The 72089-nt window shown below is 41.9% G+C and overlaps 1 protein-coding gene across 1 annotated transcript; it reads left to right on the top strand.

Annotated features, from left to right (window-relative positions):
• Nucleotides 1–30643: 30643 nt before the first annotated feature.
• On the top strand, nt 30644–37699 carry LOC147439480 (uncharacterized). Its single transcript, XM_086484023.1, has 4 exons — nt 30644–30763; nt 33939–34142; nt 36220–36463; nt 37101–37699. Exons 1-4 carry the CDS (start codon nt 30644–30646, stop codon nt 37697–37699), a joined length of 1167 nt encoding a protein of 388 aa, XP_086340149.1.
• The last annotated feature ends 34390 nt before the right edge of the window (nt 37700–72089 follow it).

Below are 72089 nucleotides of genomic sequence, written 5' to 3'. Positions count from 1 at the left end.
TGTGCGTTTTTGTTTATGTTTGTACTCTCTCTCTCTCTCTCTCAAAAACACTATGTGTGTGTGTGAGAGAGAGAGAGAGGGAGAGAGAAAGAGGGGAAGTGAACATGAGAGTGAGGAGAGGGAAGGAGCATACTTGGCTCTCCTTCCTCTCCTCGTGTGTGTGTGTGTGTGTGTGTGTGTGTGTGGAGAAGAAAGAGAGAGAGAGAGAGAGAGAGAGAGAGAGAGAGGGAAAGCGTTACCTGCTCCTTGCTTGAGGGCGCCGAAAAACTCAAATCTGAGATCTGAGTTTTTGGGTGCTCTCTGTTATTTTTTTAGCCCAGTCGGCGTCGCTATGAGCGTCGCAAATTTCTTTGAAAATTTACGACACTCATAGCGGCGCCGGGATTTTTTTTTTGAGTGTCGCTGTGTGAGCGTCGCTAATATGAATAGCCTCTTGTAGTGAAACTGGCCGGCCGGACATAGTTGACCAAAGCTCATAAAGAGCACTTGAATAATAAAATGTACATAAAATATGATATCCTTTTGCAATAGCTTAGCTCGGTCAAGCCTTTTCCACCTGTCACAGCTGCAATAAATAATAAGATATCAATTCCATAACATACCTCTCCGTTGGAAAGCAACTGTCCTCATTTGCGAAGATAAAATCTGCAAACAATACTTCTCAAAAACAGTGATTAGTATGTTGTGTCAAAAGTATCACATAATAAAAGCAAAATTTATGAAACTAAACAACATTAGCTTATGCCTGCCGTCATCCACATACTACCTATTCTAGTGTCCCATACCACTAGAATAAGCGGTATATGTTATACCCTGATGAATCAGGATATCATTGGTCACACTCATCATTAATCTCATAATGTCAAGTCTCATCACATAAACACTGCCATAATAATCACTAGATGTCAAATCCCAATCCAATTCCAATTCCACAATATAATTCCAAATCCAAATCACTTTCATTATGTACCCGGGTAACAAAATCATACCAGCTACAGTGGTGGCCAGCCACTGCAGCATGATTTTGTGATCAGTGTTGCCTCAACCGGCGAATCTACACCAATAAGACGTGCTGCCTAGATCGGCGAATCTGCACTAATGCTACCTATATCGGCGGATCTGCATTTACCATTGTGAATTTGCAATTTGTCAGTGTGCTGCCTAAATCGATGGATGTGCACAGATAACAGGTGTTGCCTAAATCGGCGAATCTACACCAAGGTGAGTATTTACACACTGCCTAAATCGGCGGATCTGTGTGCATGTGACCAATGGACTAGACAAGACATAAAAAGACAAAACATTTACTACCTGTGTGACACCACGTTGGAGTATAGTTGATTAGCAGAGTACTTACAAATTTTTGTTCACTAACTCAAAGCACCATAGCTCATATGAGTAGCTGCATAGCTTAATGTCAGATCCTCTCATGTAGTGCAAGCACAAGCCAGAACTTTAGGGATTCTTGATTTCATATGCCATAAAAAAATGCAAAGAAGTAAAAGATCTTTTTGCTTTCAAAATTGTCCAATGGTATTATCCCTATTACAAACTGCTTGACTTTGTGTCCTTAAATATATGCACAATCAAAATAAACTTCCAAACAAGTAGAGAAAGTGAGTGTTATTGTACCTGAGTATGATAAGGGATGTCAGTGCAGTATAGGCAGACAAGATATGTTGCATAATTGATGAGATCTTAAGAAATATGATAGCCATAGATAAAGAAAAGGTAAGAATGAGTAAAGTAAATCTGATAAATGAAGAAAGTTGTACAAATTTGTGAGTATCACCGTACAAATGCGTTTTGTAACATTTTATAGTATTAACTTATGAAGGAGTGTTCCAAAAATTATGTAGTGTAAGTCAACATTAATATGCAGTCATGATGAGTGTGTGTCCAACTAGCAAGCCTTCAAATGCTTTAATTGCAATATTTTACCTAGTTATTCAATCCAATGGCTACAAGTCATCTTCTAGGGAGCTTCTATACTTTTCTTTGTAATGCATGGTCTCAGTCTCACACCGGCCTAAATCAAAAGAGCCTAAAAAACGGACTAGTGGTGGTCCTTCGCGATAGTTATTGAAAAGGTCTAAAGTAGTACCCTTGCTCGAATCGATGAATGAGAAAGTTCCATAAAAGAGATTATTGAGAAAAATAAAAAAATAAAAAAAATATCGGGCTCTTGTAAATTCCATAAATTCCTTAGGTTAATGAACTTGAACGAGTGGTAAAGTCCAAATTAAGAATTTTTCAAGGAGGTAAGGTTTCCATATTCAAAAGCATATAGTTTAAACACCATGCCAAAGATCTTCTTTATAGTGTTACGATGTTGTAAGGCTTTTGCGTAGTTGGTGTAGTAGCTTGTTGCATGGCCAAAGGTGGGTACCTTACCGAATATGTGTTGCTACTAATCTAGAAGGCTATGCATAGTGATGAGTCGTACAGTCCAATACCTAGTGAGTATGTCATTCCCTAAGAAGGATTTAGATTGCATTATTCGAGACGCTTTGTAAAGTGTACCATGAAGATTTTGTAAAGAGGAAGAGAGAGATGAGATCCTTGTGCCGCTTATTACCATCACTGCTATGAGTCGCATGTTGTGTGGTGATCTTTGACAGGGCTAGAAAAATACATTCTGTGCTAATCACTTGAAAATAAGTGTAGACTTGAAATTCGTGCGGTATTAGGTCAAATATTCTAAAGCCGTCGTTGATAATTTCACTAAACTTGTGGAAATTTGTGACTGTTCATCAAAGCAATCAAAAGAGGTAATGGGAAATTTATAAGTTCAAGAAATTAAAATACACTAAAGGACATCAAGTCTGGGTACAAAACAAAATCACCGTCGTCGTCGTCAATGCTAGCATTGTTGCAGGAAGTATTGCATCAAGAGCGAAGAAACTATATTACTCGTCTTTAAGAAGCCGTGGGGTCAAACTCGTATAATTCTCATGGATCGAATACAAAATAAGATGAAGTGTAGTGAAAAATCAAGTTAAAAGACTTAAAGTAATATCGCGTGAATGAAATCATCATCATCATGATCATCTCAATGCTCGGGATGGTCGGCAATAGGCACCGTTGTCACAGGAAGCTGGTCATTGAGGAGCTTTGTCGCTGTCCCAATATGCTTTGCAGTCCGGTGATGTCCGAAAAGCTAGTGCATGCTTATTGAAGAGCTTCGTCTATGTTTGTTCTTGATTTTGTTAAGCTGAGATCATCATCATCGATGTCGTCATCATCGTCATTGCCAGAGGATGCCCGACAGTGGGTGTATGTCGATGAAGAGCTTCATCAAGGGCTGCCTCTACAAGAGCTTCATCAAGGTGCGACGGTCGCTGTATAGATTTTTCAATGTCCGCTTTGTAGGTAATTGTACAAGAACAAAGTGAAGAAGAAGAATAATAACCAGTTGGTGTGGGAAACGATCCCGGAGATTGTGTGAGGGAAAAGTATCGTCGTGCAGATGCAGCACCACTAGGAGGAGAAGTGGTTTTTCGGGGTGAGGTGAGTTGTGACTGCTAGGGTGGCTATTGAGCCAAGCCCGCATGCACCAGTTGTGAGACATGTGAGTGTTCTGCAGTCTAAGGGTGAAAGAAAACAAATTGACGGCTGGGGAATGACGCCAGTTTGGGTTGTTGCATGGCGGCTGGTGTCCTCTGAGGATGAGGACGTCCGAAGTAGATTCGTCTGGTTATGGTTGGTAGATCTCATGTATTCCAAGTGGTTGGGCTGTAGTTTGATGAGAGAGGGAGAGAAAAAGAGAGATCGTGCAGCTGGAAACTTCAAGAGGACTGCATGGCGGCTAGAGTGAGTGGAAGGATTACGGCAGTAGCCAATGCATGCATGCATGCTCGGAAAGGGGGTAGGCCGGAGTGTGAAGCTGATTTTGCGCCAGTCCTCGCTCTTCCTTTAAGCGCCTGAGTGAAGGTTCATGTTGTCTCTGCATGCATGGCTTGAGAACGAGGTTAGAGAAAGTGGTAATCTGCGACAGGGGAGGAAGAGGGTGGGTTGGTAGGTAGGAAGGGAGAGATACACTATGTATCTGTGCTCGTCATTGAGAGAGAGTTAGAGGACTCAGGTCGATTCACAGAAATATGTGAGAGAGAGTGGTAGTGGAAGTGCAGAGAGACGACCGCTTCTGTGGTTGTGTGGGTTGGCAAACCATAGTAGCTACAGTCACTTGTTCAGTGAGATCAAAATGGGAGAGTGAGAGGTGCTTGTTCAGCCTGTGGTTGTAGGCGTCGAGAGAGAGAGAGAGAGAGAGAGAGAGAGAGAGAGAGAGAGAGAGAGAGAGAGAGAGAGAGAGAGAGAGAGAGAGAGAGAGAGAGAGAGAGAGAGAGAGAGAGAGAGAGAGAGAGAGAGAGAGAGAGAGAGAGAGAGAGAGAGAGAGAGAGAGAGAAAGAAAGAAATGAGCACCGCATGGCAATCCGATGGTGGTCAGTGGATGGTGATTGAAGTGGAGAGAGAGAACGGCAGTCTTGAGAGAGATAGAAAGAAAACCGGATGGATGGTGGCTAATGACGTAACGACACCATCAGTTGATTGTTTGCCGGATGGTGGGTGCTGCCACTGTCGCATGTAGGGGTGGAAGAGGGTGGATGGTTGTTGGTGGTTGCTGTTGCCCTACGTGTAGACCCTCATAGCCACCCTGCGTGCTCTTCACGACATGCTAGCACTGGCTACGATGCTTGTAGCGATGATGAAAGCGATGCAGTTTGCTAGCTTGCACCACCTTCTGTGGAATTTGGAGGTTACTGCTCCCTCTATTGTTATTTTAATTCAAATAAAATGTTATTATGGCTTAATAGTGATTCTTGAAAAAGTTGCATGAGGGTCATTCCCACTAAACTCAATCGAGTTCCTTGTCAACAGCAAATCACATGTGATTCTCCCAATCATTCTCACAAGAAAGTTCAAACACTCCCAAGGTCTCTTGCATTTATTCCTACAACAGTGTGTCTTAAATTCTTTTTCTACTTCTCCTTTTCTATGGGACGTTAAATAGGTCTTAATGACCTTGGATGTGATGCACTCGTCTTCTCTTCGCACTGTCAAAGATTTACCCCTATTGTAGCAAACTAAAGCCTCAAATTAATTTATCATGCCATTACAATAGATCCTTCTGTATAATATATCAATTTCATGAGGGATGATACTTAATTACCTTGAGATTTTAAACATTTACAGGAATCATGCTCATCAAGTAGTAATGAGACAATAAAATGAGATGAAGCAAAATAAAAGTGCATAATTGTACTTAGCTTTTGATTATAGAAATCTTCAGTTGTTTGAGTGTAGCCCATGCTCTGATACCGCTGCTACAACGGGAGCGCGGAGAGCCCTGCAAAATACCCAAGATAACACAATATCTAGCATAAACCGACAAATCTGCATACCTGGCAATTCCCATAGCACAAAAACCGTGACGTATGGGAACAGAGTGAGACAACGTGCGAGAGAGAAGAAGAGAACATACACAGGCGCACCTCCTAGAGTGGAGTGCTACGCCTGGCACAGTGAGAGAGAGGAGAAGAGAGGAGAGAAGAATACACAGACACTGGGTGCAATCTCCCCCCGTGCAAGAGTGACCATTTCCCTCTTGCACGTATTTCATTTATAGATTTCTTAAATGGTCAAATTGGTTACAAACTGGCCGGCCGGACATAGTTGACCAAAGCTCATAAAGAGCACTTGAATAATAAAATGTACATAAAATATGATATCCTTTTGCAATAGCTTAGCCCGGTCAAGCCTTTTCCACCTGTCACAGTTGCAATAAATAATAAGATATCAATTCCATAACAAAAAAGACAAGGCGGATAAGCACACAGAATTTTAATCAAATCAACAAATGGAGGCGGGAAGCCTAACTTAAGGGGCCGGACCTATAGCTACTTTTGCAGAATTCTTGCAGAATGAGCTACAGGAATCTGATTGGGGAAATTTTTCAAGTCTAACATAGATTTCATGGTCTAGTAGGACTAACAGGTGAATCTGGGGAAAAATGGTTTGGGAAGTCTGAGTATAGATATCCAAGGTAAGCTAAAATAACCTCATTTTCACGTGTTACCTTTGGAGAGAGAGCCTTTCGACCCTCTTCTCGCGTATTTTCCGGAGCCCACAGTCACCTCTTTTCAGCATTGTCTCACACAAGACATGAGGGGTAAGTTCTTTACTCATCAATGATCCATTTTGTACGGCTGGTAGCTAGTAGTCTAAACCCCTAGGAAAAACCCTAGAATCTGAGTAGTGCACAAAGACCTATTACCAAAAATCGACCATAACGGCCTGTTAGCTCAACCAAATCGGATGAGATTTGAAATGTAGCATGTCCCAACATAATAGAACACTTCTATAACAACAGCTGACCATTCTGCAAGGCTCAAGGGGGTCCCAAGTAGAAAAGCTATATTTTTGGCAGATGCCAGAATTGGATTCTGACTCCACAGACAGCTTACCTACGAGGTCTATACACAATGTATATGTTTGGCTTCATAAAATCAATCAAGCCACGCCCTCAAAAAGCAAAAAACAGCTTGAAGGTCAAATTGACTCCAAATGGGCCAAAATTGGATGAGTTGCTTGACGAATATGTTGCGGACATGTCTATAGCCTCAAAAGTGACTAACCAACTCAACAGGCCATGTAGTCACAAAAAACGGTGATTTCTGAGTCGACAAAACACAAAGTGATGCCGACAAGACCAAATTTTACCAAATTCAATTTAGGACTTGTTTTAGGTATATAGAATGTGTTTAGGTCAAAATTTTCAAGTTTTGCAAGAAAAAGTTGACTGTTGTAAATAATCATGATTATTTACTTTTGCATTATTGTGGCTTGAAAATTGTATCATCACCTCACCTATAACTTGTACACACCTATTACATGCCACATTTTAAGTATAAACCAAAATGATCAACTATAACTTGGAAAATTGCCAAAAAATGCAAAGAAGTCCTTGCAAGCCAAATTCTGAGTTATGAGTCACATTTTTTGATCCAAATCACCTCATATCACATACACAGGGTCTACACTAGTTGTACCAAAAAAATGTTCATTTTTATGAAAAAGTTAATAATTGTGATTATTTACTTTTTGGACAAGATAGAAGAAATTTGCAATTTTGCCATCATAGATCCAAAGTACATGATGCCCTAAGCCCACTAACCAAGTTTGAACAAATTTGGAGTTCAAACTCTCAAAATTCCTTTACATCTACTGTTTCAGAGACTTAAAGCCTAAATCTGGCACCATTTTCATCATGTGCACCCAAATGAGCCCATATTTCACTCAGACTATGTATTTGGTATATACTTCAAGCCTATAATGTCAAATTGACAAAAAGTTAAAAAAATTACTTAGCTATAAATAATCGCGATTATTTACTTTTGATGCAATTTTTTGTCTCGACTTAATAATTTTTCTCTTTACATGTTTTTATACATCTATGCATGTTCAAAAATTGATTTGAAGAAAATTGAACTAAATTTGTCAGCATTTCAGATTGAAGGACATTTCAAAGGAAAATCTACCAAATTTGCTACTTCAGACACTCTATTCACTTAACAAGAGCCATGCAAGCCACAGAGAGGGCCAAGAAGAAGCTCTCACAAAAGGAGAAACTACAAGAATTGTTGCCATACCAACTGGATCCTAGTTCAGTCAAAACTGCCAAAGCTACCTATCTGTCAAGAGAATAGTTGAAAGAGCATAACACCACAGTGTTCACAGGAAGATTCAAGAGCGAAGAAGGACATCAGGTAGAACTGCAACTTCTACCAAAAGAAGTTTATGATGTCTTCACAGAGCGCGAGACCAAAGAAGCCAATCGTAGGCTGGGACTCGAAGATTTTTACGAGCAAGAGCCATGTGGAGTGGATTTCCAAAAAGCTTAATTATGAGCTCTTGTCCACGATCAAAGACGATGGAACCACTCAAATCTCCTACCAACAAGGGAACAAAGTCAAAGTGGTGATTACCAAAGAGATAGTGGCAGAAGCTCTCAGACTGCCAACATAAGGAATGACCATGAGGGCAAGAGATAGAAAGACGGCAGAAACTTCCACCAAGGAAACCTCTGCTGCAACATTTTTCGACATCATCCAAAAATAGGTGGAAGAGCCAGCAAGGTTGTGTCATCAGCACTTCCACTTCCTCGCCAAGAGATCGCCAAGGTATACAACACTCAATCATGCGGTTGCCACAACCTTTACACAAGTTCTCAAATCAGCAACCAGGCAACCAATTGACCATGCACAGTACGTGTTGTCCACATTGAAGGGGACAAAGAAAGAGGAAAAATAACATATATGGGAGCACCAGAGGTTCTAACCAAAATTGCCTACCATGTTATCGGCATAGCCGACAACTTGCCGCTTGCCCAAGATCAAAACACTTCGATAGTGTCAGCACAACCTTCCCATGGAGCCACAAGATCTACCAAGAGAACATACAAGTCGGATGAAGAGTCTACTGAGAGCTCGCCAAAACGACATAGTAGTAAAAGCTCAGATAATGAGGAAAAAAGAGCACGAATGGAAGAGATGAAAAGAAAAGTTACCGCAGCACATCAAGAGGACTCGCAACAAAAACAAGCCAGGTTTGAAAGAGAAGAGCACTCCTATGAACACATCGCCAAGCACAAGGCAAGGACCCGGTAAAGTGGGTACCAATTGAATTGAAAGGACCAAGAACAAAGCACCATGCCAGGAAACAAGTAGAAGATCTCACCGAATTATTGGAAAAAATGTATCAAGAGGCAAAAGCTTTGAAGATGAAAGAAGCCCAGGAAGCAGAACAAATAGAAAAAGAGCAAAGAAGCAGCAAAATCAAGCAGAGGAAACAACTGCACAAGGAGAATCACAGCATGATCAAGGTGATACGTCTCCTCGACCTTCTTCACCTGCTTCAGAACAACATGATCACCCCATGCCAAGCCCACCACCCTCACTAGTAGATAAAGCCACAGAAACTGAGCCCACAAAGGAGACCGAACCTGAACAAAGAGAAGTAGCTGAATTTGCACAACAGGCAGCTACCACACAAGAGCAGCACAAAGAGCAACAACTAGAGTTGGAAAGGGCAGCATGTCCTGCACCAAAGGACACTACAAAATTTGAGCAAACAAGAGAACAAGATTCCGAGGAAAACCCTTCTACCGCTACACAGCAAGAAAAGGCTGAGGCATCCACAGAGCCTCAGGATGACAAAGTGGAAGAAGACCAGCCACAGCCTCAAGGGCAAGAACAACCAGCCGCCATGACGCAGCCAAAAGAGACACAAGAGGCTGCAGAAACATCTAAGCAGCTAGCACAAAATGAAGATTGGAAATCAAACAATGAAGTAATCCTGCAAGTCAACAGGTATGCCAAGAAAATGAAGGACATGATGGAAAGACTCCGAACAAAAGCACTTAGCCGCAACACAAAGGCTAAAGAATTAGAGATGGTGATTGATGCTCTCCAAGGAGAATTAGACAACAAATTAAACGTCATCATCGATCTACAAAAGTAAGTGCAGGAAATGAAAGCTAAAACTGAGCAACATCAGCTAGCAAGGAATAAACAACAGAAGGAAATGGAGGAGCTCGGTGACTTACTTATGAAGTTGTTAGCTGCTTGCAAAGCAAAATATGAACAACTGACAGAAGTTACCAACGAACTTCCAACTACAACCTTGTCAATTCAAAAAATTATAGTACAGTTAGATGTAGCAAATGACTTTTTGCAATATTCAGAGCAGATAATAAATGATGAGGCAACTTTCTTATGGAAAATACGAGAAAATCCCGCAGTGGCCTCGATCAAAGGAACAAACGAGGTTTACAAAGCATTAGAGAAAAAGAACAAGGACCTCAAGCTAGAGCTTAAACTGGAGTAGTCTCAATGCCGAGACTTGGCTTTAATGTGGGTGCAACAAGAGGAAGAGCTTCTAAAAGAAATAGCTAAGCTTAAAAAAGTTAACCAGCTGTTGAGAGATGGCCGACCAGAAACTCAAGAAGAGGCGGGAACTTCAAAATAGTCACAGATAGATATCCCCTCATTTTCTTTCGCTAAGATGGAGACACAGCCAACAGAAGGACTAGGTGGCGAGGAGGAATTTCATGTACAAATAGCAGAAACTGATACAGTGCCAATGGTCCAACTGTTAAAAGCTAAAGAAGACGCACTGAAAGAAAAGATTACACAAGAGGTGGATGAGCAGTGGAAAGCAGCGATGGATTGGGAGTTGAGAGTTCTTCAATCCATCAACGTTACACAAATCACTTCCAATCAAATCAATGCGCAATGGCATCAACAATCCTTGCCATACGCTTTGATAAAGGTGGAGTTGCTCCAAGTCAAAGAGAGGCTGTACAAAGACATGCAAGTAGAAGGTGCAGATCAAGACCACCCAAAGTGACTGAGATGGTTGAACAAGAATCCAAGGTATTTGATTTGGTTCACAAGAGCACCTGCAGTTCTACAAAAGGATCCTACTTTTTGTCATGTACCAAGAGTAAGGAACTAGCAAGCACATGACGAGAAGCAGCCAACCTGGTTGAACTACCCAAGATTGCCTGCTCCAGAAAAGGGACCGTCGACATAAGAGTAAATGGTGAAAACCCTAACGGGCACCATATCATTCTTCAAAAGTCTACCTGATCCATCATGTGCAATGCTATATAAAATCTATCGAATATTTCTCACCTAAATTGAAGTTTTCCATGAGCCAGAGCAAGCACATGCCCCGTGGATGTCATTCCTCGAGGGTAATAAAGGTTTATGCTACGATCTCAGTGGCCAATCTTCCGAAGAAGTCCCCATGGCTTCTACGCCAGATGTATGTTATTACCTTCACATAATATGTTGGTGTTTGAGGAAGCGTTTTACATAGGGTTCTTCACTTGGAGAATGAAGGTATTTGGGCCAGTGATCAGCAACCTGACATCAATATTTGTAGGCTACTCAGTAGTGGAGCTTAAAAACAGAGTAACAATGGAATTTTTGCAGGTCCCAGATAAAGAGAGAAAAATCAGATTCGAGAAGGCCCTAAATGCACTTACATATCACCTTGCCAGCTGTCAACCTAAAGACAGGGTTGTGTCAAGGGACGACACAGGCGAGGAGGGGAGAATGTTAGCAGCAAGCTAACTCGGATACCATTTTTTAGAGCTCTCATTGTAAAAACGTTTATTATTTTTTATAAATCGAGAATATTGTAACTCGTATTTTTTGTGTAAACCTCATAATTGATGAGCGGAGGCTACAAGCTTCCAGATTATATCAACCTATCAATACACATCTTTAGTTAGAGCTCTCAGATTATTAGTTTTGACCACCAAAAACCTTGGCTAAGGTATAAAAGCCAATTTTTGTAAGTTATTAATAAGTTTTGGATAATGAAATACACAGCGTGAGCTAACGACGCTCACTTCTTTCCTTCTCATGCTTCGTACTCCCTGTCCGATTCTCACATTACAGCTGCGTTTGTTGCATTGCAACGGCAGGTAAGAGCTCTACGCATTGACGTAAACACTTCACAATATTTTGTAGCTTTTGGCGTGGCCGACCTGCGGACTAATTTTATCAAAAGTAGGAATTTACAATTCAAAATAAAAAACTAAGCATAGGCATGGTATTGGGGCATCATTGCTAAGCATTTAGGTGCATTCTGGGTAAAAAACGAGTAGGTCAAAAATCCACAGTTGTTAATAATCGTGATTTTGAAACTTGGCCTAAAGTGGAATTTAAGACCGTAAGCATGTGTGCTTAGGTCTTATCTACATTTTCTAGAAGTTTCGCACGTTTGGATCTCATTTGATGATGTAACGAATGTGATTTGTTTGCCGATGTGAGCGATCGGCTTTTGGTGATTTCAATCACTTGAGTGTAGATTGAGCTAGATGCGAGTTGTTTGTTATTTTTCGAGAGATTGAAAACCTCTTGTAGCCTCTATGCATTAGTCGCATCAGCTTCGTCCCATGGATTAACAATTTAATTGCGGTTCTCGTTAAATCTGCAATAAAATAGGAATGAGATTAGACACCCGTCCCACAGTATCGCACTTAAAAAACATTTTCCTATGTTTGTTTTTTACGACAAATTGATTCTCTAAGGGGAGTAATGTAAGGACACGGGTCCTACGGGAAATTCCACCGGCACGGCCGAACAGTGTGTATACTAGGGGGAGGCTATAAGACACTCTGAAAATCTCCAAGTGTTTACCACGCTGTTTTACTGCGTTTTGTAGAGAGAAGGTGTAAATTCAATGAGAGAAAGAAGAGAAATGAGGGCGGGGTTTTTTTTGTGTTTAAAGTATTACCGGGACCTTATCTGCTATTATTACCACTGTTATTACCATTGTTATTACCGCGGTCATTACCGTCGTTATATCTGTTGCCCAAATTAAGCGCTTAAACTTTCGAATTCTGGCTTAACCCCTTTCCCCCCCTCCCCCCATTGAAATTTTGGTGTTTCCCTCCTCTCAATAAAAACACTACAAGAGGCTATTCATATTAGCGATGCTCACACAACGACGCTCAAAAAAAAAATCCCGGCGTCGCTATGAGCGTCGCAAATTTCTTTGTGAATTTGCGACGCTCATAGCGACGTCGACTGGGCTAAAAAAATAACAGAGAGCGCCCAAAAACTCAGATCTCAGATCTGAGTTTTTCGGCGCCCTCAAGCAAGGAGCAGGTAACGCTCTCCCTCTCTCTCTCTCTCTCTCTCTCTCTCTCTCTCTCTTTCTTCTCCACACACACACACACACACATGAGGAGAGGAAGGAGAGCCAGGTATGCTCCTTCCCTCTCCTCACTCTCATGTTCCCTTCCCCTCTTTCTCTCTCCCTCTCTCTCTCTCTCACACACACACATACACACACACACATAGTGTTTTTGAGAGAGAGAGAGAGAGAGAGAGAGAGAGAGAGAGAGAGAGAGAGAGAGAGTACAAACATAAACAAAAACGCACACACACATACATAAACAAAGAATGCACACACACATTGAGAGAGGAAAAGAGAGAGAGAGCATGCATAAACAAAAAACGCACACATTGAGAGAGGAAAAGAGAGAGAGAACATGCATAAACAAAAAACGCACACATTGAGAGAGGAAAAGAGAGAGAAAACATGCATAAACAAAAAAACGCACACACATTGAGAGAGAAAGAAAGAGAAACTAATTTAACGTCGTAGGAAACTAATTAAAATTAAAAGACCTAAAGATCTAGCCAACGAGGAGTTGAACTCAAGACCTATTATTCAAGAGGGAAATGGCATAACCAATCTATCATACTTGGCATGGGTGATAGAAAGGTTATACCATTTATCTCTTTTTATTGGCACACACATCCACACACGCGCACACACACAAGAAGAAGAGAGTTATAACGTCGTAGGAAACTATCCTAAAAGACATTAAAGATTAGGTTAGATGTAGACTTACGTTAAATTAGATTTTGGTTTATTTAAGTTAAATTAGATTAGATTTAGGTTTATTTTTAACTAGATTTATGTTTATTTACGCTAGATTTAGATTTACGTTATATTCAAAGTTAGTAACAAGAGCAAGAACGGTCCAAAGGGCCAATTGCTGTCGTCAGATGTGGATGGAGATGAGGCAGCGTCACCGCCAGAAGTTAACTCTCACGTCTTTAGTGATGAGAATGCCAACTCTTGCCGAGTTATGTGAAAAATTATGTGTTAAATCAGTTTTAAGGTTCTTATAATCCCTGTTAGTTTAGTTCTTTGTTTTTAATATAACATAATTTACGTTAGATTTAGATTTATGTTATATTAGATTAGACTTAGGTTTATTTAGGTTTACCCACACACACACACACACACACACACACACACAAGAAGAAGAGAGTTTTAATGTCGTAGGAAACTATCCCAAAAGACGTTAAAGATTAGGTTAGATGTAGACTTACGTTAAATTAGATTTAGGTTTATTTTTAGTTAGATTTACGTTTATTTAGATTTACGCTTATTTACGTTAGATCGAGTCCACGCAAGAATTACTTACGGTTTAGGGTTTAGAGTTAGACGAACAGTGAAAAGATCTACTGTGAAAAGATGTTAAGATGCTGTGAAGTGCTACAGCTAGAGAAGAGGCAAAGGGGTTTTGTCCACTACATGCAGTATCATGTAGACGTGGGTCTGTAGATTTCTTGTACCCACAAATATAGGTATTGACCAATAAAGACGAGATTATAACCCAGTGGTTCTGATCTCCGTGCACCTCTAGACCGAGGTGTGTGGGGATTGGACATGACTAGAGAATGTGAGGTAAAGAGAGAGAGAGAGAGAGAGAGAGAGAGAGAGAGAGAGAGAGAGAGAGAGAGAGAGATAAGACAAAAAATGCCAATAGCATATTAAATTTTTTGTCCAGGTTGTAAGATCTTTATCCTCATTATGAGTAGTGACGAGGATGTGGGACTGTCCAACCGACACACCTATCTCTCAACGAGTGTCTTATGTCCTTGTAATCAATGCAAGCATGCTGTGCGACGGACAAGACGTGTTTCTTTGCAGCACGTTCGCGAATTTGGCGAGTTCGATCCATCTATTATAGATCGATTTGTTGCCAATTATAACTCGTCGGACTCTGACGCTGGCCAACAAGCAGCAATCTTCCAACCCAATAGACGTGTTCGCAGGCGCTTTGGTCAAGCAGCATATGTGAGGCCACAAGATGTAGCCTCTGACAGCTCGGGGGATGATCATGCAGAGCACATTCCCAACGAGGCAATGTTTGAGCCCGAGATTGATGAAATGATCGAGACGATCATGGATTCAGAAAGGCTTATCTATGATGATATGAAAAGTGAAGCCGATACGCCATTGTATAATGGAGCACGTATGTCTAGATTGAAAGCACTCCTAGTTCTTCTCAACATGCAGGCAAAGTTTGGATGGAGTGACACTAGCGTCACAGCGCTTTTCAGGTGATCTATTACAATTAGTTTACTTTAATAAAACTCTAAATGTATAATGATCTGATAGATTTTTACACGACTGTATCGTATTTTTATGTTGTGTAGATTGCTTAAAGAGCACATACTACCAGCTGACAATGTGATGCCAGATTCCCGAGATGAAGCAAGAAAGATTTTGCGAAACTTGGAAATGGATTACAATTCTATCCATGCTTGTCCTAATGACTGCATTCTTTTCAGAGGGGAATACATAGACATGGAGAAGTGTCCGAAATGTGATTCCGAAAGATATCGAGTAGATCTCCACGGGACAAAAATTCCACAAAAGGTTTTGCGACATTTTCCTCTGCTTCCTCGCATCAAGCATTTCTTCGAATGTAAGTCCATGGCCGCCCTAGCATCATGGCATGAGGAGAATAAATCTTCGGATGGTGTGCTACGAATTCCTGCAGATTGCGTAGCCTGGAAACATATAGATGGAACATGGTCGGATTTTGCCAGGGAAGCTCGAAATTTGCGCTTAGGCCTGGCTATGGATGACGTAAATCCATTTGGTCAAAGATCAACATCTTACAGTGTTGTCATTGTCAACTACAACATTCCCCCGTGGTTGACTACGAAGAAGGGGCACCTATGGCTAAGCTTGATTGTGCCAGGGCGATATAAAGTGGGGAATATGGATGTGTATCTTCGTTCACTATTGGAAGAGCTACAACAATTGTGGATTGGCATAGAGGTGGTGGATATGAGCCGACACACAGGACGACGGAATGCTTTGATCAGAGGCATTCTAATGTGGACCATGCATGACTATCCCGGGCTAACAGAATGCTCAGGTGATCTATTGACACTCCTCACTCAGACACTGTAAATCTTGTTTTTTCCCATAGTTGATCTATTATCATGTGTATACATGCAGGGCTTCAAACAAGCGGATACAGCGCATGTGTCACATGTGGACCTAGACTGAATGCACGTAGGGCGCCCTCACTGACGAAGCAAATCTACGAAGGTCATCAAGCGTATCTTCCAGAGAGTCATGTGTTACGCAACAGCTTTTTGGGAAGAGAGCCACCAAGGATGTCTGCACAAGCATGGTTAGAGCAGAAGGAGATGTGCGATGACGGATTGCCTCCAGGGATGAAGAGACTATCTCTATGGTACGAGTTACCATACTGGCCCCGACTCATGATCAATCACTTGCTCGATCCAATGCACATATTCAAGAATGTGGGTAATCTACTATGGGACCATCTGACCGGCAAGAAAGATACTTTGGGAGCCAGAGTTGACCTTAGAAATGTGGATCGTATGGAGCAATATTGGCCGCAAACAGCGTCTGATGGATCAATAAAACTCCCTAAAGCACCATGGATTTTCACAGGAGCCCAAGAACGCAAAGTAAAAGAGACCATTCGATCTTTGCGGACCCCCACTGGTGTAATGCACTCGCTCCGAACGTGTTTTACTAAAGAAGGAAAGCTTACCGGTTTGAAGTCACACGATTGGCATAAAATGTGTCAGGTACGTTCATAGTGGACTTTAATATCATTGCATAAAATGTGGACTTTAATATCATTGCTGCACATACTTTACAGTTTATTTTACCGGTTGCCATTGAGGGATGTTTGTCTCTCGACATCCGTAACACAATCTACAAACTTGCAAAGCTGGTGCAATGGATCTCACAAAAGGAGATCAACATAGAATCCATACCATTCGCCAAACTAAATGCTGCGGAGCTTGTGTGCATGTTTGAGAAACATTTTCCTACTACCATGCTAACCATTCAAGTGCATCTTCTTGTTCACATAGTTGATGAGGTGGAAATAGCTGGCATAGTTCATTCCAGATGGATGTTCTTCTTAGAACGTTTCATGAAAATGCTTAAGGGATATGTGCGTCAAAAGGCATGTCCGGAGGGTAGCATGGCAGAAGGTTGGTTTGTATCAGAGTCCGTAGTGTACATTGGAGAGTGGCTAGACGGATTTGATAAAGCCCGGGACACGCTATGGCGAACCATAGATGATGAGCGCATATCTGGGATTGTCATGTGCAATCTCGGTGTTGAGAAGAAGATGACGGAAGATCTAGAGGCTAAAACCAACCGATTTTGCATGCTTCACAATCCAGTGATGCAAAAGTGGATTTCACAATATGAGGATGCAAAGCAAGAGCGACAAAGGGCACGAATCGAGTGGAGACGGGGAAGACGACCACCGATGCACTATCTGACGGTTCTGGAGAGCCTACCAACCTTCATGAGCTTAAGATGGTTGCACAACCAATTGAAAAGCGCACAACAATGCGGTGACGAAGTGACTGAGGAAGAGTGGGAGTACTCTCGGGGTTGCGCGACCAAGGTAAGTTTGCAATGTACGACTAGCTAGTGACTTTATTTCTAAACGTTTGAACGGCCACTCATAATCTTTGTTCGTTGTAGTATAAGTCATACACAGCAGCATGGTGTAAAGGTCGACATTTTAGGGTGGAATGAATCGACAAAAAGCGTTTTACTCAAGATTGTGGAATCATGGCAAAATTTGAACAGTCTAGTCGACGACGTTCCTCTGATGCAGATCCTGTGGTAGCGGAACTCACTTACTTCGGCACACTGCAAGAGATTTTGAGGATCAATTACAGAGGATTTTTTGTCGACTTGTTCGACGTGCAATGGTTCAAGATAATCATGGAGGGTCGCAACGCTACTGTGCGTAGAGGAGAGTCTGGTTTTCTTGAGGTGGATTCTACTAAGAAATGGACTAACCTAAGAGACACTTTCGTACTAACAGAGCATTGTGATTAAGTAAGTATGTAAATAGTTAACATCCCCCTTTTACAAGCTATGTGCTTGAAAGCTCTCCTGTAAGTTATGTGGCTCTGGCAGGTAATATTTCATCCTACAAAGTCTACATCAAACTGGTGGTACGTCATAGAGGTAGCCCCTCGTAGTGCAAGGACGTATGAAGGCTACCATGTGCCAATCACAACGGCATCAATGGAGGAGATCAGAGAAGATGCTCAATCAGAAGCCGCTGCGCTGGTGCCAGATGAGCATCAAGATGCTACTACTCTATATGGCGTGCATGCAGAGGAGCTACAAAATGAAACAGAGGATATGTGTTTAAACGGAGAGCTCTATATAGATATAGGAAGTTATGCTGAGTTATGCGAGGATGAGAGAGAGATCTCTTAAAGTCACAAATATTGTATTTGAACAATTTTGCTCCGTGTTGTAAAAGCTCTGGCTCTCTAAGTACCTTCCATGGTGTATAACGCTCTTTTCTACTCGCGCTCACATCTTTTGATTGAAAATTTTGAGTTTTCGACTTGCCTCTTCTATCACTCAATTCATTGCGTCATTGTATTTATATGCGTCATTACGTCATTGTATTTAATGGTCTTTGCGTCATTGTCTACTCTATTCATTCAATATTAAGTTTAAATATTCGTGTGTTTAATGCAGGTATGGATGATGAGGAGTTTCTTTCTTCTTTGTCACCGCAGCAGAGACAACGATACGTGGAGCGTCATCGCTCTGGCGCATCATCGCGCGTTCCTACTCCATCCGCATCTCCCTCTATTTCGGAGCATTCGGCGCGCTCCGAAGCTTCGGCGTCGACGAGACGAGCTTCACACTCGTCTAGACACCGGTGCTCTAGTGGTGGCGGTGGCGGTTGTTGTGGGGATTCCGCCACCGATGCCTCCACACCGCCTCGTGTTCGACGAGGCTCTTTACCCTCCCCTTCTTTGCCCGCCCCCACACCAGCCACAGTATCGCCATCTATGCCAGGTTTTGCACGGCTGACTGTTCCTAGCAGCTACACACCTCTACCTACTCCGCCACGGGCCACCCCACTTGACACTCCTCGCTTCGGGGTCTAGACGCCGGTGGAGACACCTGACGTCCGTACCCCCATCGACACGCCGCTAGAGACCCCTGCCGGGACACCCAGGTTCACGCGTCACCGGCCAGAGGGCTTGCCTTACTCCGTCGACTTCAGCGGCGGCATCATCATGGATGATGACAGCAAGAAGGTGATCTCGCGCATGCGTGGTCTTTGCTCTCAGCTGTTTAGACACTACATACTAAACAAATGGAGTGAAGTACCAAGTGATTTAAAAAATAGAGTCATGAGCATACTTCATGATGAGTTTCCCGTTCCAACACGGGATCAGCGCTTCAATGAAGACCTGATGAAGATTCGAATGCGCGAATACTGCAAACACAAGTGTTCCAAAGTGCAAAAAGCAATCAATCATGGGTGGTACATGCCAGATTGGCTGGCCAAAGAAGATTGGAAGAATGCGAAGAAAGCAGCGCGCGAGAATCCCGACAAGTGGAAGCAACAAAAGGATGCAGCCAGAGCGCGAGTAGAGGCAGGGAGCTCGCACCACTTGGGGAGCGGTGGATGGGCATCATTTGAGGCCGATTTTGTAAGTGTTTTTGCATTGCTCTTTATGTTCGATAGTTTAGGGTTTATGAGTTTTTTAATTCTAACATAATGAATTCTTTGTATGTTTTGACAGTGCTCGATGACAGGACGTGATCACACACCGTACGAGCGCGAGTACGCAGGCAGGAAGGGCTTAAACGCCCTGATGGACATTCTCAGTTCTCGCGGCGGCATGGTTAGTATTAGGGTTTACTCTTTTCTATTTTTTGTATTCTTTTATAAATGTCGTTATATGTTTATACTTACTGAAAGCTGTCTTATTGTCTTTTTTTGCAGAATCCGACAGATACGCCGCTTGGACGCGATGAGACGTCTGACTAGACGACGTCAGTTTAGCCGTAGCTAGATAGCATTAGTTTAGGGTTTCTCATAGCTTATGTATCATGAGACGGATTTTATACGTCTTTTTGAACCATGTATATTATTACATTTGTCACCGCAGTTCATTTTGCCAATCAATTCTTTATGCCTATGATGTTGTACAATTGTCATTATTACATTTGCCAATCAATTCATTTTGCCTATGATGTGTACAATTGTCAATTTTACGCTTGTCAATTTTGCAAACAATGCGTCTTGTGGGTGACTATTTTGGGTCTATTATCTACCCTTGCACTTTTTTTAAAAAGTGAATCAAGTACAATATGGTTGATGGGTGGCAGGGCATTCAATGTCCTGTCACCAAAAAAAATTTCTCTCGGGCGTCGCTATAACCGTCGCTATTTATGGCTCTGTAGCGTCACTATGAGCGTCGCTATAAACTTCTGTGTAAACGTCGCTATGACCGTTGCTATGAGCGTCTCTATATAGCGACGCTTATAGCGACGGTCATAGCGACGGTTATAGCGACGCTCTCGTAGCGATGCTATTAGCGACGGTTTTAGCGACGCCGGGGGTTATAAAAACCCAGTGTATTTCCGTCGCTAACAGCGTCACAAGAGCACACAACCTCTTGTAGTGAAATTAAAGAGTATTGTATATAGTTTTTAAATATAAAAAAGAAGAGAAAGAAAGAGAGAGAGAGAGAGAGAGAGAGAGAGAGAGAGAGAGAGAGAGAGAGAGAGAGAGAGAGAGAGAGAGAGAGAGAGAAAGAGGACGGAGAAGGAGGAGGGGGATATAAGGCCCGGTTCAGACACTGCGAAGGAAATGCTTCCCACAGGGGCGTCTAAGCTGGGTGGCAAAAGCCTATTTGCTCCAACATATATCATATTCCTCCAAGCCCGCCATTTTTCTTCTGGAACCCCCCCTCGGAAGAGCTGCTGGCCTCCCTCCACCTCTCTCTATTTTTCGCTCTTCTTCCTCCAACACCAATTAGACGAGGTGGCGGTAGACCTACAAAAAGCCTTCCTTTCTCCAGCCTCATCTGAACCCAGCCTAAGATCACACTTGCTTACAACTAAAATAATCGTTGTCAATTGATTAACATAATTGAGCATATTCTCATATCTAAAGAGAGGAAGAGGAAGGAGAGAGAGGTGAATGGATTACACGACCAAAACACTTCATAACTGCAAAATGTTAATGAATCATCTTCCAAAAGATCTCTACATGAAGCATCATTAAATTCTAAGCCCATGGCTCCTAAATCAATAAAGAGAGAAACCAAATTGTCGTTGGTGGATGCATTGCCAACTTCATCATCTTTGAGTTCGTCATCCTCTATCTCATCATATTCATCATCATGACAATCATCCTCACTAAGACTTGCTGCCACCGGACTTGATTCATCGACTTCCCTCTCCTCTATTTCCAGATCATCCAAAGTCGGAGGTGGAAGAGGGTCGAAGATAGTCTCCACTTCATTAGTGGAAAAATGGTTCTCCCCCGAGGTGTTACGGGAATTACGAACCAAAGTTTTGGTTGGTGTATTGTTGGGATATAGATGACCTATAAAGAGAAGCTCAAAGTGAGTAACATTGGTATAACTAATGCTACAAGTAAATAAGAATAAAAAAGGTACATGTCACTCACCTGCTCACAATTGCACAATAAAACTAAATTGTCATACCTCCCTGTGTGATGCACACTAGAGTCCACCATGTAGAGGCCATTCTCATGTCGTATAGACACATTTGCAAACCACTTGCATTCGAAGATGAAGCTATGAAAGGTTCTAAAATTAACCTTTAGTATCCTTTCAATAGTTTTGGATTACCTAGCTTCATCATCATCTGTGTCAAAGTTTCCCATGATGACACAATCCATGGTGGTTCTACGCTCGTCAATGTGGCACTTACGAAAGTGACGACCCTTTGACCACATAGAGTTAAAGGAAAGGCACTACAAAATAGAAAAATATATTAATTTATCAAATACATATTAAATATAATTTCAAGAAATAGCAAGACAATATGGTTTAGGTATATGAGTACTCTACCTTTGGTACGCAGCCTCGTGCATAGTCCCATTCTTTGTTGGTGATGTCTTCTCCGTGCGCTTTTGCCTCGGTCATTCTCTCATGAATCCACTCCACACTAATGAGATATGGAAAACATGCAAGGTGTCTAGGCACTAGGGGTGCCCTCCTTCCTCCATGTGCTTGTTTCCATGCTTCCCTCTCTTGCAAACGCTTGGCCTTTGCCACTGTCCACAAGTCCACCCACTTGGGCATAATCTTTGCATTGAGAATGCAAAATTTATCGACCACTCGGGATAGATTCATATCCATGTTAAGTAGTTTCCCCTTTCCACTTGTTAAGTGTGAAGTCATCCTTGCATCTTCTTTGTCTGACCATGCAAAGCATTGAAGGATCAACTTGTGACAAATAATCTGATATGTAAACAAATACCTCTTGAACAATCCACCCTTTGGCCATACATGCCTCTAGTTGAGACCGTAGCCGCACAAAATCTTTGAGAGTCTTTAAAAACCTGTCTACAAAGAACATCCATCGTGCGTGCACTACTCCACACATAGCTATCTCCTCCACCACGTGAACCAAGAGGTGAATTTCACTAAGAAGGACCGATCGAGGAAATGCACCTTCAATGGCACACACAGTTTCTGTTGCAAGTGTTTGAGAGGCAAGGATAGTATCTATTTTGATTTCCTTGGAGCTCACAAATCTGCAAGAAAACACACAAGGATACACTAAGTGCTAGTTAAAATTATTGTGTACATAAAAAAGGTGTAGTTGAGTGGATTCTTGTGGTGTACCTTACTAGCTCTCCTAATTCGAAAATAGCATCCCTGACTTTCTTGTCCCGACATATACACATAATCACCGGTAGAATGAGCTACAATGTGAATCAAGGAAAGGGAAAGTGAGTGATAGTCATACACACAAACTATAGATAGAATAGGGAGTATGAAGATTACCTGAAGCATTTTGTGCCAATCGTGGGACTTCAATCCATACAATTGAACGCTTCCACCCTTCTTCGCTTTCGTGAAATCTCACTTTAGCGACCTCATGTATCTTATTGGTGTGCGAATAGAGGCGATGGTACCCTTCACCTTATCTAATTCTTCTTTTGCTAGCATCCATGGTGCTTTAGGAAGCACAATCTTTTCATTTGGGACACGCCATGGAGTGGCAGAGACGAGGAGACGTTTTAAAAGCCTCAAATCCTCCCTCGCACCCAAAGAGTCCTTCTTGCCAATAATGTGGTCCCATAGTGTTTGGGCTACATTCTTGAATATGTGCGTGGGATCCAAGAGGTGTTGTATTTTTAAGTACTTCCAATATGGAAGCCTTACAAATATGGAACACGTTGACATACCTTTTGGTGGAGGATACAGAGCCAGATTGTTGTTGTGGTGTTCCTCCCAAATGGCTGCCCAATCTGCCATTGTGAGCTTTAGAGGAGCCTTCCCATTTGTTGGAGCCTTGTGCTTGTTATGCCCTTGGGGTAAGAAACGATTGTTGTTTGGATAGATTACCTTGTGCAAGGACTTTGGCCTCTCTGTCACCAACGATGGCCCGCAAGTAGGACATGCATTGTGCCCCGATGTGGACAACCCTGCATACATATCATATGGTTAGAGAGATCAGTTAACTAAAGTGAGATAAAGGGAGAAAGGGAATGAGGGAAAGAGAGATAGAGGATAGGGGTTACTAGAAATCTCTCCAAGCCTAGGATAGTCGTGCATAGTCCACATAAGGATTCCCCTCACTTGAGCCTCTCTCCCCCCCTTTGCAAGTGAGACATCGACAACAGGAATGCCTCTCCATAACTACTCCAACTCCTCGATGAGGGGCTTGAGGTAAATGTCAATATTTGACACTTTCTATTTCCCTGGCACAAACAAGGAAAAAAATATATTGCCCTTCTTGGTTGTCTCCCATGGTGGAATATTGTAGTTGACGATCACCACAGGCCAAGTGCTCCATGAAGTAGACTTCGTGTCGAAGGGGATGACACAATCACTTGCTAACGCAAGCCTCAAGTGTTGAGGCTCCAACGCAAACTCTGGCAATTGAGTTTTGATGTGCCTCCGTTCAGGTGAATCGGCAAGGACCGCATCATTCGATCATTTGAGTGATGGTTTGCATGCCAAGCGGAAGCTCCACGATAGACCTGCTCTTAAACATGTGTTGGATGCGAGGAATTAATGGAAAATGTCTTAATACCTTGCGCGGTAGGTGTGCCCCGCTCACACCTATCTTGTATCATGCCTCCCCGCACACGGGACATGAGGTAGCATGTGCATGCTCATTGCAGTATAGCATGCAATCGTTCACGCATGCATGGATGCGCTTATACTCCATTCCAAGTGCAGTGACATACGATCTAGCTCGTCGACGATCTGGAGGCATGTGGTGATCTTCTGGCAAAATTTTTCCCATCAAATTACAACAAACATGCATATTAGTTTAATTCCTAGAAGACGATACCATAAAGAGAGAGGGAGAGAGTTTATAAAAGCCACTTTCCATACTTACAGAAGTAGTGCATTGACACTTGCATTACTCCAAACGAACTTTTCTTGCAAGCTGAGTACTTCCAACGATGCTCAGAGCACCAAGTACCGTGCACCATCGTAAAGAGGTGTTCGGGCACTCGTCATCAATCTATGCTTTGTTTCAGTAGCCCGTTTAATGCAGGGCAGACAATCCTCTTCTCACATGTCGCACTCATGAGCTAGTAACTCATCACACATGTTGAACATGTACTCATCCTCTACTTCAAAGTGCGACAAAGATGCCATAGGAGCTGCCAATGTAGAGCCAATGGGAGGATCACCATGCGGTGCACCCAAATTGCCTAGACGTTCTTGGCTATGTCGTTCGGCCTTGTGCGCCGGTACACCACCACCGAACACACAACAATGGGGCACCTCCTCTAGCGATGGGTGAGTCGCGCTATCATCTCTCCAAGCGCTTTTCCGAGGATGCCAAAGCCCTTCGTTCTCCACGTGCTCCAAAGCAATGCATCTCACAAAGAATTTCCCTTTTGTTCTTGACGTAATGACAAGGTAGTTTTTCCTTGAGCCAACGATCTCGCTCTGGGCCTCCAGGAGGACCACGATCATCCCAGTTAATGTCCTGCACACGCGAAAGGTTGTTTATTTAGTCATGTGTTCTAAAAAATAAATAATTAGAAAAACACTTAATTCCATTAGAAAAACTACATATCGTTAAAGCCAAAGGGAATAAATAACAATGAGTGTTAAAATTATTTTTTAACTAAAAGAGATTTTAAAACATTCAATTAATAAACATATTAAAGTACTACAAAATAAAGTATCCATAATAAAATAAAAATCTTCATCAAAAAGTTCAAAAGGCTAAAAAATGAAATAATGTATAGCTAAGGGTAGAGGGGGTGGTTTGCACCCCCCCCTACAACCTCGGATTCACATGTATCCGTTTGAAATGACTGGCTGCGGTAATACAGGTGGTAATAGACGCGATAATAGTCGCAGTAATAACTGGCGCCTAAAAAAGGAAAGAAGGCAGAGTATGCTGCGTTTTTGCAGCCCAATAGAACCTCAAAAGATCTTGAAACAAATTTGGCATCAAGAAGTGCGTTTCAAAAGGGCAAACAACAACCACAAAATCTATTGAGCATAGATGAGGTTGCAAACAACTAGGAAGCAGCAAGAAGATTAAATATCTATCATTCATTGCCAACAAAGTCAATAAATATAAGTCAAAGTGGAATATAAAGTCTCAAGTCACCTTCCATATAGACTAACCTAGATTAGGACAAGACTATGGCAAAAGAAGGACAAGGATCTTCTAGAGAACCACCAATGAGGGTATCTATAGTCCTCGGTAGTGCAAATGGAGGAAGTGTCCAATGAAATGCTCTTTTTGATAAATAAGAAATGTACAATATGGTTCTAGATAGCATCTAGAGATTCCTTGAGATCACTCCATGCAAGCATGACAACAATAAAGCAATGCTAGGTATGGCTTCAAGTCAAGGAGAAATTGTTTCTACTCTTAGCATCCAGAAGCATGAAGAGCAGGTAAAGTTTCAAGTAAATCTTTCAAAAGACATGCCTGCAGATGTCATCCTTGGACATCAATGGTTAGACCAACACAAGGCCAAAGAGAAAATGCATTGCTAATATTCTCTTTCCCAAGTGGTAGTAAGCAACAATTACAAGTACTGCTAATGTTGAATTCACAGTTATAAATGTCACAAGAATTACCACAACTTAGAGACAAAGGTAAAGCTAAAGTGGACCTACAACCAATGAGCACAAAAGATGTGAAATCATATACCTCTACATCCAAAAACACTCATGGATCAGCTTCTTCAAGAAAGTCAAGATTTAAAAAATTCCATTCAATTGATGACCCCAACAAAACCTCTAGGGAGCCACGCAAGAATGCAAAGTTATATTAACCCAAGTACTCATTTTAGAAAATGAAAGTCAAGCAAGGATTTTTCTCTGAGGAGTTTAGCAAAAGTCACTGATCCAGTGTGGATTGAAGATGAAATATCAACACAAGAGGAAAACTACATGGGATGGATAGTATCACAATGGATTTTAAAAGACCAAGAGTACTTTAGAGGTAACATAGGGTTGAGAACTTTTCCTCCTTTGTCTCTACTAGTGAAATCTTTTTTGTGGTTGCTCCTAGGCAGCTGGTGATTATGTATTTGCACATGTACTTTATTGTTGTGTTGGAACCTATAGTTATGCTATAGGTGTGGGAGGTGTCTCGCTCTCTGCAAAGGGCTTGCCGCCTGTGGTAGTCGTGCACCTCGCGTCACTCAGGTGACCTCCTCCTGAGTCAGTTAATGTAGTCTATCGTTGGTTGGATTTTCTGAAATAAAGATAACCAGGCCGGTCAGTTTGAGTAGGATTCCACTTGTAAACTAGTAAATTGGCGCCGCGCATGGCCTCTCTTACCCTCAAACATCTTGCTCTTATTTAGCATCTCTCTCTCTCTCTCTCTCTCTCTCTCTCTCTCTCTCTCTCTCTCTCTCTCTCTCTCTCTGTGCATTGTTCCTTAGTCAGCCCCTCAGTTGCACAAAGCCTATGGCTTTGCTTGGTTTCCAAAGGCTGCCCAGCCCTATGCATGTATGTGCTTATGCCTCCTCTTTTTTCTATGTTGACCAATGCCCAACCTTGTGCATGTTTGTATTATTACATGATTGAGGCTTTGCACCCCTATACGTTTTTTTGCATGGTCAAACCCCTGTGTATCCATGTACTTGTCGTACATATTGCCTCTCCCTCTCTCCCTCTCTCTCTCACATATCAAAAGGTGCTAGTGTACATCATTTCATTTGGAGAGATGCCCTCACTTTGCATCTCCTTAAAATAGCCCAAAGCTTCCTGACCCTGCGGTTGGACATATCTTGCGATCAATGCACTCTTGTGAGGCCCCATCGCAACAAAAAACAGTCCAGAGATTCCTCTCTCTCTCTCTCTCTCTCTCTCTCTCTCTCTCTCTCTCTCTCTCTCTCTCTCTCTCTCTCCGCTTGACATCTCGGGCAGGAATATCCTCAAGCACTTTTTGTGCTTAATGAAGTGCACCACATTTGGCATACATGTCTAGCAAGGCAGAGCCAAGTAACCCCCGACATCTCGGACAGGAAGCTCCTCAAGAACTTTTTGTGCTTAATGAAGTGCACCACATCTGGCATACATGTCGAGCAAGGCAGAGCCAAGCAGACCATTTTCTTTCATCAACCCCTTGACCAACCATATCATCACGATTTCCATTTGGAGAGATGCCTTCTCTTTGCAAATGCTAAAAACAACCCAGAGCTTCCTGGTCATGCATGTCGACCAAGGCTATGCCAAGCACACTGTTTTCTTTCAATAACCCCTGGTGAACCATATCATCGTGAATTCCATTGTCCATATCCGCATCTTGTGTAATTCCAAATGCCTTCAAGGTGCAAGTGTACGTGATTGCTCACGGTCACTGAGAGGAGAAATAAGAGAGAGAGCAAGGAGACCTTAAGGCAACAATCACGTTGAAAGGGGCTCCCATTTTCTATTATGGTGGCCATGATGCTCAGCTTGGCAGCTCCCCTTATAGTTTTAGGCTCCTACACTACAATAGTAGGACCGTGCCTCTTGTTGGTTATCATGCTTGTCTTTTGCCTATTGGTCAATAGACAATGCATTTATTTCAAATGTAATTCCAAATGCCCTTAAGGTGCAAGTGTATGTGATTGCTTACGACTATTGAGGGAAGGAATAAGAGAGAGAGCAAGAAGACCTTAAGGCAACAATCACGTTGAAAGGGGCTCCCATTTCCTATTATGGTGGCCATGGTGCTCAGCTTGGTAGCTCCCCTTATAATTTTAGGGTCCTACACTACAATATATGGACCGTGTCTCTTGTTGGTTATCATGCGTCGAGGTGATCTCGTGTGTCCCCCTTTTATTATAGTACAGATATAATTTCATGTGGAGGAGCAGCGCCGACTTCCAACACATCAGAGAGAGAGAGAGAGAGAGAGAGAGAGAGAGAGAGAGAGAGAGAGAGAGAGAGAGAGAGAGAGATTACTTTAAGGGTCATCAAATTGTGATATGAGAAGTAGAAGCATTTAAGAGTAGCAGGTTCTATATTGACGCAATGGGCGATCATAGTCACTATTCCCCATTTTCTTTCAACAATCATCATAAATTCTTTTGCACATATCAACATCTTGTGTACTGCCACATGCCTTGAAGGTGCAAGTGTATGTGATTGCATTTAGAGAGATGCCATCTCTTTGCATCTGCTAAAAACAGCCAAGGGATTGCTGACCCTTACCTTCAAGATGCAAGTGTATGTGATTGCATATGGAGTGACACCCTCACTTCACATCCACCGAAAACAGCTTAGAGCTTCTTAGCCCTGCCCAAGTTAGGCATATCCCACAAATCAGTGCATTCAAAAGACGACGATGTCCCCAAAAAAAAAGATCCTTATGTACTTTATGTGCTTAATGAAGTGCACCACATTTGGCATCATGTCTACCAAGGCAGTGCCGAGCACGTTTTCTTTCAACAACCCCTGGCTAACAATACCATCGTGAGTTCTTTTGCCCATGTCAATTGATTTCTTGTGTAATGCCACATGCCTTGAAGGTGCAAGTGTACGCGAGGCCAACAATAGCCAGCCGTTCAATATGAATGCCCAAGAGAGTTGGTCCTGAAAACCACTCCTCACCACCACCAGCGGGAGCACCTCGCATCGTGCCACATGCCTCCAAGATGCAAGCATATGTGATTGCGTCTAGAGAGACACCCTCACTTTGCATTCACTAAGAACAACTCAAAGCTTCTTGGCCCTACCCAAATTGGACATATCCCGCAATCAGTGCATTCCAAGAGACGATGCCCCTCACGTCATGAAGCTCCTCAAGCACTTTTCACACTTTATGAAGTGCACTCCATTTGGCATACATGTCGATCAATGCAGTGCCAAGCATAGCTAGAAGTGGGGAGGGGTCTGCAGTTAGAGGAGCTTACAGATGCAAGGAGCTACAGAAGCTTGGCAGGTGGATGAGCTTGCAGGTCGAGTGCAGGAGGAAAAGAAGGGTTATGGGGGTGGATGAGATTTCACATGAGTAGAGGCTAGAAATCTCTCACCGCAGGCCACATCAGCCGGTTGTAACGCCACTTGCGGCCTAGGAGTCGTGACCTAGCATATAGCAAGAGGAAGGGAAGAGTTATGGGGGCAGATGAGTTTGCAAAGTAGAGGCGAGTAGCTTCTCTGATTGTAGGCACGTCAGGTTGTAACGCCACTTGCAGCCAGGGGGTCGTGACCCTACCACTTGACCTAGCTCATTGTTAAGCATGGTTTGTTGCGTAGCCACAGTGTTCGGAAAAATGTGTCTCAGCTTAATATCGTGCCGTTTTCAATCCCATAAATGCTGATTGAGAGCAAGGGAAAAAGGAGAAATTCCGTGCCAAAATAGAGAAAAATAGTGTAAAAATCCAAAAAATGACCTAATTTTCCAAAATTTTCTCTTGACAAAATCAAGAAAATGAATTTTGTATGTATGGGAAAACGATTTTTTCCCAAATGCTGCCTAAACTTCGAAGCAAGGGCCGGCTGGAGAAATTCTGGGAGTAGTGCCAGATGGCGGGCCAGGTGCTGCAGCCTACACACTCGAATGAGGACTGGGTGGGGGGGCCGGTGATAGAGAGGGAAGCGGATTGAAAATCACAGAGAAGATTCTCACATTCAAACCGGCAATAGGCGACGTCTCTCTCTCTTTCTCCGTGCCCACCCGCCATCAGATTCAAAGCGGTCTCTCTCTCTCTCTCTCACACACACACTCTCAGGCGGAGCTGGAAGGTGGCGTCTCTCTCTCTTTCTCCGTGCCCACCCGCCATCAGATTCAGGGCGGCCTCTCTCTCTCTCTCACACACACTCTCAGGCGTAGCCGGGGAAGGCTTGATCAGGCGGCACTTTTGCAAATAGGGGCGGTATAATACTCTCTCTCTCTCTCTCACAGTGTTTGGGAAGAAGCGTTTCTCTCTCTCTCTCTCTCTTCACGCGAGCACAGAGCTGCAGAGAACACACTTGGCTGTTTCCTGTGCAAGCCGCAAGGTCGCCGGACTAAGCAGCTTCAGCCACGTGGTGGGGGGGGGGAGCCGGAATTCCCTCCCCCATTATCTGTAGTATAGATTCTAGCTCTCACTTGTAAGTATAGAAGGGCCAAGACAAACGCAGGGAAAGAGACCTTGTTATTATCGGTGCCGGCGGCCGATGCGGTTGGCATTTTGCATGGCCGAGGCATATTTATGCATCGCGCCTGCATGGAGAGATCACCTGTATGCAGCAGCAGCTGCGTCGGCCCATCCAGACGTAGTAGTAGCTGGCAGGACTTGGCGATCCGATCCATGGCGGTCCCATCATCTACAAGACGCTGTTTCCTCATCATCACGTTCCTTGCGTTGATATATCACGCCCATGCTATTACCAGCCAGCAAGGCCGGCAGGGCGATCTGTCCGACGCTGACGTAAGCCATTACCCGCATGAGTAATTTTCTTTTTTGTTTTGCTAGCTGCTAATTCTCATGTCGTCAAAGTCCAGGGCCGGAAGGGGCAGGTCATCTCCATCGTACATCTACTCATGAATACATCCCTGTTGGATAATTGACACATGAACAGGATAATTAACACATCAGCAGGCGGAACAATTTTTTTTGAAAGCCAATCATTGGCATGCACATCATTGCACATAACTTGCAACGTCGCTTTCACGGCACTCACCGCACGTAATCAGCCAATGGGTCACTTTCAGTGCCCGAAGTATGCTTGCACGACACTGTCTGGTGCTCCCCTCAGGACTAAGTAACATCCATATTTAAGAGGGGGGGCAATGGGATCAAAGGCGGAGAAGCTCACGCGCAAAAGCAGAGGGGATTGCAACCGCAACAGTCAAATTAAAAACTACATCTGAACGGGCACTAAACTTGGACAGCCTGAAAAATGCATGTTAACTTATAATATAATGTTGTAAAAACGGTTGTGTGTACACAATGCGTGCACGGGTGACGTGGCTACCCTGTGTGACCCTAAACCCGGATGGCCAGGTCTCGGGTTCAAATCGCCCCATTGCACCTCGTTTTTCCTGCTGGCCATGTTTAATACGCCTCGTTTTTCTCATTGGCCAAGTTTAGTGTGCCTCGAGATCCCGCCCTACAACCCTGACCGTCGATCCCATTACTCCACCTTGCATTTAATATGGGTGTCACTTAGTCTCAAGGTGGTGCCCCCTCGCCTTGGACTTTTGACGGTCGGGAATGGTTCCGTGCTGACCATTCGCTGTTTTCAATGCTCCCACCAATGGCTCCCGACATCCTCCAATTGCCATGTGATCTCCCTGAAAACAAGGAATGGTCCGTAGGGACCATTCCTTACACCTTCTCCCACATCTCTCTTTCCTTAAGTCTTCACCCACAAGCCGAATCAACAGTCTACTTAGTTGTAGGAGATGAGAAGAGCCATTTACATGCTCGTTAGTCTCCCTTCCTAAAATTTTGCCATGGGGTTCTCTTTGCCACGCATCCTCCACTTCCAATCCCATTTCACTTGTCAAACAAGGTATCTTCAAAGATACTTTGTTAAGGGGTTCTCACTGCCTTTAGTACTGCCAAGCCCATTCCACTTTCCTTTTGATATCAAACAAGATATCTTCTAAGATAACCTCTAATCAAACCCTGAAATAAAATTGAACACACCGACTACTTCCTTCTTCTTCCTTTTTAGGAGTACTCTTTGGGTGATAATAGATTAAAAGGAAACCATGGATATGATAACTCCATGCTCATATGGACCCATTGAGGACAAGGGTGACCAAAAATAATGATACACACTGTAATGGAGAACAAGGGAGCCACCCCACAAAAATCAAATGACGTACATGCACCTTGACCATTAACAACATTGAAACCATTGAGAATCTCCAATTCTGTTGCCACTGGCCGCAAGCCTTCTGCATAAGGTCCATCATCTCCCTACGAGGACAAGATGACTCAACATAAAAAAGGTTGCAAGTCAACCATACACGGAGTGAACCGCAAAAGAGAGGGATCCCGAAGCTCCATTACCAGTCTCTCAAGAGCCATCCACCAAAAAGAAAAGCCATCCAAGAAGCTAGCTGAACCACAGAATGTTGTTGGTTTCCAACAAGCAAGAAGCCATCTCCCTTGTGTCCCTGGCTTGTCCGCCAAGCTCACGGAGCACTGCATAAAGAATCTCAGACGTCATTTTAGCCAAATCATGGAGTGGTACCCTCCACCATCTTAAAAGAGAGAGGGGTGAAATGAGCTAGGACACAAGAGGGATACAACATGCAAAGGGAGGAGCAGCCTAGGATCCTCCTTCGTGATTCACCCATTACTCCAAGGGTCATTAGGAAGAGGATGGGGTCTAGGAGGGCCTCTTTATTTGCCATGAGAAATAGATGCATGCCATGTGTGCAAGAATGGTGGGTGTGTTCAGGTAGTCAAAGGATGCACTTTCTCCCCAAAAAAGGGAGTGGATAATTTATGATTTTAGGCCTTCTATAAATTCTATGTATGATCTCCAATTTGAGTGGAGATTACAGGCCTTCTATAAATTCTATATATGATCTCCAATTTGAGTGGAGATTATAGATCTAAAATCCACACTTAGATCTCTTTCCATAGATATGCTACATGGTATGATTTTTTCTGCTAGATTTCAAATTTAATTTTGGAGAAAATTTGAATTCAAACAAACTAGCCGTTTTTCTTGTTTGAATTCAAAAGTTTACCTTTGATTGATTTCCCTTAAACTACCAAATAAAGAGGCCCTCCTTCACTCCACTCTCTTCCTAATGGTCGCCTCTATACTCATCGGCCTTTGTGGGTTACACATATCACAACCCCCCATGATTCGTGACACTTTCAAAATTGTCAATTTCAAAGGGAAGGAAAACAATCTTCTATAGGGAGTACTTTCTATAGAAGTGTACCTTATTAGAATTGAACTAGTTTACATAGAATCAACCCTTGAACTTGGTCAATTTTTGTAAAGGAAGAATAAACCAAGGTCAATAAACTAGGACCAATATGTGAACGAGTTCTTTTGACAAAAATAAGGTTGGGTTCAAACTGCTCAGCCTACAAGCGATTGAGCCATAAGTCGCCCAAGAAGATTTCGTTAAGATTTTGAAAAAGGCAATCTACCAGTCCCAACTACCTCACATGGTGACTCATGCCCCAACCGCCCCCCCAAAAGATGTTCCAGCCCACCCAACCACCCACCTACCCACCCACAATATGCTTGCTTCATTTTGAGCCATTCATGTCATTAAGGTAGGTCTTGGATGTCAAAAGTTGCTTCATATTTTGTGTGGCTATGCGAACACAATTGGTGCAAAGCTTATAAATCACTCAATTTTTGCGTGAGAAAGTGCATTAAATGTCTACAAGGATATGCGTGCAATCGAAAAGCAACCTAAAAGTCAATAGATCAAAAGATCAAAACCTTTTAATGTGCCATTTGCATTATACACTTAAGCTTCTCAATGATGTTGTATGTAATAAAGCCATTCATATAAATGAGAAAAGAATTACATCTCTATGCGAGGTTTCAAGAGAAAATGAATGTAACTTAACATTGTGATGGTAACAATTTCTAATGTTTTATACTTTTTATGTGCAGGCACAGGAAAATGCAATTGATCAAATTGAGAGCTTTACGACCGAATCTATTGAAAGTGATACTTACTACTCACAAGGATTTGCAAAATCCGAAGACATCCAGATCTCGGATACAATACGCCTTCATACCACTTTAACACTTTATAATATTGGTCAATGCTATGGACAAGGTCTTGGAGAAATCATTGGCTTTGACCTTGTTGAGGCATGGTCACTATTTTCTTCTCTCATATGTTATCATACATACACTCAAACTCGTATATTGTACAGAAACCTTATTATCATCATGGACAATATTATGTCCCTCTAATTTTGGGAAGCAGAAGAATTAATAGGAATCTGAGGGAGATGATCTCATGTCTACCAAGCAAAGAAAGAGAAATGTGGCACGTGGATGAGAGAGGATAAGAGAGGGGGTAGATTTTTGGCATGGGGGTCAATGAGATAGGAATGCAGCCACATTTCTATCGCAAGGGCGAGGAACACGAGCTGAATGGTGTAGCGACTCGCACGAGGAGGTTGGAGACATGGCGTTATGAGCATGATGAAGACTGGTACACGAGGGGAGGGTGGCGACGATGCAGGGAGACATAGATATCTCTCCCTTTATTTCTCTCTCTCTCTACCAGTGGGCGCGTTGGCGCAGTGAAGGCCTCTCTCTCTTGGGCCATCGCTCAGTCAAGGGCTCTCTCTCTCTCTCTATGTCTCGGTTGTGTATAGGGAGGCCCCGTGTGCAGTAGACAGAGACGAGGATGAGGGATCGCATGGCACGCCTCCTAAGTGCAGCACATAGCATGGGGATTACATGTGTTCCTATTGGGCATCGGCGTTCCAAAGTGAGGGGGAAAGGATGGCGCGATTGTGGGCTGTGTTTGGGAGGATAGCAAAGCTGCGAGCACAGAGAAGGTCTAGGGGAAGGACAGTTGGTGCGTGGGAACGGAGGAAAAGACACAGACTTTTCCTTTTGAAGCGGGAGTGGGCAAGAATCTCAGCAATTAATTATTTAATACACTTGGGAATAGACCCAGGTATGCCAATGATCTTAAAGTTTGTCTGTCATAAACCTTAAAATCACCTTATGAAAGATAATCTTTACAAGATACCTTACAATCACTTTCCAACCAAGGCACCAAAACCAAATCCTCTGTTTAAAGTTAAGTACTTTTGGATAGTTTTAAACTTTAATTACTTTTAAACAGCTTCAACGCTAGTTTGGTCCGAAAATAGGACACTTAAGTGTCCTTTTTTTAATATTCCTTTCTTTATTCAAATGATAAGAATATCTAAAAATCCTTTTAAGGATTCTCTATACACTAATCATAGAATTTTTCAAATTGGCTCCTCATTTAACTTATTATGCTAAATAATTGGACCCATAGAAAGTACGGTTACAAAACTTCATGAGATGTTCTCAATAATAGGTACTACCATAAGCTTAGAAATGAATAAAGAGACTAATTTTTTATGCTATTGATATATGCTCTTATAGGTTTACTTGAAAAAAAATGGTGTAAGTTTATATAGATTTTTGTAAGTCGTGTGGGTCTCGTATACAAAGTATGTAGTATTTTTTTGTCATTTCAATGTCTACACATGTATTCTATTGATGATTATAAAAATAACAAGTAATATTGATCAATCATAAATCGTCTACAATTTCATTAGCATGGCTCTTTGCTGACAAGTCTATATTTTGCATAAATTACACATGGAAGAAATTCTCTTTAATATATAACTCCTTAATAGATAGAAACTCTTGTTGTTAACCCATATACTCACTTTGTATCATAAATTTTCATTGAAAAAACATCAACTCTCCAAAAAAGATCTTTCAAGGGCCAAAATTTGCCTCCTTTAAACATTTTTGAAATTTCACTTGTTTGATTGCTATTTATATGACACATGAAAACTAAGTTTTTTTTTCCTGTTAGCAAGGATTTATAAACATAAAAAATACTATTTCTTTGAAAGAAAGCTATGTGCATTTTATGTAAATTTTAAGAATATAGCGCATGATTTTGTTTATAGTTGCACAAAATAATTTTAAGAATATAGCGCATGATTTTGTTTATAGTTGCACAAAATAATTATCAATCTTTTAAGTTAAGATTCATTTTGGTATGGAAAAAATCTTCAATTTTCTTCATCTTGTAACCTTACTTTATGATGAGCAAGACCTAGAAATTTCGCTTTTAGATACATAAAACAATTATAGCAATTGTTGGTAAGGAAGCGAGACACTTTATTCGACTAATTCCTATTTCTATCCTTTCTATATATAGGTATTTACGAACAACATGCTTAACACCATACTAAATCAAGTTAGAAATGGATTTGGATTTGGAGTTGTGGTTGAGGGTGCAGATGATCAAAACTTGCGTGAAGAAGGACTCTCTGCAGTATTCTTTTATTGGGTGGAGAGGATAGGTGGCTCTGATAATGGAGGATCTACTCCTAACACACAAGAGGCTGGGGGTGACTCAGATAACAATTCCAATCGTCATGATGAACTTTTTGCTATTTCGGGTACTACTATCTATTGTGTTTTTTATATAGTAACTCTTTACATAGGTGAATCTTGATATGCATAAAAATCCATGAACAAAGATATATATATATATATATATATATATATATAGAAGGAGAGAGAGAGAGAGAGAGAGAGAGAGAGAGAGAGAGAGAGAGAGAGAGAGAGAGAGAGAGAGAGAGAGCTACCACTTGTGTGTGGCACATGTGTGCATGCACACATGTGAGAGGGAGAGAGAGGTATGTGTGTATGTATGTGTGTGACACACACACACACACACACACACACACACACACACACATAACCCTTGCCTTATTAATACGTTTTTAGGAAATCACCCAATGCTTTTTTCATGAAGAAATACAAAGAAGAGACTAAGATTCTTTATAAGAGTAAACATGGGCAGCTATAGGAGAAACCCATACTCACGATGTGTGTGTGTGTGTGTGTGTGTGTGTGTGTGTGTGTGAGAGAGAGAGAGAGAGAGAGAGAGAGAGAGAGGGAGAGGAGATGGAAACTACAGATATCATTGATCAATACATATCTATTGGATTAAAGATATGTTTCTAAAATTAACTATTCTTTAGCTAGAAAATCATTTTGACAACTTCATCATATGTTTTGATGTACATTTAGGTGTTCCGACAAGAAAAAGAAACTCTTCAATGAATGGAAATATTGATTCATTACCAATCAACGCCACATATCAAAGCCAACCTCCTCAACCTCGACATATTCGTCATAGCAATACAACCAGCAACGTTTTGCAAAACATTTCACGAGATGATATTACATGGGATTGCTCTCCATGGAATAATGCTCTCTTTACGTCTAATTATGACCTCAATGTTCTTACAAGTGCAAGTTCTGGCCCTGATTTTCCAGACAACATACATTCACCCAACAAGAGATACTACTTGCAAATGCAAAATGATTGCAACTTGGTGCTATATCAATACATAGAGGATGAAAATATATATAGACCAATATGGGCATGTCCAAATTCTGCATGCTATCAGACCAGACAATCTTGTTTCGCCCGCATCAACCTAGATGGGACTTTTGCTGTGTATAATAGTAATGGTGTGCCGCTATGGTGGACCCCTACTCAATGCTCAAGTGGACCAGGTTGTTGGTCTAGAACCTACCTTGCTGTACAAGATGATGGGAATCTTGTCCTTTACCTACATGACACAGGGGAGCCCATTTGGGCTTCAGGTACAATGGCCCAGTAAGCCATTTATTATGTCACAATAAATATCTATATGCATAAAAAATAAGGCACTTGTACATGTATATATTCCATAGTTTTCTCTATATAGTGCAACATTAAGGCACTCATGTATATGCATATTCTATAATATGCTATAGTAATCAAATTTTTGTCTCATGCTTTAATGAAGTGTACAGACGTGAACTCTACTCAGAGGAATATCAAGCACTGGTTTAAAAGTTTTATCTTGAAGATGTCTGTTGGGAGCTCTAATCCATTGCACACTCTCAAGTGATTGTGCATTAGCCATGCAATATAAGCATGGATTTTTCACAACTGCTCCATGTGTTATGTTGTACATACACTTAAGAGTCTTTAAGTCACCTGCCATGTGCCATTCCACTGTGTAGTCACCAAATCCTTCCACTGAAAGAACGGCTCCGTTTCTTTGTTCACTAATGATAGAAGGAATTTAGGTTTGACTAAAAACCCAATCGAGAATTTCAAAATTTTCCTTATCAACCTGCCGTGAAAAATGAAAACACAAAGTCAACAACCAAATAATCAATATTTTTGTTATCAAAGATTGAACGAAGCATACTTGAAACGATCCTAGAGTTAGAATGCACTATGTCGAATAATTGAAAAGGTGGTTCATTTGTACATATGTTTTGCATGGACATTAAAGCCAGAGAGTGAGTCGAAAAGAGTGATCAAAGCATTAGAGGGAGTGCTCTCAGACATTGGTTTGCATGGAGGCAATGTCAAAATTAAAGAGGACCCTAAGATGTCTCAAAGTTGGTACAAGGTACCCAGGGAAAGCATCGATAGGCGGAGTGAAGGCAAGAAGGTTTCTTGGGTTTAGCCTCAAAGATTCAGATAGAGAAGAAAGGAGAAACTTGTTCAACAAATGGAAACAGTTACATAAAGTGGTTAAAAACAATGCTGGTGGTGGGGCAATCTAGAATCACAAGGCGAACGTTTAGAAATCACTATATAAAATTTTCCATTACGTTGAGCAGCATTCTTGGGACCAAAGTAAGCTCACATTATTTCAAGCAGCCTTGCTGGATTGGAAAAAGGCTTACCTTAAAGGGTGGGGTAGGCAACATATCACACATTACATGGTGGGTTGGCATTCTACGTATACAAAACAAAATTTTAAATTGTAATCTACTGACCATTTTGTTTTATTTCAATGCAGCACATACTGTTCAACCATGGTCCATATTTTGCCAAGACATATGGCTCACTATCAATATGGTCCATGCAAGGCATGGAAAAAACCCACTACATGGAAAGAATAGGTTATTTTAAGCAGACTCAACATGGGGGAGGAAAAGAAAAGGCCAATAGCCTATTAGAGTTACACCAATGGACTTATAGATGACTAATTCATAGAGAAGGGCAGAAAGAACTTCTTAAGAGTTCAGAAATTACACGGTCTTTACAACACATCCGCAAAGAGAAGAAACAGATGTCTTGGGGAGCTTCAAATGCGGCGGAGCGCCATGCGAGGTGTCGCCGGTCATGAGTCAGGAGCGGGAGAAGATGGACCTGAGCCTGTCGTTTTTATCCTCTTCGATGCACCTCCTTCTTCCTCACTTTGTACCTCTTCGATGTGCAAGCTCTGTAGACGAGCTCCTTCCTCTGTTGATGGCAGCATCCCCACGGGCATCAGGCGTCTTCTTTCCCTCAGAAAAAGCCGCTTGTTGTATGGATCTAAGCTTTCCGGGTCTTCAACTCCTGCAGCCAAAACCTGAGCTGTGTAGGACATGAAATAGGGGGCTCTGAGTGCTTGGCACCCATACCCAATGCCAAATACGCATAGAGCAAACTGTTTCTCAATCAGAATTAGTCTTTCTGCTTTTAGTGGGAGGGGGTGCCCACCACACAATCTTGTAATAACTTTCATTGCAAACAGTGGGAACTTTGCATTGTCATCGGAGTATTCCTTGTGGTATATTATGATCTACATAAAAATTGCAATGAATTATATGCCATAAGTGAGATGAGTGCCATTGCCAAGTACTTGAATTGTTTCTAAAAACCATTTTGTGGTTGAAACGCCCGATGTAGTGAGACAACGCCGCATCCTTGCCTTGGACTCCAGTGGACAAGCCCTTGCCGTGAGCCTCCCGCTCTTCTAAGAAAACTATCGTTATACACTAGCACCTCGCAGCAAAAGAAAAATGATCATGATATTTTAATACTAGGCCATTTCTAATACCATCTGAATGCATGACAAAAGTTACCATCTGATTCTCGTCCATTTCCAGCATCGACCTCCCCCACAAGTGAATAGACTGACTATTCATTACCTGATCTTTGGGTGCCACGTGCCTACCCATGTTTTCCACGACGAGTTGTTTTGTTGTCAATTCAAACTGCTCATATATTGGCAAATTGGCCTCTCTGGACTTCGCTTCATTGAATGTATCTTTGATCAGTTGTCACCCTAAAGTGAACTCTGAGTCACGGACAGCTGTGTCAGCAATAAGATGTTGGTCCACTCCATCATCATCCACAAACCCCATGTCTGCCTCACAATAATTTGCAATTGCCGCTAGGCAGTAGTCCTCCCGTATATTGAGCTCATACATGATATCTGTGAGCAGACCATAGTGGGTGTCACCCGCCATAGCAAAGCTGGGAGCACAATTCAGAGGCAAAGACATTTCCTTACTTGGGATTTCTTGCTTGCACCCTATTGCTGCATCCGCAAGAGAAACAAGAGTTAAGCCCGCATCAAATGTTTCCTTTAGTACCTCTACCCACTCTTCTTCTGGGTTGAGTTTCACTTCCACATCCTCTACCTCTTCCTCTGGCTCCAATGGACAACTACCGAAAGTTGTTGACTGCGAAGTCTCTGACTCACCATCCGTCTGCAAGTATAAGTAATAGACAAACCCATGGTAGAATTCCAATAAGCGACACTTTTTGAAGAGCTTTATACACCTGTCTGGTACAAGCAGTGCATTGGAGGGACACTTTTCTAGACAGCGGTTCAGTCTCCTTGAAGCACTCTTGTCAGGGTCAAGGTCGGCAGGGTGCACATATCTCATGCCATCAAATGTCATGGAATTGTCACAAGTGACTTTCTCATACTGTTGCAAATTTTTTTGTAGGTACTCAAAGGAGCAATGTATAATCCTCTGTATAGAAAACTCTGCATTGAACATTCCTGATAGTTCTGGTGCACGGTGATGAGCACGGGCATTATATAAGAATGCAAATAGTTTTTCTTCACATGTATCCTCGCTCACGTCTGTCTCCAGGACTATGATCCCCATGACTGAAAGAAAAAGCAAGCCAAAACTATTTGGTGTCATAACCAAGCGAATGTTGAGCCTCGAGTATCCCTCAATGTCCTTTTTTGCTTGGTTTTGTCCCGTGCACTAATGTCATGAGAGGTGACGTTAGTTGAGTCAGAACCAAGCGAGTAGGGCCCCCAAAAATTTCCGAAGGACCCTATTCGCTTGATTCTGTCCCGTGTGCTAATGTCATAAGAGTTGATGTTAGTTAAGTCAGAACCAAGCGAGTAGGGGCCCCAAGAAACACCGAAGGGCCCTATCGACGGGTTATGTCCCGTGCGTTAAGGTCATAAGAGGTGACGTTAGTTGAGTCAGAACCAAGAAAGTAGGGCCCCCAAGAATTTCCGAAGGACCCTATTCGCTTGGTTCTATCCCGCGTGCTAATGTCTTAAGAGTTGAGGTTATTTGAGTCAGAACCACATGAGTAGGGGCCCCAAGAATCTCCGAAGGGCCCTATTCGCTTGGTTTTGTCTTGTGACCTAAGCATTCAGAACAGGTGGATAAGAACAGATCATATTATGTTATCAGTGATAGATTTATAGTCCTACTCACTCACTATGCCCAAAATCAGTCACGGTCACATAAGGAGTAATTATTCCAACCATGAATGCGGTACGGTCACAAAAGGAGTAATTATTCCAACCATGCATGCGTTTTTACCCTAACGGAGTGGCTTCAATGTGCACACAATTAACAACACACAGGAAGGGGAGAGGCAAGGAGAAAGAACTTGTCTCTGCAATATCCAATGGCGCCAAGTTGGATGGTGATGTCGCAGGCCACCGACAGCAAGAACTAGAGGAGGTCACTCAACGCAGGATCACGAGAGCTGGCCAAGGGGAAGAGCGCAAAAAATGCAAAGGCGATGGCGATGGAGATGGAGATGGCGAATGCAAGGGAAATGGAGATGGAGATGGCGAATGCAAGGGCGATTGGTGTCTAACTCTAAACGTAGGATCATGAGAGCTGGCCAAGGGGAAGGGCTCAGAAAAGGAAAAGGAAGCGGCGATCTATTTGTTCCACTCAGAGATGGAGATGGAGACGGAGATGGCGACTGCAAGGGCGATTGGCGTCTGTTTGACCCTAAACAGTCACTCAAAAAGGCACGTGGGCTGCGCTCTCAAGGAAAACCAGTATTAAAAGGTCTCAGATTCCCATGCAGTACGATTTACCAACCGCAATCTCGCGCATAAGTGAAGTTGTCACCCTCCCCGAGGTAAGCATTCTAAGTTGAGGCATTACCCCCACCAAACATCTCAAGTTTCAACTATTCTGCCTATTTTCACGTCCTCTACTACGCATCATTCTAATCAACTCTACCCCCATCGACGCTATGCGGTAAGCAAACTCCATCACATCTTACTCTCGCGCATCCTCCTTCTCTTACTCTTGTTCTGCAGTGCTTCAGTGACGCGGAACTCTACACACAATGAAGAGGTAGGCTACTTACTACCCTTCTGTGCACTTGTATTTTGTGTAGTTAGTACCACGCGAATAAGGGAAGGTAAACCCTGTTTGCTGCACCTGTTCGCTTGGTACAGGTCATCATCCTTGGTCAATACAAAGCGAATAAGGTAAGGTCACCTAGTCCAAAGGGCCCTATTCGCTTGGTACTGACCAAAGGAAAAGTTAAGTGATGTGTGCTAGTACAGAGGTCAATACTAAGCAAATAAGGGGAAGGTAACCCCTGCTTGTTGCGGATTTAGGGTTTTCGTTTGCCAAATACGCGTTTTGATTTTTTAAGAAAGAAACAAAATTACCACTGAAAACAGGGTTTTGAGTTAGAAAACACTTCAAACTTTACAAAGAGTGAACTATTAATTTTCGGGGGTTTAGGGTTTGCAATAACCATGTAGTCCTTTTCCTTCATAGCCATGTTATCTCTTTGCAAAGCTTGTTGGCAAAGTTAATGGCTTCCTCATATTTACTGGCTAGTTCAAGCACTTCATCCTTCATTTCTTGAATCCAATTAATGATAGCCTCCATAGAGCCATTCTCGGCGAGCAATCGCTGCATGTCTTCAGGCCTTCTTGCTTCCAGAGAGTCTTTTAGGATTGAGACCCTCTGCCTGACGATCAGCATTTACTGCAGCTTCAGGCTAGCATCCTGCACAGAGCATTTAGCAAGTAAGCTCTTCAAACTAGGAGCTTGGAAATTGGGAGCAGAAAGCAAAGAATTACCAGCGGCTTACCTCAAGAATTGACTCCCATGTTGACAGTAGTCACTCCCGAGCTGTGTCAGTAGAGAAAATTAAAGTAACATCGGGGGAGGGCCAAGGGGGGACCTCATGAGAAGCGCCCGAATGCGGTGTTGCTGGCGCTGCGGGAGTATACCTTGGAAAGGCATCACCACTATCCTAGGCTTCCTTTAGTTGTTCTGCGAAAGCCTGAGGGAGGTTCTAAAACAACTGCTTCTTAAATAGACTTTCAGACATGCCTAAAAAGAAGAGCCTGGGTTCTAGCATATGAGTGAGTGGTTTGTGAGGGGTGGTACCGCCATGCGGTTTAATGAGAGGTGGACGTGGGAGACAGAATCAATGGCACCACCCCCCCGATATTAGGGGAGGTGATGGGAGGGAATGAAATGACATCTAGGACGTCCTGTCATTGGTACTTTGTTGCAGAGGATGCTTACCTGTTCCTTGCTTGTACACTTTTCTGAGGTCACTACCCAGCGAATAAGGTATTTTGTTGCAGGCGATGCAAACCTATTCGCTTGGTAGTGACGTCAGAAAATGTAAGTGGTCTGCTATTACTATTTTCTGAAGCCACTACCGAGCGAATAAGGCAAAACAAACTCTTTCCTATGCGCCTATTCGCTCTATAGTGACCTCAAAAAATATAATTCATGTCTACTAGTACTACTTTTTGAGGTCACTACCGAGCGAATAGGGCAAGGCAACTCTTTCCTATGCACCTATTTGCTCGTTAGTGACCTAAGAAAATATAAGTCATGTCTGCCGTTACTATTTTCTGAGGTCACTACCAAGAAAATAATGCAAGGTAAACTATTTCCTATGCACCTATTCGCTTGGTAGTGACCTCAGAAAATATAAGTCATGCCTGCTATTACTATTTTCTTAGGTCACTTCGGAGTGAATAAGCGAAGGCAACTCTATCCTATGCACCTATTCGCTAGGTAGTGACCTCAGAAAATATAATTCATGCCTCCTATGAATATTTTTTTGAGCTCAGTACCAAGCGAATAAGGTAAGGCAACTCTTTCCTATTCACCTATTCGCTTGGTACTGACCATTTTTGAAATCTGAAGTCCCTTGTGCTGACAAATGAATTGTCTTTGGTGTTATTGTATTTGTAGAGATGCCTCGTGTAAAGGCCTGCGCTAGGAGGGCAACAGGTGAATCTTTGAATGCTCAAGCAAGAAGACGCCGATATGAGGCGCACAGAGGTGTACTGCAAGAGCTGCGGAGGATAGAAGGACACGTTCAACCTGCTATTCCACGTATCCCTTTCCAGCGAGTAGTGTGGGAGATTTTCGAGCAGTGGAGAGTCGACATGCGATGGGCCAAAAGTACACTCCTCTGCCTTCAAGAAATTGCTAAAGACTACCTCGTGAAATTCTTCAGCGATGGATATATCTTGGTGGCCCATGCACACCGCGTCACTATCCTGCCGCGGGATTTTGATACTCTTCGTAGGCTTCGTTTCCGCTACGATGGGATGCTTCAGCGAGTGCCTATCCGAGATAGTAGAACCATGGATATTCTCAACATCCCCCCTCTCCATTTTTGTGCACGACAGACAGAGCCACCTAGGGCTGAAACAAACAGCAGAAGGACCCGATCACGGATCGAGAGAAATGATATAGATGGGCAGGCTGAGATAGCCGCAGAGGGCCAAGAGCAAGCCAGAGTGGAGCTCGAGGCAGTCATGGAAGAAACGAAGACAGTTATCGAGGAGCCAGCTAGACACCAAAATGAGCAAGTCATGGAGGATCCGCAGCCCATCATAGACGATGAGGGACAAGAGCAGGTCAGGGTGGAGCCTGAGGCATCTATGGAGCAACCATTTGAAGTAAAATGATCCGGAGCCTGAGGAGCCTGAGGCTGTTATGGAGGAGCCTGAGGCAGCTCAGGAGCTAGGTCAAGAAAGGCAAGGGCAAGGCTCTGCATTAGAAGGTCCATCCAACGTATCATATGAGTCAATTATTTTAGAGAAATCAACGAAGAGAATGAAGAGGAGTTGAGATTTTTGTTGAGCTCAGCGCCTCTGCATGCGCACATACAGCTGCCTACAAGGTCAGAGGAGGCCTGCATTACCAACCTCGATAATGTAGACTTCATGTGCATGCGTAGTTTCACTGACTCGCTCGCAAGGAATGAGATTGTCACTGTTGCTTTGTGGTAATTCTCATGCTCATTAAATGGGTCTCTACCGAGACATGGTTCAATACCAAGCGAAACAGTGGCTAATGAAATTGGATTTTGGTACTACTCGCTCGGTATTGACCCATGTATTTGCGGCAGTTGCCAAGTTTTTGTTTATAATGGTTCACTACCTTAAAGACATGGGTCAATACCAAGTGAGACTGTTGCTTATGGAATTGGAATCCGCCTCTGAGTCGCTCGGTATTGACCCATGTCTTTGCGGCAGTCGTTAAGTTCTTTATAATTGCTCATTTCAGCCAACACATGGGTCAATACCAAGCAAATCAGCGGCTGATGGAATTCGATAGCTGTCTTACTCGCTCGGTATTGACTCACTTGGTGTTCAAGTCTAATCTCTGCCATTTGTTCATGTTAGCCACGTTGTCTTGCTTCTTCCCCCTGAGGTTCAAGAGAAAGTATACGTTATAGATCCGCTGATATCGCCTTATCTGCAGAACAACTCAGTTTCCTTTTTGAGTCTGCTGAACTGGTTTAGCAGAGTCAACTTTGATATAGCACGCTTTCTGGTCACTGCGTACAATCAATCATGAGTATTTTCTTGCCTTGTAAAAAACATCTTTTTTTGAGAATCTCTCCTCATCTTGGATGGTGTCTTTGTAGTGATCATTGGAGTCTGATGTTATTTGACATGAAGCTAAGATTGTTTACTACGCAAACTCCGGGCAAAGCAGGGTGTTTCACGGTCGTGTAAAAACGTAAGGTCCATTTGGGTACATTTGGAAAGCAGTGTGTCTTTGTAATGTGTTGCTGACTCAAGTGGTTATGTATGTAGTGCCGCGAAAAAACTTGTATACTGTGTAGAGAAACTTTTGTTAGAACATGATCTAGGAAATGTAGTCTGGCACGAACGGGTAATTGTGCCCACGCAACCTGATGACTATAGCTGTGGCTGGAGAACCTGTTTGAATGCCGTGTTTCTCATCAGTCAAATTATGGATATACCGAACGTAAGTAATCTGCTGTTTTATTGTTTGCTACAACGTATGTATGAAGCAACAGATGTCTGTATCACGCTTCTACAGGAACTTCGATTACATAACTACACCAACAACGATGTGTGAAATTTTTCTGTAATGGCCATCCAGCATATTATAATCTCGGTAAACAGATGCACGAGAGAGGAAGCGGCGAGAGCTGATGAGTTCGAAGAGGCTCGCATTAACGAAATGACGCAACACCACAATCAAACTCAAGAAGAAGTTAGAAATATGCAAGAAGTAATAAACCAATATTATGCGGACGCCACACAAGTAGAGGAATGGGCTACACGCTGACGGCAAGAGCAAGAACAACGGGAAGCTTCACAGGTGCAAGAAGCATGGGAAGCCATGGAAGAGGCCCATGATTTCGAGCGACGCGAAAGGATGCCCGAGAATAGCGTCCCCAGAGGCAGAGGTAGTAGCAACCAGAGCAGAGGGCAGGGGAGAAACCGGAGCAGAGGGCAAGGGACGAGTGGCACAAACCGCGGGAGAGGACACGGGACGAGTGGCACAAACCGGGGGAGAGGACAATAGCAGGGAAAGGGAGAAAATTACTTGTATAAATCTTGACAGAAACAACACAATATGTAAAGTTTTGAAACATTGAAAATGTATATTTTTGAAACATTGTTTGACCGCCAAAAAAATCTCTCTATTAGTCATTTTGAAAAGTACATCATGGTTTGCATGGCATCAACGCTCTTTGTGTGCACAAGGTATGTGACCTAGCTTCCGGTGGAAGCAATTAAGTGAAGTGTATTTGTTAGTGACTCCTTGCACAATGTTGTTTTCTCCTTGCACCTTGGAATCTGAAAAGAAGAAAAAGTTAGATTTAGTCATAGTGTATTAAAGACAATCAAAATTTATCGATTTAGTAAGCACCTTTCTATTGTTGAGACTGAATGCATACAATTCCGACAAAAGTGGAAGTTCTTCACATGTAAGATCTATCCTAAGCTGTGCCAGAGTTGTGCTTGCCATTGTCTCCATCACAGTAAGTAGGTTGTCTCGAAAGTAGAGCTCCATTGATAAAGGTTTGTTCTCAAGGCTGCTCTCTGTATCTTGGTCAAGTGGAATAAGTTGCCCACTAAGAAGGTGATATCTAATATAGTAAAATGATGCTAAGAAATTTTGAGAGCTTATAATGAACTTGCAAATTATGGACTTCTTTTGCGAAATACAGATTTTTTTCTGTGATTGTTTCCTATCCCAGCTATCATCTAAAATGTCCAAACAACTCTCAGACTTGCAAATGAACATTGTTGCTATCAAAGGATGGAAGTGACAAAGGAGCCTCACGACCCCAACCAATGGAATTTATCGGTTCCACATATGACATATCATAAAAGAAAATTCCATTATCTGCAAGGTCCTTATGTTGTCTTCCTTGGTACATTTGCTCACCAATAAATGCATGGAAAGGATCAAAAATCCCAACTATACTCTCAATTTGTTTGCCAATCTGTCCTATTCGATGGATAGATATCTGAGACATACCAAAGATGATATCCACCACTTAATATTCGAATATAATCATGCACTAAGCGAGATGCTGAAGTAACTTACAGTTGGATCGATGCCTTGGAAAACTTTAAGGAGATGTTTGCAACCTTAAGTCTGCATGCTAGAAAGCATGTTGTATGAGGACCTCTTTCACCTGCTTGCTTTGTGCACACACTTTAAACTCTTTAACTTGACCCTTGAAAGCCTCCACGAAATCATTGCATTTCCTCCTCTTCCTCCTCCTAGTTTGCAGTAGAACCCAACTTCTGATAGTTATTCGAGATGGAATCCATGCTTGATCGTCTGTAGTATAATTGTTAAAAATGCTAGCAGAGTCAATGGTAGTGCTAGGCCTTTGAGAAGTATACATGGTGTGCAGTAGAATGAATACACAGAAAGGTTAGTGCAAATATAAAAAAGGGAAAAAGTTTTGAGAGGGAAGTAGAGCTACTCAAAGTCATATTTGGGCGGTGACAAAGATACTAGATAAAGTCTTCAATGAAAGTTCTGAAATTCCTCGGTACATAGTTAGTACGACTTACGGCATTTATGCCTTGAAAGCGTGAAATTGTGCAATTTGATGAACCAAAATAATATTTCCTCCTTTTTTAAAAAGAGCTTGACTCCAAAATGTCGATTTTCAATGTAACGTTAGCCTCTTCCTCATTGGTTGAGCGCCACTCTCTCTCTAGAACTGAAATCCCCAAAAGTGAGTCCAGCTTTCTCCTAATGAGAGGGTTTGTGACTTTGCTGTCATGAACGCTCTTAGATTTTTAGTCACCCTTACAAAGAGGGTTGGCGACAGATGCTTTTCACAAAGTGTTTGTGACTCTCATCACGATTTCTCACACCCACAGGTTTTGCACCTTCCCAGCTAGACCACACACATTCCGATAGCGGTATGTGTTTATCGAGCAAGCAGAAGCGTTGCTACCACTGTGGGATTTGCATGTGGTTGTGTAAGCCACAAGAATCAAGTTTGACAGAGCCATAATTAAACAGGTTCTTGATTCCTTCAATGTTAATGAAGACGGCGCTGTAGTGTATGGTAGAAAAGTGTCAGAAACTCCGGACGACATTGATTATGCTTTCAAGATGCCAAATGAGCCGAAGCCGACCATTGCCACTCTAGAGCAGATAAGTGCAGCTCTAAAGGAAAATGATGCAGCCAAGAAAAAGCACAAGGCCAATACACAAGGGGTTCTAGTAGCGGTTCTGGACGTCCCCATTGCTTACTAGTTTGTGGTTGAATCTGTGAGTCTGAAAAACAATCCCACATATGTCTCATAAAATCTTTTTTCTATGTCTCTTGCAAAGAGACTAGATGCCATAGCTTCGATCAACCTATGGCAGATTCTTTCTCACAATGTGTTTCAGTAGACCACCAAGATAAAGTCTCAGACTGTTTTTAAAGCCTGGTATGTCTGGTAGTTTCTTTACTGGGCAACTTCTCTTGATGCTCATGACCAGGTACGAATGGCTTGGAGTCAGAAACCCATCTCAACGACTAACAATGTTGATTTATTTCCAGATGAAGAAACCCCACGTACTCATTTGGATCTCACAATACAAAAGAGAAAGGCCATGGAGGTGGAAGCTAGTAGTTCCAAAAGACCAAAAACTACATTGGCCAAGAGAAGTGCTTTCTTGAAGCAACTAGAAAGTCAGGTTAAAATCGTGCTTACTAAAAAATCGTCAGCATGCCAGATTTCAGTTGGTCAGGTAGAACAGCTTCCAAAAAAGATTACTGTTGGGACTATCTAGCAAGCGAGGCAGAGTCTAGCAAACACCACTCCTGGAAAAGACCAACTAGACAGGACCAATGCTGATCAGGTGGGTGTCCATACTAATAAGGAAAAAGGTTCAGCACTTGCTAGTCCAGTTAGTAAATTTCCTATCCCTTTCAACAAATTGGCTTTAGCCTTAACTAAAAAGGACATATTACAACAGCTACAGAGTCACCCACTCACAAGTTTAGAACAAGCCTGACTTTACCACATTACCATATATGGCTGGACTATTATTACAGTTTATGAGCCAGTTTCCTCTGACCCAGTGACAATCATGGATGGCTGCTCGGTGCTTATCCAATCATCCTCAAATACGATTGTCAATTCTTTGGGACAAATGATGGATGGATCAACATCTACTAGTGAAGTGAACAAGTTAAAAGCAGAACTGAGGAACAATGAGTAGCAAGTCGAGAAGTTGAAACATGATATAGGGGCACAATCATTGCGGCATAGTGTTCTTGAAAATCAATCAGCTAGGACAATTAATACATTGAAAAGAAAGTTGTTAATGCTTGAGTTTGACATAAGGCAGTTAAATGAAGAAAAGCTAGAGGCTGAGAGAGCTACTGACAGATTTAAGACTATGCTGAGGATGAAGAGAGTTGATTTCAACACATTGCTGACCATCGACACTGCATTAAAATCTCTGTTAACAGAAAGATACATATTCAATAACTTGGTTGATATTTTGAATCCAGAAGGCAACACCATTTTTGATATGGATAAGCGGAAGGCACTCATGGAAACAATACAAAGTGATTTGCAGGATAAGCTGTCTGAATACAACAGTGCTTTGGCGAATCAAGATATTCTGGACTACATTGATAAGAACAATAATCTCGTTGAGGATTTGGAGAAATAAGAAGAGAAGTATGAAGAGAGGGAGGATGAACCAATAGATAAAGAGGATGATGATAATGACTCTCCTCCATCTCCACCTTCAGGATCTGGTGCTAGTGGATCAGCTGCCAGGAGGCAATCCGCCCAACACAGACCAGCCAAACTAGTATAAGGATCAACAATCAGGAGACCAGGGGGCTGATGATCAGCAACCAAGCAACACTGAAGATTCCCCAATACACCATTCACAACACAGTTCAGATGTGAAAGGAAAAGCTAAAGCTGTGAATGAGACTTTGAAGGGTGATGAGCAACATTCATTACAGCTCATCAAACTGAACAAGAGGCTAAGACATCAGCAATCTCCTATTACTAGGATGTATCTGGAGGATGATTTTCTTCTTTCTGATCTAGAACATTTTCAAAGACTATATGTTGGCGCCAAAGAAATGATCCAACATTGGAAACCAGCTGCTTTTCATGATCAAGAGTTGTGCCAATTACCTGATCATCCTAGCAAAATTTAGTTGCTAGAGAGAGTACTTGAATGGGCACTTACCTCTAATGATAAGCTCGTCAATCCACATTGGCAGTGGTAGTCTACTATAGACTATCATTCCCTAGCCATTAAATTAGAGCTCCTACTTGGGAACAGGCCTACATATAAATGTATGAAAGAAGTCAGGAATCAACTGAAAGAAGTTCTACTTCAACTGAAAATTGCTAGAGGAGTTTTGGACCATAGGGTACAAGCTATTACTAAAGATCAGACTTCCAGCAATAAAGGATCACAAACTCAAATGACAATAGGGAAACAAGAAATTGCTCTCTGAAGACTGTTTCAACTCGTTTGAGTCACTAGGAAGATGATGCAGCAGGAGAACCAGTTTGTTCTCAATTTTCTAGAGTTTGTAACTAATTTCCAAGCTCTCCCGTATGTATTACCTGCTAGAGACTGAGCTGCCTAGGTTTTTCCCAGCTTTGTATACGCAACATCTAAAAACTAGTGAATCGGCTCACATACTATAACATCACTGATGATCTTCAAGATAGGTATGAGCAAGCCACTGTAGAATAGAAAACCTGGAAAAGAATGATCAATGATGCTCTCCAGCTAAATGAGAAATGCAGAGGGTCAAGCTATGTATGGGACAACGAAAGATCCAGCTCAAAGGTCTCACCAAGATCACAAATCAGGTACTTCAAACTACTATGGAGTCCTCTAAGATCCCTGAAAAGGATATTATGGCTAAACCAGGTATGGGGCCACAGTACATAGAAATGGCTAAGATCCTCTTTGAAGATAGGATTAAAACAAATCAGCCTCTCCGAGAAGGATGGATCTACACAGCTCTGCATTTTCATAAAGTAGCCAGATGCCGTCTAACAAAGGGTAGACGCACGCTGTATGATCTTGACACCAATAACCTATAATCCTCTCATGCCTTATGAATTGGAGATGTCTACTGCAAGGCAGGATCAGATTGAGAAGGAGGCCATTTATTGACTTGTCCCAATTTATGACACGAGTGATATCTTTTAGAACCCTTGTTGTATGCGGCATGGAAATCATCCAAAGCTTCATCCAAAAGATACATAAGATCCTCTTCAATGGGACCCTCTTGAGAGCATATCCCATGATGCAGTGGATCCTCATCACATGTGGTATGCATTTAGGCCATATTTTCTTCACATTTTTTCTCTACCATCACACCTTCTTTCAAGTACCTTTGTACTTCAATCTCACAAATATCAGCGTGCTTCACAAAGATAGAAGTCAACTCTTTTTCCATTTCATCATCGTAACCCTTCCAGTCATTGGTAGGAGTGGGTGGCTGAATGTCAAATTGCACCCCCTCCAAACAAGAGCCTACAACTTTGAAATACATCTCATCCACCAATCCACAAGCATATGTATCACATCAAAGAGCATTGACATCACAGGAAGTATTAAATTCATTTGGAGATTTGTGAACCTCTTTGAAGCATGAACTGGCTTCCAAATCACAATACTCTATGTCATCCCGGGTCATATCGTTTTGCACATTTACATGTCCTTGGATAAATCCATGCTCTACCACATGCTTTACAACATCTTTATCATCCTTATCTTCACAACATGCCAATTTTTTCATAAGCAATTCATCAAATCACTGTAAGCATCACCAAAAAAAGTCCCTTCCAGTGAATCCCCAACATAAATTGAGCTCACATAAGCATCTTTTTGCAGATTGAATGCCATCCATAGTATCTTTGACCATAGATCTATGTGAAAACTGCATGGAATCACACAAGGAAGCACAATTCTCATGTGCCAAAACTGAAACACCAAGTTTTGCATAAATAGCTTTGACTACATCCTCATCTTTTGCATGTAACAATGTTTTTTTCCTGTTGAAGGCACTCATCTATTATAGATTCTCGTTTTTTCATGAATTTGATTGTAATAAATTATATGGCATGGTACTTGTATCAATTTTCTACTTCCAACATCCTGCAAAACGTCTACTTTTGTAGAAGCAATGCACTCCATTTCCCATTCCATAAAGCCCAAGGTTTCTTGTGTAAAAGCATTTGAAAAATCATCCCAGTTGTCTCCACATTCCTTTGCAATCTCTTGTACTTGCTATTAGAAATTTGGAGCCACTAAGTGTTGAAAGGACATAATCATCAATATTTTAGGAACCCCTTGGACCTTGATCTGCATTGCATAGCACTCAAGAAAGCCTCTTGGGTCATAACCATCAAAGACAGTACATTTCTCATACACTTCACTTAATGCAATCCCCACTACTTCTTCCATCTCCATCATTTTGATTAACAAAATTTTATTTGACTCTATATCTGCAATCCGTTGCTAGAATAACATCATGTACATATAGCTTTACATCATCACAAATTATCACCCTAGCCACTTCGCATCAGGCTCACCAAAAATGTCAGAATGTGTGCGGTCTAGCTAAGAAGGTGCAAAACCTCTGGCTGTGAGAGTTTGTGATGAGAGTCACAAAAACATTGTGAAGAAGCGTTTGTGGAGAATCATTAACCCTCTTTCTAAGGGTGAGTAAATATCTAAGAGCATTCGTGATAGCCAAGTCACAAACCCTTTTCTTACCGTGCTTAGAAATTGCTTGCTTTCGTAGTTGAGATTATGATGAGAGGATCACCAAATCACATTCAATTTCACTTAAAAAGACCATTGATAAACAACAAAGTTTCATCCATAAAACCCCAATTCTCATACAAGCACAAATATCAATCAAAACCCAAACCTCTTTCATGGTATCATTTAGCCTCGCCCCTTGTTACATAGGCATCACTTCAAACAATTGACAGGAATACTCGAGCTTCCACCTTTTTGGCGACCATTTTATGATTTTGAAGAGATTTAAGAGCTTCTATATTGAATCCCACACACCATTTTGATAAGGGAAACCCTAATTCACTCCCTCACAGGCCCAGATACAAGATTGCGAAGAAGCGGGACTACAACACACATAGATTGGGCAACCATGGAAGCTATTGCACAGTAGAGAAAAATTTCTGGTCCTTTCTGTAAAAAGAAGTCCTCTCTCTCTTACCCAAGGAAATATGAGTTGATGTGTCAATTGCTGGGCTATTTTGCCACTTTGGACCAAAACTAGGTCATTTGCAGCTCATTTTTGACCCAAAAATTTCATTTTTTATGCGAAAAATCCTAAACAGAGTCAGGAAAATCCCTAAATTTGTGGGATCACTTGCACAAGCATAAAAAGCATAAATAAGCATCATTTTGCATCAATATATCATTTTGGATCACTTTCCATGCAATTTTACAATGGTGCCTTTTAGCTGCTATTTTTGGTAGTTTTTGCTCGCATCAGTCTTTATAGGCGAGATGAGTGTGCCACCATGAAACACTTGGACTATGTACATTTCCAAACTAAATTAATCATTTTATCAAGTGGAAAAGCACGCAAAGGTGCCACATCCAGGGCCACGAATTCCCGGATAGGCATGTACATGATAGCGACCGCAGTAGCCGCTTCAACATATACCACAATATGTACATGATTACTTTTATTTCCATGCATCGAGAAGTTTGAAAAGTGAGGTGAATGTTTTTACTTCACACTATGTTTGTGTCACAACACGACACCGTTGTATCTTACTATGGGGAATAAGTGGTAGAGAAGCTTTGATAGAGGTGATAAGTGCCGAAGTTTCATTGATAGTGTCGTGAATCTTCTCCAACATTTTTACTTTTCCCATACAAGGTGAAGACGTTGACTGTAGAAGAAGAAGAAGACTTACCCAAATATTCAAATCCGTATTGAGGTGTACCTGGTAAAGAGAGAAAACAATCGACAGTTGCTTCTGATGAAGAAGTTTGTGGTTGTAGTGAAGAGACTTCAGAACATGGAGATGGTGAATGTGTAACAGCAGGCAGACGTCATGCAGGAGACTTATGAGAAAAAACTCCTACTCGCCTTACTATTATACGCATTCGTACCATAAAAGTTTTAGTACTTACCATTCCTAGAGTTCTGTGCACCGCCAATGATGTGGCATACATGCATTGTCTAATACTCTCCATGGTCCTTGAAATGATTATCACAGACAGACAAACTGACCCTTTACCCCATAAAAACTGATACTGGCTCTGACACTTTACTAATCTGCTTGTCACATGGTTTTGTCATTGTCGTGCAGCTACGCTCCCATGCTAAGAAAGATGTCAGGAAAATAGATATCCAGCTGATTTAAAGCTTACTTGATTAATGGTCAGTGACCACGGCTTTTTAACAGGACAAGTTTAATGATTAATGTATGCCAGACACGGCTTAAAAGGGCCAACAGATGCCTTAATGATTCCAAAAATGATTATGTTTGGAGTGAGCACAAATGGGAGATTATGATCTAGAACTGCAGTGCTTGAAGTGCTCTACAGGCCTATTTTTACGGCTTGTCGATTGGAGCTACGGTGAAGAAGTTATGACAGTTCGAAGTTTGAGTCGATTGCAGATCCGTACCAGATTGGGAAACTGTAGCTGAGGGGACAGAAATGAAATGAATGCATGGGCCTGAAGTGCTCACATTGTAGAGCGCGTCGGTCTTTTCATATCAATGATCTGAGACCCAGTCGCCAAGATATTGCCCGATAAAGATTCACCGGGGGCCAGTTCCGTACCAGTCTAGTCCGCTTGATCGGCGTTCCATCTAGGAGTTTTGAGTTACAGCAAGGGTTTTGAATACAACAGAATAAGTGTTTGAGATAGCAGTGCTTTCATCGGTATATACACCAAAGCCCGTTCAATGTTGGCCGGCGGTAGTTGTAATTGGCAATGCCTGGCTAGTCTGGCATCTTTGATTGAATGTGATGGGAAGACCTTACGTCAAATGCAATCACTTATACTTGCTTCTTGCAGGCATGTAACACTATTCAAGACTTTTACGACATTGAAAATCATGATGATATTGTTAGCCAAGGACTGCGGGGAGACATAAGTTGTGCTTGGCAATGCTTTGGTCGCTATGTATGCCAAGTGTGGTGCCCAGAGCCCAAAGCCTTATGGCATGGCCGCCCAAGGGCGTAACGCCTCCCATATTCAAAAAGTTTTATCTAGCCGCCCAAACGCCTCTTCAATGGCCGTCCAATAGGGTTTTAATAAAGGCAAATGGGAAAAGAAAAGAGAAAGACATGGAGGCCATGGCGTGAAAAAACTAGAACGAGCGTAGGCAGAAGAAAACAGCTCGCGTGGGGAGCCTTGAGCATCAGATGTGCATGTCAATGAAACAAATATTGCATAGCAGATGAAGGTGATTCATTTTGGGGCCGGTTGCGACACGTTTGGCGAAGCTCAAAATCCAGGCTTGCCACGTCATGGCAGTTGCTCCCATGCCACGTCAGTCACGGCGCCATGACTGCATGGTGGGGCAAAAAAACAAAAGGGGCTATTATAAGGGAAGGCATCAACAAAGAGGGGAGTTAGTTGTTCGAAGAAGAAAAAGAAGAATAGAGCAAGGGGAGAGAGAAAGGAGGCAGGAAGGGAATTGCAATGGAAAGCTTGGTCAAGGAAGGAGGGAAGCTTGGTCGAGAAAGGAAGGACCATTTTTTTTCTATCTCTCTCTCGATAGGTCTTGGCAAGGAAGCCAACGAGGTCTCAAGGAGGAGGTTCTCTCTCTTTCTCACTCTCGGCCTTCGCTAACCAAAGCACAGGGCTCGCTCCCGGCCTTTGCTAAGGAAGGAACCAAGGGGATACTTGCTCTTTCGGCTTACGCAAGGGCTTAGTAACCGAGGAAAACAAGGAGACACTCTCTCTCTCGGACCTTGAGAAGAAAAGGGAGATGAAGAAGGGCATCGAGCAAGGAGGATAGCAAGGAGAAGGGCAAGCAAAATAGGGAAGGAGATTGAAGCTTTTCCGAAGTAACTAAGGCGGGAAATTTAAGGTAAGCAAAATCAAGCTTGAGAAGGAGAACTCGGTAGAAGTAGAAGGAGCACAGGACGAGCTTGGTCGAGGCAACCAAGCAAGGGATTAAGTTTTGGCTAACAATTGAAGAGCATGAAGAAGTTAAAAGCTGTGAGCGGCATTTAAGCCAGTGCAAAGCATAAGGAGCAGGAAGCTGCGGAATAATTGACAAAATTGAAGCTTGCGGAATCTAAGGGAACTCAAAGAACATGAAGTGACAAGAGATAATTACCATCACTGTCATTGACTAGAGATTGATTAAAAAATTGTTAAGCCTCGGTGTCGTTAATGGCCCGTTTAATTTTGTAAAGTGAGAGCTTAAACTCCTAGTTAACAGATGATCCAAGTGACGGTGCTATTAACAGCCCGCCTTGGTTAAAGATTAAGTTGTACTCAAACATATTAATCGATTAATCGATGATTGCCAGAGTTAGTTGCATTAGTGTCTCTTGTTCTCTCTCTTTCACGCCTCCCACAGCCAGAGGCCCGGCGCCTACCCGGATCACGTTTCGAATACATATCCCCCGACATCGTGATGAGACTTTTTTGGCTCTTTGACTGGCTCTAGTACTGGTTGTACATGGAAAAGGCTTAAAATAAATGATTCTGAATTTTCCTGGCCTTCAGTGCTCAAAACACCAGTATCATTATCCCTATAAGTCTCTTTGTCCTTATTTTGATAATCCACACAAACACTAAGTTTTCCATTCTTCTTGGGAACCACCACAATAGGAAATACCAGTCACTATGGGACACTTCAGTAATGAACCCAGCCTTTAGAAGGTTATTGATCTCTTCCTTGACCTCCTTAGCATAATCTAGATTCATTTTGTATCTTTGCAACCTCACTGGTATGGCATCTGGCTTCAATGGTATTTGATGTTGACATACCTCTAGATCTACTCCCTTGAGATCAGAATGTTCCCATGCGAACACATCTTTGTACTTCTGGAACATATGTCGGGCCTTCTCTTTCATTACTGGATTTAGATGTTTGTTGACTTTGATCAATCTAGGATTTTTCTCAGAACCCAAATTCCATTCCTCTATTTCTTGATCATTTGGAAGTAACCAGTTAGACCCACCACCCTTTCTTTTGGTTGATTCCTCATCATAATCCCAAGACAGTCCTCTGAGCTCTGAACTGCTATTCTAATTTTTGGTAACTTCTCCAGAGTGTTCTTGTTCAGAAGCCACTGGTGTACTAGAATCAACTAGAAGAAGATGAATATGGTGACCAAACTTAAGAGGAGGTGGAAGTCAGTAGTGAATCCAAAGAAAGAGCCGAAGCATGGACAAGTCAGAGTGTTGGATGTGTAAGATTAAATGACATTTGTCATGTGGTGAACGCTTGGCACAAATGTGTGGGCATGGGAGAGGCCTACATTGATGGACGTGCTCAAGTTTGTGCGATCACATAGTCATATGTTGAGAGACTAGATCTCATTACATGTGCAAGATGTGGGGTTAGGATACAACTAGAAAAGCAAACCAAAGTGAAGTTTTTGGGGCTCATTAACAATTTGTAAGGTGAAGTCTTCAACATGAAAGTTATAGTAAACTTTCATGTTATGCGAGCTATCTTGGGAGCTTTTCCTCTCTTTTTGGAATGATCTTGGTTGAGAGTTGTGGGTGTTGTGCAAGATTGGGGCAAGGGCACAATCTGTGTGTATGTCAAGAACGGTGAAAATAGTTTGTTTGACATGACTACCAAGAAACCTTTGGCACTAGAAGATGTGGGTGAAAATGATGAATTCAAAGTTATTAGTGAAGACAGTTTCAAAGATTTAGAAAGTGGCACTACTTCTAGTTCCAGTGATATGGGTGAAGTGTCATTCTTGCTATTGGAAAAGAAGAAGAGAGAAATTGGCGAAGTATTGCAAGTGTCAGGGGATATAAATGCTTCAAGTCATTTAGAACAACTTGAGGAGTTGATGCAACCTAAACAGGAATTGCCAGTGAAGAAGGGGTTGATTCAAAACATGCTGAGTACTGAGTTGACACGAGGAAAAAGAAGGGAGTACTTAACAATGTTGGAAAGGTTTCCAAATCTTTTCATCTCTTCATATCAAGAAATAAGAGGTTTTGGTGGAGACCCTGTAAAGATTGAACTAGTTGAAGGGGAAAAGCCAGTAAACAGAAATATGCGAGGATGGGTAAGGAGCAAACGAATGCTTTAAAGGAAGAAATAGATAAACTTTTGGATGCAAGGTTCTTTGCACCAGTTGATAATGTTGAATGGGTGAGCCCTCTTGTGGTCACTCCAAAGAAAGATGGGCGTTGGAGAGTTTGCATTGATTATAAGCCATTAAATGCACTGACCAATAAATATCATTATCCCTTACCTTTCATTGATCAACTTTAAGATGGAGTGGTTTTCTTTGAAAGAAAGAGCATCTGTGATGGTTGTTAAGGGTATTTCCAACTTATCCTTTCCTTGAAGATTAAAAAAAGACTAATTTTATAGCTCCATGGGGTTGTTTATTGTTTTTCTCTCTTCCTTTTGGGTTGACAAATGGACCTGGAGATTTTGAAAGAAAAGTGGATTGGATCCTTACCCTGTTCCTTGGGAAGTTTGTCAAAGGGTTTGTAGATGATTTCTCTGTATACAGTTCAAGAAAAGAGTATGTTTGGAAGCTTGAAATGAAATTTTCAAGTTAGGATGAATGCCTGGGTCAGTTAAACCCTAAGAAATGTCATTTGGCACAGCCAAGAGTGAAGCTCCTTGGACATGTAATTTCAAAAAAATGGGATTGAGGCAGATCCACAGAAAGTAGAAGCCTTGTTATTGCTGTCAGCTCCAAAGGATACAAGACAATTTTCCACTTTCATACAGGAGGTTAAATATTTGTCTGGATTCATACCTCTGGTATCACAATTATTGTATCCATTGTAGCAAGCGGTTAAGAATGATTCATTAGAGTGGACATGTCGGTGCAGCCAAATTTGGTCAAACATAGAGGTATGTGCAAGCTAGCAGAAGCATGGAAAAGGGCTAGACAAGCTATAAAGATCATGGGAAGATAGGTAGCAAAAAATATGTATGGATGATGCAGTTTATAGGCTAAGAAAGGCTCCAAAAGGGGCTAATTTGGGTAGCAGATTGAGGAGGTTCAAGGTGCAGTATGTGGGCCTAGAAATGTAGAGCTTGAAGTGTTGAAGGAGCAGGTCTAAACGGATCATCAACCAGAGCCACGAAGCCCAAGATATTGGAGTTTGAAGGTGCAGTCGAAGGACAGGACTGCTGGGGATAGGTGGCCTAAGTGCATGTCAGTGTATAGACGCTAGTGCTTGAACTATGTATCATGCCTGTCTTTTTAGATTGCAAATCAGAGCTATGGATTGTAGGATATGGCCATTTGAAGTTCTACAGAGTGCCAGGTTTGTGCCAGTTGGTCGCATCGATAGACGTGCCATCTAATGATTTTTGAGCTTTGCCAGAGATAGTGTGCATTCTTTGCAATGTATGGAGCTAACAAAAATTGACTCCTCATCAAACGGAGCTTGGAGCGAAAAGTTATAGCTATTGGAAGGTTGGGTGTGGCTCGTGAAGTTTGGATACAGCTGGTTTCTCATGTTTTTGCAGCCTCAGTTTGAGGTCTTCCCAGATTCCAGATGAGTTGGGGGTTTAGCGGCTTGAAGCCAGAGGCAAGGGGTTTTGGTCGGCGGCCTTGATGGATTGATAATCGGAGCATTGTGGGGTAGTTGGCAAGTAGGGCTAAAAGGAAAAAAGAATCAATGCAACAGGGGGGTGCCTCGTGTCAAATGAGATGCAGAGAGAGAGTTTCAAGGGCGGTCCTAAGCATGCAAGAAGACGTATCCTATCATAAAATCCAATATCTAACCAGCCCAAATGATTTTCTCATATTAAATTGATCACTTAATGTGGGAGAATAAACGGGAACAAGTGTTAAGATATAGATATGTGCTTATAGATCTATCTCAACACGGGGCCAATGGTAAAGGGGCCCAAATGAGAGATGGTCTATCAAAGAGCAAGGCTAACCAATCGAGCATAAGACCTTAGGGTTAGCTTCATTGAAGACCTCCAATAATGTGTGTAAAAGTCCTTTGACCTTAGGTAAGCTAGGGCTGAGCTTGAGGCGGGAACCCGGCCCAAGCTCGAGGTGCTCGTCGTGCTCGAGGTGCTTGTCGTGCTTGAGGTGCTTGTCGTGCTTGAGGTGCTTGATTAAGGTGCTTGAGGTGCTTGAACTGCTACATGCTTGAGGTGCTTGACTTGCTACTTGATTAAGGTGCTCGAGGTGCTTTGACATGCTTGCTTGAGATGCTTGTGGGAACACCCCTAGCTCAACTGCATTGTCATGCTTGATGACTAAGGTGCTTGAGCACCAAAAGTCAAGAGTATCCCTATAAGAGGGAGGGAGATCCCTTCTCCTAGGGGATAGAGAGAGAACACACACTCACACACACAAGGAAGGCCCAAGCTTGAAGAGTCATCAAGGACACATGTCAGGCCCCTACCTATGTTATCTTCATGAGATGCCTGAAACCTATTGGTTGGCCACCCAAGGGGTCCAATAGTAATTTAGGAGATTTGATTAATTTATTTAGAATTTATCTAGCCCTATCTCTCAAAGGGAAAAGGGGGACACTTGTCTCAAGGCTACCCCTACTGCTTGTAATGCCTCTTGCTCATGATTGGCTAGGCCTGGAGGGGTCCAATGAGCTTCAAGCATGAGCTACAAAGGGGGGTCGACCCAAGCAAGCTAGGGGTTTTATTAGGGGGTATACTCACCCACACACACTCACAAACACTCTCATTGTGTTTTATGCAAAGTGCAAGAGCTCCCTCTCCAAGCCAGTAGAGGTTGAGAGCCTACACCAACACTCTTGGCTATGGAGTACAAATCCAACCAAGAGCCATGCTTCAATGATTAAGCTTGCCATCTCCTTCTTCTTCATTACTATGCTATTATGTATGCTAGCAAAAAGAGTATGATAAGGGAGGAACTAATTCTTTCTCCTACGAAATGTTTCTTCTTCCTCTTCCCTACCCGCATTCCCTACTAGCTCTCTCCACCTTCGAAGGTGTTTGAGGTCTTGGGACTGAGGCTTGGGATAGTTAAAGCTTTCTTCAAGTTTATGTTATGTTTGTGATGCATGAAGGTTTCCATATTCATTGCATCACCTAGGTCATAAGGAACACAAAGATTGTATTGTAACAAGTCTCTCTTAATGGGAGAAATCATAATACAAATGCCTATTGGAGGGGGGACCGGCTCCACATAAATCCGGTCCTCAACTGTTGTCATGTTCTCTAAATTCTCTCTCTTGCAGAAGTATTGCTCATGCCAATTTAACTATTTGCTATGATTATGTTGCTATCCTCAATTATGTTCACATGTTATGCTCACAAAGTTATTTCACAAAAGTACTCTCATTAATTTCCGCTACTCTCAAGTTAAATAGGCCAATTCCATTACATTGGTATCAGAGCATTTGGTTTCTCTTTTCTTGCTTAAGAAGAGAGGTCCTTAAGTAGCCTATAAATGGTTGATGTTGGTAATTATATTAGGGTAAGTGGAACTGGGATCTATTATCGGTTTTGTTGAGTCCACTATGTGGGGGATGGTGCACACCTCAGGAGCTTTGGACTTAATAATGGAGTCTTTTTAGACTTGCCTACGGCTTTACCATTATTGAGCCATAAGAAGTCCGAAAGGAGCTAGCCCTTGGCAACTGTGCTATGATAGACCTACTCCTCTACTTTCTATAATTAACCACTTCGAGCCGTGGGTGTAGATACTTAAGAGCCAATTTTCAAAGGCTAAGAGGAGTGGCAACTAAGGTTTTGAATTGCCAAAGAATACACTAAGTACATACATAAATTTTGATAACATGGCTGACAATAATCAAGAGAGTAGAATGAACATTGATAGCTTTGATTTTGCACATGAAGGTGCTAATGATGATTCTCCCATGTTTGTGAATTATCTCGTCACTAGGTTGCAGCAAGCTATTGGCAACCCTGCTTTGCAAGCTGAAGTTACTAAACAACTTCGTGGTTATGGAATTTCCCTTCCTCTCCAAGAGAAGAGAGAGCTTAGGAGGCCTCTTGAAGAGGACCCCAAAAGAATACTCTCTCCCATTTGAGAGGAGGAATCCAAAGAGCAAGAAAGCAATGAAATTTTAAGTTCCTCTGAAGATGTGGCTCCACGAAGACGGCGGTCTAGACGATCGCCTACTCCTCCCAAGAGGAAAATATCAACACATAGTCCTTCTCCTCATCACTCTGAAAGGCAAGAGAGGAAACAAAGGAAGAAAAGGGCTAGGAAGAGGTCACCCTCTTCTCCTTCTTCTTCACCTTCCTTCTCTTCTGACGAAATTTATGGCTATTCTCCTAGAGAATACAAGAGGGGAGGACATCTCAAATCATTTCCTGCATGGCGAAGGTCACAAAAGCTAAAGAAGTTCAAGGAGGGAGGAAAGAGTATCTCTTTTGTCACCTATGATGGCACCTTCGGTGCTACCGACAAAGTGTTGGCATTCATCCAGCAATTTGATGCGGCCTTTGGAGATGAGGGCTTCATAGAGTCCTCCAAGCTACGCCATGTAGCTATGCACTTCCAAAAATCAGCTCATCAATGGTGGGCTAGCCTTCATGGAAATGGTGAAGCCCCAAAGACATGGAAAACTCTACGAGTTTCCATCATGAAGAAATTCCTTGCAAGCGATGCAAAGGACAAAGTGCTTACCGAATGGCGTAGCTTAACACTAAGTTGGTAACCTAACAAGACATAAAAGTGTCCTTTCAGGGTTTTGAAAAAAACCTCCAAAACCATAGTAGATCCACTCATTTTGTAAAATCCTTTCATGAGGTTATAGTTCAAGGCCTACTAAACATGGAAAAAATAAGAAACTTGTAAAATTTCTCATCTTTTGGTCACACCAAGCCTCCAAAGTTGATGGACCAGTGAATTTTCATCAAAACAGTCATTTCTTACGTTTTGTTGCATAAAAATAAGATTGGGAATTTTTGTAGGACTTGAGATAAATTCCCTAGTTAACTTCAATGGGTTGGTGATGAGAACATATGATTGCTTCTCACTCACTATTGTTTGTTTTTCCAAAATAAATAGGTACAAAAAAGTTGAATTTTTACCATTCTGCAAACCTATCATCAAAGTTTCTATAGCCACGTTCAATACAAATAATATATGCATGTTTTCTTAGTTCTCTATTGTTCTTTATGTTCATAAGGAGCCATGGAGCATGTCAAAAGAATAATACATCTCTTACCAAGGGGAATCTTGGGGACAAAGATGAAGTGTTAAATACAACAAACATGAAAAAACTGGGTTGAACATTATGAGTTGTAGAATCCCATAGAAACTATTCAATATCTAGCCAAATTTGATCCTTATGACTAGATATGGTTACTACCTACAAAATGCATGTAGTTGTCACAAGAAACTAACAATGTTGAAAAAGATCTACTTGATATACTAGAATGTTTCGTTTTCTTCCATAATTGAAAAAATCAACCATCGTTGTGTACTATGCAAAATAGGGTATTAGGTGCCCCAAAACTCAAGGAATGTTAGCTTTATGTTACAATATGCGACATAGAAAATCAAAAATGAATTTGGATATCATGAAATCCACCAAAGAAATCATAGAAGAGCTAAAATTGGCTAAAAAACAGGATTTGACAATTTTTGTAATTTGGTCATAACTTACAACTTTAATATTTATTTCTCCCTAGAAGCATCAGGACATGTTGAGGACTACTAAAGATAGTTCTCTAGCATTATAGACCTCACAAACATGAATTCTTGAGTGGTATAGTTGCCAAAAGTTGAAAAAAGCCAAAAACAGGACCCGTTTTTTCACAGAGTTTAGGTTGTGAAATGTTGTGCAAGGACAGCTCATGAGACAACTTTCTAGATAGATAGCACCTCAAAATCCATTTTGAAACTCTTGACATAATTCAAGGAAAATGGTCACTTCACAGGACATAAAAGTGTCCCATTACCAACCTAGTGTTAAAGCTCCTCTCCCATGAGTCTATCCACAAATATGTAGACAAGTTTTGGGATTTACATCTCAAGGCTACTGTCTTTCAAAAGATAGACTTTGCCGAGCAAAGGCAACAATTCTGTGCGGGATTATCTGAAGAGATGGCCGAATACATCATCTCTCAACGGCTTGCTACTATTACCGAAGTAATCCATCACACCATGGTTGCTTCACGCATCAATTTCCATCAAGGGGCTAGATGTAATGTCAAGCCCATGGAAAACAAAGACAAAAATGATGCAAAGGGGAAAACCAATGCTCAAAATAATTCCCAAGTCACTTCCAACAACAACAACAACAGCAACAATCAGTCCAAGGAGAAGGGAGTTTACAAAGGTAAAAACAAAATCTCTCCTGAAGAGCTTGAAGCTTTTTGCAAGGACCATAAGTGTTTCAAGTGTGGGGAGCAAGGACATGGCTATCGTTCTTGCCCCAAGAAGAATACTCGCAATGAGACTCCTAGGGCTTCCACCATCGAAGCTCCAAAAGAGGATGCCCATTGCAAAGGATCATCACTCTCCTATGCTTGGAGAAAGGTAAGAGAGCATGATGCTTTCATCTTGTTTGACCCTGGCTCTACTCTCAACTTCATATCAATAGAGTTGGCCACCAAGTTGGGCATTAAATCTTTTGAGATGGGAGATATAGTAGTGGTTGATGAAGCTTTCAAGGGACAACAAGCCTCCGTTACTCCCTTGATTGGGAAGTTGAGGCTTCATGTCCAAAGCTATGTCGACAAAGAAGACTTCTTCATCTCTCCTCTCCAACATCAGGATGTTATCCTAGGGGCACCATGGTTTGATCGCATGGCTGCCAACATGAAGTTCCCTGAAAGGAGAATTTATTTCACCTACAGGGGAAAGAACATGTATATAGATTCTAGTGAGTGTGGTCGCACTATTCCACTTGTAAATCCTCTTGCTTTTGATAATTCAATGAAGAGCTCGGTTTCTGCGTACATGATTTTTGTCAAAGAGTCTCTAAAAGATATTAATGTTTCATCAAATGTAAATAATGGGAATCAAGAAGAGTTAGACTTGTCTAATTTTCTAAAAGGATTCCAAGATGTGTTCATCGATGATATCCCTATGGACTTACCTCCAAAACGAGGGGATGATGACCATCTCATTGAGCTCCTTCTTGGAAGCTCACCACCTAACAAGCCTCCTTATCGAGTCTCACAAGCTGAACAAGAGGAGATCATGAGGCAAGTACAAGAGCTGGTAGACAAAGGGATGGTGAGTCCTAGTTCCTCTCCCTTTTGTTCTCTAGTACTTTTAGTGCAAAAGAAAGATGGTACATACCGTATGTGTGTGGACTGTCGAGCACTAAACCATATCACTATCAAAAACAGATTTCCCGTACCTCAGGTAGAAGATCTGTTTGATAAGCTACAAGGATCTACCTACTTCAGTAGGATTGACCTTAAGAGTGGCTACCATCAAATAAGGATAGTGGATGAAGATATCTTAAAGACCGCGTTTCGCACAACGTTTGGTCTTTATGAATATCTAGTCATGCCTTTTGGCTTGACTAATGCACCAGCTACGTTCAATCGTTTGATGGAGAAAAGTTTTACACCATATCGTAAATTCACTGGAGTGTTCTTTGATGATATCATCATCTACTCCAAGTCTTTGGAGGAACATAAGCAACATCTCCAAGTGATTTTTCAAGCATTGAGGGAGAACAAGATTTATCTCAACCAAAAGAAAAGCGAATTCTTCCTTCAAGAGATTCAATACCTAGGTCATATTATCTCTAAAGATGGTATCCAAATGGATCCATCAAAGTTAGAGGTAATAAAAGCATGGCCTAACCCAAGAAATCTACATGAGCTAAGAAGCTTTGTTGGTATGTGTGCATACTATAGACGCTTCATAGCAAAATTCTCTCAAGTAGCAGGACCACTACACGACTTAACTAAGAAGAGCGTTAAGTTTGTATGGACTGCTAAGGAGAAAAATTCTTTTGAAAAGCTCAAAGATAAACTTACTTCCCAACCAATCCTCATGCTTCCGGATCTCTCAAAGCCATTTGAGGTCCAATGTGATGCTTGTGGTGATTGCCTTGGAGTAGTTTTGCTTCAAGAAGGGAATGCCATAGCATATGAGAGCCGAAGGCTCAATACTGATGAACGCGTCTTGGGCATTTATGAAAAAGATATTTTAGCTGTTCTACATGCCCTAGACACATGGAAGCACTACCTATTGGGGACTCCATTTATCCTACGAACCGACCACCAAAGTCTCAAGTATTTCATGACGCAAACCAAGCTTTCCGACAAACAAATGAGGTGGGCAAATTTTCTTTCGCAATTTAATTTCCATATTGCTCACATAGTTGGTAAGCACAATCAAGTTGCGAATGCACTTTCACGACGACCAAAAGTTAATGCGGTGTCTATAGCTACTCACAATGATCTATCCTCTATGATAGATGAGTATGCTACTGACCCTGACTTTAAAGACATAATGTCAGCCCTTGCTTTGGGGAAGAAAGAGGAACCATTCACCTTGCAAGATGGTTATCTTCTCCACAGCAATAGGCTATGTGTTACCCATTCCCTTCTTGAAAAAGTTATGTATGAATCCCATGCTCCTTCATTTGCGGGGCATAGAGGTATTCAACCTACTCTCCGAGGAGTAGAGACGTACTTATATTGGCCTACCATGAAAGTGGACATACAAGAGTATGTATCAAAATGTGTAGTATGCCAAAAGACCAAGTATGATAGAGGGAAGCAACCTAGATTACTCCAGCCATTGCCTATTCCAAATTCACCATGGGAGAGTATATCCATGGATTTCATCTTTGGATTACCCAAGTCTATCCATGGGAATATAGGAATATGGACAATAGTCGACAGGTTTAGCAAGAAAACACATTTTATTCTTGTCAAAAAGACTATTAAGGCACACCAAATGGCAACTCTCTTCATATCTCAGATTTTCAAGCACCATGGATTACCCACATCCATCGTGTCAGATAGAGATCCTAGAATGACCAATAATTTCTGGAAAGGTCTCTTTGAAAATCTAGGAATAAGATTGAATTTCTCTTCGGCCTGTCACCCACAAACGGATGGCCAAAGTGAGATAGCCAATCTTACGATACTTGATCTACTCAAGACTTATGTTACCGAAGTAGATCAACACTCACAATGGGAAAAGTACTTACCTCTTGTAGAGTATGCCTACAATAATACTGTACATACTTCTACGGGAAAAGCACCTTTTGAGATCATTGAGGGAAGACCTAAAAGTCCCTTGCTACTCAAAGTACATGGGAAGATCTTCGCCGTCGATGAGTATAGCCGTGACCTACAAGAATCTTTTCAAAAGATTAGGAAGGCTATATCCATCTCTCAACAAAGGAAAAAAGCTGCTGCTGATAAGCACAAAAGAGCCTTAAACTTCAAAGAAAATGATTGGGTATTACTCAAGTTTCCTAAGGCTCGATTAGGGCAAACGACGTGCAAAAATCCTACGGGCCATCAAAAGTATTATGCTAAACTAGCAAAAAGATACTATAGTCCTTTCCAAATCTTGAAGCCCATCAATGAAACGGCTTATCAACTCAAGTTGCCCAACCATTGGCTCATACAAAATGCCTTTCATGTAAGCCTACTTAAGCCCTACAAAGGAGAGCCACCAACTGGACCAATTATTGAAGACCCTCCCGAAGTTGAAGACCAAGAAGAGGTGCTACAACCCGAAGCTGTCCTTCGGCATGAAGACAAGGTATTATGACATGGTAAGATTATCCGACGGTATCTTATTAAGTTCAAAAATTATCCTTTTTAAGATGCTAGATGGATGCAAGGAGTACAGCTTAAGGATAGTATGAACCTTGTCAATGCTTACAATGCTACATTAGAGTAAGCAAATGTACAAATTTCTTTTAAATGACTCATGTTTTTGTCTTATAAGACTAGTCCTCTTTTTAATTGTGCACAAATTTAACTAGTATGCATGCTTAGAATCATGTTTGTGATGACGGCGTCTCTCAAACACCAAGTAGAATTTGTCACTCTACTTTGGGAGAATGAAATGGACTAAAGAGCAGACATGCTTGCGGCAGCCATGTCTCCCAAGCACCAAATGGATTAGTCATCCATCTTGGAAAGATGTCGTAGGGTGAAAAGGGATCCTCTACCCGCTAAGTAAGATTGACTAATGACTAAGGCTTTATCTCTCCTACCTCATAGCCGAGGACAACTATGATTTCAACAGAGAGGTAATGTCATAAAATCTAATATCTAACCAAACCAAATGATTTTCTCATATTAAATTGATCACTTAATGTGGGAGAATAAACGAGAACAAGTGTTAAGATATAGATATGTGCTTATAGATCTATCTCAACATGGGGCCAATGGTAAAGGGGCCCAAATGAGAGATGGTCTATCAAAGAGCAAGGCTAAACAATGGAGCATAAGACCTTAGGGTTAGCTTCATTGAAGACCTCCAATAATGTGTGTAAAAGTCCTTTTACCTTAGGTAATCTAGGGCTGAGCTTGAGGCGGGAACCCGGCCCAAGCTCGAGGTGCTTGTCATGCTCGAGGTGCTTGTCATGCTTGAGGTGCTTGACCTGATACATGCTTGAGGTTCTTGACTTGCTACTTGATTAAGGTGCTCGAGGTGCTTTGACATGCTTGCCTGAGATGCTTGTGGGAACACCCTTAGTTCAACTGCATTGTCATGCTTGATGACTAAGGTGCTTGAGCACCAAAAGTCAAGAGTATCCCTACAAGAGGGGGGGGTGAGCCCTTTTCCTAGGGGATAGAGAGAGAACACACACTCACACACACAAGGAAGGCCCAAGATTGAAGAGTCATCAAGGACACATGTTAGGCCCCTACCTATGTTACCTTCATGAGATGCCTGAAACCTATTGGTTGGCCACCCAAGGGGTCCAATAGTAATTTAGAGATTTAAATAATTTATTTAGCATTTATCTAGCCCTATCTCTCAAAGGGAAAAGGGGGACACTTGTCTCAAGGCTACCCCTACTACTTGTAATGCCTCCTTCTCATGATTGGCTAGTCCTGGAGGGGTCCAATGCACTTCAAGCATGAGCTACAAGGGGGGGCCACCCAAGCAAGCTAGGGGGTTTCTTAGGGGGTATACTCACCCACACACACTCACAAACACTCTCATTGTGTGCTATGAAAAGTGCAAGAGCTCCCTCTCCAAGCAAGTAGAGGTTGAGAGACTACACCAACACTCTTGGCTATGGAGTGCAAATCCAACCAAGAGCCATGCTTCAATGATTAAGCTTGCCATCTCCTTCTTCTTCATTACTATGCTATTATGTATGCTAGCAACAAGAGTATGATAAGTGAGGAACTAATTCTTTCTCCTACAAAATTTTTCTTCGTTCTCTTCCCTACCCTCATTCCCTACTAGCTCTCTCCACCTTCGAAGGTGTTTGAGGTCTTGGGACTGAGGCTTGGGATAGTTAAATCTTTCTTCCAGTTTATGTTATGTTTTTGATGGATGAAGCTTTCCATCTTCATCGCATCACCTAGGTCATAAGGAACACAAATATTGTATTGTAACAAATCTCTCCTAATGGGAGAAATCATAATACAAATGCCTATTGGAGGGAGGACCGGCTCCACATAACTCTGGTCCTCAATTGTTGTCATGTTCTCTAAATTCTCTCTCTTGCAAAAGTATTGTTCATGCCAAGTTACCTAATTGCTATGATTATGTTGCTATCCTCAATTATGTTCACCCGTTATGCTCACAAAGTTATTTCACAAAAGTACTCTCATTAATTTCCACTACTCTCAAGTTAAATAGGCCAATTCCATTACATATCCCACGGTAGACAGTTGGCACAGAGGGAGAAAGAGGGCATTTCCAAGGCAATGAAAGGGCCGAAACCGCGAGTTCAAAGGGCAAGCCAGGTGGGCAAAGAGCAATGTGAAGTGTCCACCATGCAATCATGCCTAAAAGGGAATAGACCAAGTGTATGAAAAAAAAAATGTTATAAGGAGTTGAAGTTAAATGCACAAGTTGGAGAACTCCATTTTTTCTATTTTTTGGACTTAGCTAACCCCTATAAAAGGGAATAGACCAAGTATGTGCAAAAAAATATATGCTATAAGGAGCTGAAGTTAAGTTCACAACTTGGAGAACTCCGTGAATTTTATGGGTTTTTTGGGAGCCATTGGGCTTTTTGGCCATTATGCTCTTTAGCCAAGGATTGTGCCAGCTCATAGTTTTTTTGGTATGATTGAGTTGGTGATAACAGAGTCCATCATTGATGTGTCTTGGCATCATTGCCACTTTCCCCTTATCTTCTTTGCTTGTGTATGTGTGTTTTCCGGCGTGTATCGGCGTGTGTGCCCCCCCAAGATTTATCGTGCAAAGAGATATGGAAAGAGGCTATGTGTGTGTGGAAGGCTGTGAATTGAGAAGGGAAAAATGATTGGGTCTGTTTGATGCATTGAAGAGCATGTGTGAATATGGTTGTGTGAAGGTGGTGGTTCTCTTGCGGATAGTGTCGAGTTTTGAAGGTGAAAACTCTAGTGGATTGGGGTGTTTTGTAAACCATGCACTTCTAGACACCACCATCATGGACAAAGAACTAATGTAGCTAGATAAATATTAGGAATCTCTAGACTATGAGGAGCATAAAAATAAATTCGTTGTAGATGTATTTTCATTTAGTAAATTTGTTATTGGCAATTAGTTTTTTATAAGAGTGGGACATAAAATATGTATTGAAATTGTAGATACATTAGAATCTAAAATTAGGTGTTCTTTAAACTTGGAGTCCTTCAACAAGATATTGCGCTTGCCAAAGTTTTACTCGAGATTGTTGGTATAGAGGATGCTCATGCCATTGAACCTATTGAGAAATATTACATCAATCTCCATGTCAACCAAAGAGTTTCTGAAGAAGATGACAAGAATCTACAAGTGTTTGAAGGTCAACCACTACAATGATTGGAGATAAATTTAAAGAGTAATCCAATGGAAGAATACAAAGAAAGTTTGAGAACATGTGAAAAGAAAGAAGAAGAATCCATAGTGAGGCATTGTGTTGTGTGTTGGTGTGTTCCACTTTCC

Source organism: Adiantum capillus-veneris, chromosome 16, assembly GCF_014529385.1.
Source record: "Adiantum capillus-veneris isolate H3 chromosome 16, ASM1452938v2, whole genome shotgun sequence".
NCBI classification, from domain to species: domain Eukaryota; kingdom Viridiplantae; phylum Streptophyta; class Polypodiopsida; order Polypodiales; family Pteridaceae; genus Adiantum; species Adiantum capillus-veneris.
This window is presented reverse-complemented; position numbering and strand designations above follow the sequence as displayed.

Bases quoted from the DNA above. Each gene is read 5' to 3' on its own strand.
- LOC147439480 (XM_086484023.1), top strand. From the start codon at position 30,644: ATGGCGGTCCCATCATCTACAAGACGCTGTTTCCTCATCATCACGTTC. The intron at 30,764-33,938 runs GTAAGCCATTAC...TTTTATGTGCAG, and splicing joins GCGATCTGTCCGACGCTGAC to GCACAGGAAAATGCAATTGA. The intron at 34,143-36,219 runs GCATGGTCACTA...TTCTATATATAG, and splicing joins TTGGCTTTGACCTTGTTGAG to GTATTTACGAACAACATGCT.